The sequence below is a fragment of the Zootoca vivipara genome, chromosome 10 (genome assembly GCF_965207765.1).
Source record: "Zootoca vivipara chromosome 10, rZooViv2.hap1.1, whole genome shotgun sequence".
In the NCBI taxonomy this organism is placed as follows: domain Eukaryota; kingdom Metazoa; phylum Chordata; class Lepidosauria; order Squamata; family Lacertidae; genus Zootoca; species Zootoca vivipara.
The window spans coordinates 21350107-21411054 of NC_142593.1; the positions used below are offsets into that span (position 1 = coordinate 21350107).

The 60948-nt window shown below is 41.9% G+C and overlaps 1 protein-coding gene across 5 annotated transcripts; it reads left to right on the plus strand.

Annotated features, from left to right (window-relative positions):
- Nucleotides 1–20751: 20751 nt before the first annotated feature.
- Nucleotides 20752–60612, plus strand: PJA2 (praja ring finger ubiquitin ligase 2). 5 transcript variants are annotated; one of them, XM_088652967.1, is made up of 10 exons: nucleotides 20752–20821; nucleotides 30408–31843; nucleotides 32909–33109; nucleotides 34877–35897; nucleotides 40832–41017; nucleotides 46854–47039; nucleotides 48032–48143; nucleotides 56603–56717; nucleotides 56957–57078; nucleotides 59931–60612. In XM_088652967.1, the coding sequence occupies exons 3-10, from the start codon at nucleotides 32911–32913 to the stop codon at nucleotides 60057–60059; spliced, it is 2070 nt and encodes a 689-aa protein (XP_088509093.1). In that variant the 5' UTR covers nucleotides 20752–20821; nucleotides 30408–31843; nucleotides 32909–32910; the 3' UTR covers nucleotides 60060–60612. The 5 variants fall into 5 exon arrangements, with proteins under 5 accessions (XP_088509093.1, XP_034955632.3, XP_088509092.1 ...); XM_035099741.3 differs by having other exon boundaries at nucleotides 30408–30524; XM_088652966.1 differs by having other exon boundaries at nucleotides 30408–30524; nucleotides 56963–57078.
- Nucleotides 60613–60948: the final 336 nt, after the last annotated feature.

The following is a 60948-nucleotide window of genomic DNA, read 5'->3' on the forward strand; positions in this document are numbered from 1 at the left end:
AGCTGGGGATCATGGGAGTTGTAGGCCAAAACATCTGGAGGGCCACAGTTTGGGGATGCCTGAGTTAGAGGCTGCTGGCCAGGTCTAGCACACATACTGTGGCTCTGATCTCCAACAGAGAAAAATGGTTTGGGAGTTCATGGGGAAGAGCTGCAGGGGCTGCTGCTCCCCAGCCTTGGCCCCTGAGGCGATTGCCTCAACTACAATTCCCAGAGTTCCCTGGGAAGAGGGACTGTGACTGACTGACTGACTGATCGATAAACCATTGTGGGAATTGTAGTTCTGTGAGGGGGATAGGGGTCTTCTAACAATTCTCAGCACTCTTAATGAACTACAGTTCCCAAGATTCCTTGGGGGAAGCCATGACTGTTAAAGTGGTACAAGAGTGCTTTAAATGTGTGGTATGGGTGTGTCTTGAGTGTTTTGTACTTATTTTTTAATTTTTATTATTTACACACACAAACACTCATATATAATGCTTGCTTAACTTTATATCATTCAGTGCCTTGTGAGAAGTTGAGATATAAATTTATTAGTCAGAGATATACGTACATATATAGCTAGATAAATATAGTGTTTATAACCCACGATTCTCCTACAAACCAGAAGATTCAAAATGCACAGCCCTCATTTTTAGCTTCCTTTTTGAATGATTCTTCATTGCTGCATTCCCTATTTAAGCTATGTTTATTCAAAACTCTCTGGTTCCCGTGTCTGCTGGGTAATTTGGCTTGTAGCAGGGCAAGCTTATAATTACTAGCTTGCAATTTGGCTGGTAGTGATATTAGCATTCTGGTTTACTCTGCTTAACGATGACAAGGACCCAACTTTGTGATGATTGTCTGCAGGAATCTGCCAAAAGTCCACATTTGTTCAAATTTCCCACTGCTTTTGCATTTAGTAGATAGGGCGGATTTCAACAGTCGGCTACTGATGGGCAATTTTGACGCCACATTTTCCTCATATTCAGCATTTGCGAACATGTTGCTGCTATGGAAACATCTCCGTGCTGTTAAATGTTCAAGTTATTATAACTTATTTTAGAGAAAATTACTCATTCCTAAGGCTGCTATCACACACACACACACACACACACACACACACACACACACACACACCATTTCCCATTTCATGTAGAAAGGTAGCATACAAGTTAGAAAGTTATTCCCTCTGCTGTGTGATATATATGCGCAAACATTCACTTTAGAAAACATCCAAATGCATGATCATTAGCTCTTTTCAGCATTTATTTAAAATGTTAGGCAAATCCAAAGTGCCTTCATATAATGCGCCTCATATACCTCTAGAATCACAGTTCCCAACGTGGGGCGCACGCCCCACAGGGGGCAATTTGATTTTTAAAGGGGGCAGTTTGAGAATGAGTTATTAACAGTGGGTTTTTTTTGCATTTATTATGGTTCTAGGGGGCTCATATACAGTATACAAATATATATTGTGGCAGACACATTTTTAAACTTAAAATCAGAATGCACATTGTGGTCAGCTGGTGACAATGGAGAGGTTATCTAAACATAAAAAACACTGGGCACATTCCGGGGGGAGGGGGGGAGCGCTCAGTCAACAATTGTGGAATTTCCCCCTGAATGCGACTGCTTCATAGCTGCTCAGTTGGAGCGGTCGCCATTTTTCGGTTCTCTTTTATGTTTTGAAACTATGTTTTGCTATTTTTTCACATCACCTCTTCTTCTTCTTCTTCTTCTTCTTCTTCTTCTTCTTCTTCTTCTTCTTCTTCTTCTTCTTCTTCTTCTTCTTCTTTCTTCCTCAGTACTTCAACACTACAACTGTCCTTTGGTTCTTTTATTTTTCTCTTTCATGCATGCCATGTTCTTTGGGAGCTTGTTTAGATCAAGTTAATGGCCTCTTAATCTTCCTCCATGTGAACAGGAGTTCACATTTTTTTGAATAATAAGAATGATATGTCATGGGGGGGGGATCAGGATTTTAGAGATGCTTAGGTGGGCCATGGCCAAAAAAAGGTTGGGGACCACTGCTCTAGAGTAATAATCATTCCAGCCATGGAACTGGTAGCAAAGTTGCCAATTAATACCTGGTGCCGTGATGTGATTTAGGTTGAATGACAATGATCAGCCCTTTTCTTACGCTTTCTCTCTACCTATTCAATAAGGATTGAGATTCTGCCCCCATCATCTGCATGTGCACTCTCTCTGAGCCCGACTTCCATATATGGGGTGGAACGTAAGAGAGGGTCCACCTTGTCACAGCTACGGACCCTCATAGTTCACAGGGCCTATTTTAACATTCCTCCTAATCTGCAGAAAGGTTGTCAAGTGATGCACGGTTCAAGGATGGGCTGGGACAGAATGAGATGAGTGCTAATAGCCCTGATCCTGCCATTGTCATGTTATACTAAGGCAGGATTCCCAAACTGTGGCACTCCAGATGTTTTGGACTACAATTCCCATCATCCCTGACCACTGGTCCTGTTAGCTAGGGATCATGGGAGTTGTAGGCCAAAACAGGGCTGCAGTTTGGGGATGCCTGCACTAAGGTGCTATTTAGAAGGCAAGAGAGTAGGTACCTTTGCACAATCCCATCTACACTGCAAAGCAGATTAGACACTCATCTGGATCCAAAAGTGCACATCAGATCCACATTCAATCAGCATGCAAAGAAAACAAGGATCAGGGCAAGTGTATTTAATACACTTTAAGGCACAATTTAATACAATTTATTTAATAAATACTATTCTGGAGGCCCAGATTGATCCATTATATTAAGAAGCCATTATATCTCTTATGGTCAAGAAAGCCAGGATGACTGTAATTATTCCAAAATGAATGTTCAGTTTCAGGGTTTTAATTCTGCAGCACATACCCTGAATAGATGGATTTATTTTCCCTGCCAAAGCAAAGCAAGAATGCCAAATAATCTGCTTCTTAATCAATACAAGGCTGTTGCAGGACTATTATGCATTCCAATATATGAATATGTTGACATCTAATTCAGCACAGAACTTTGCACTTCCTTAATGATAATGATAGCTTCTTCTTGCTGCTGATAGCATTTAAGGGTGCTGTCTAACACAAACGCAGCTGCAGCAATTTTAACATTTCCCCCTCAGAAAAGCTTGGTGCTGAATTATTCCAAGGACTATGGTTGAACCACAGCACTGTACTGCTGTATGAAGTGCACTGGAGGGCCATACCTGAATCATACATTGTAAGAATAGTCAAGAGTCATAGCCACCCGCACAGAAACTGTGGTTTGTTTAGAATGCTACGATTTATTAGGAGACCCCTATTCCCCTCACAGAGCTCCAATTCACATAGTAGGAAAGGTAAAGGGACCCCTGACCATTAGATTTAATCGTGACCGACTCTGGGGTTGCGGCGCTCATCTGGCGTTATTGGCCGAGGGAGCCGGCGTACAGCTTCCAGGTCATGTGGCCAGCATGACTAAGCCGCTTCTGGCAAACTAGAGCAGCACACAGAAACACCGTTTACCTTCCTGCAGTACATATTTATCTACTTGCACTTTGATGTGCTTTCAAACTGCTAGGTTGGCAGGAGCTGGGACCGAGCAACGGGAGCTCACCCCGTCGTGGGGATTCGAACCGCCGACCTTCTGATTGGCAAGCCCTAGGCTCAGTGGTTTAACCCACAGCGCCACCTGCGTCCCTTATTCCCCTCACAGAGCTCCAATTCACATAGTAGTTTAACAATTAATCCTTCTGTCCAGGGGATCTTCCAGACCTCTCTGCCTGACCCTTGGGATTCTTCCAAAGCCACACCCCTTCCTGTTCCTGCTTTGCACCACCCTCAAGTGTTTTGCCTGGCTGCACTGTCCCATTGTTCTTGGCACATTTTGTGACAGGGAATTTCATTAGCGCAAGCAGCTTCTGAGCTCTGGGGCGCAGTACTGCGGCTTAAGATTTCAGATTAAAACTGCAGAGTGGAAAGAAAGGAGGACCTCTACCTCCCCACTTCCAGCTACTCTCTGAAGACTGGAGAAGAGACCCTCTTAAGAATATTAGGCTGGGGGGGGGTAGGGGAAGGACTAGACCATGTGAAAAATGAACATATTTTAACTGCAGTTCATTCATTTTCAGCCTTGTATTCTTGTTATTAAAAAAAGCGTGCCTAAACATTCCGTTGTTGCGCCCATAACCTAGGTTTAAGGTGCCATTTAGCTCCTAGCTAAATATCTCAGTTTCTAACACTGCCTGGCTGCAATGCATCCTTGAACTCTAATCATGCTTCTTCCTTGCTTGGATGGACAGAGAGGGTTTTGGGGGTGTGCAGGAACCTATTACTTTGCAAAGGTAAAATTCATATTAATTGTCCTTCCCACTTTTGCCTCTCACCACTCAGTAGGGTAGCAGGTGTGGCAGGCAACTGGGACAGGTGCCTGGAGCGTGCCCTGGGGTGGTGTGGGGGTGCAGGGGTATCCCAAGGGTGCACATGCCCCGGGGGCGGGGCATGGAGGGTGAACGGAGCCCTCGCCCAGCCCATGCCGCCGCCACCCCACCACACACTGATTTCATCAATACAGCTTTTGGGATTTTCCCAAATTAAGAGTCCAAGTTTTTTGTTTGAGAGTGGGAGCCAGGACATTAATTTATATGTACTGTATTTTTCTATGTATAAAACAATATTTTCTCCTTAGAACTTACAGGCCAAAATTGTGGGTTGTCCTATACAAGGATAGCAGAGGGGGGATGGGCGATTGGTGGCGGCGGCCAGCAGGAGATATGCATCAGCGATTCATTGTGTGATTGGTTGCTGCAGCAAGGCCTGCTGACTATCGGTTGCGGCAATTGGACGCTGATTTATGACAGCGGCAATGGGTGCATGTAATCTGCTGTGTTTGCGTCGAGTTGGTATGTGGGCTTTGGCGGCAAGCATGCAGACGATTTGTGGCTGTGGCGATTTGCAGTGGCGGGCAGGCTGTAGAGTGATTGGCGGCAGACCCACCCACCCACCCCCCAAAAAGCTCAATAACTCCGGGCAATCTCCCCAATAGGGGTTGTCTTATATATGGGGGCGTGTTATACACGAAAAATACGGTATTTTCTAGATTATAAAGGTTCTACATAATTAAGGCTCTGATTTCCCACAATGCTCTGGAGCAGTGGTTTGCAATCAGCTAAGTAATTAAGACCCCCTAATTTTGAAACTTTTGATAATCTCTACGGTCCTTTTTGTTGTGTGAATGGTGCCAAGGACTTCCTGGTTGGATTGTCCCCTGGGGTACACAGACCACAAATTGGGAACCACTGCTCTAGAGTAACACTAGATGCATTGTGGGAAAATAAATGGGCAGCTTCCCAAGTCCAACCAACTAGGGCTCAATGAAACCTGGAGGGTCCCGCTGATGTCTGCCACTGCCGGATAAGCCTTCTGGGGCAGGAGAGGGAGTAAAGAGGAATCCACCAGATGTCCGTTCCCCCCGATCCCCTTAATCCTGGAGTCACCCCTAAGTGTACCGTAAATACTGTTGTCCTACTGCTGTGGATACAGAGCCCTTTCAAAGGGAGCACACACTCCCACACATAATGCAAAGGAAAATGAGATGTCTTATTACTTTCTTCTCAGCTTTGGGACAAAATAAATAGGAACAGCAGTCCCTTAATAATCTCCACTCAGGTACCTCTGCAAGCCTTACAGCAGTACTTTAATGAACCCATTTGCACCTGTCCTTTCAAACAACAGAGCATTATTATTTCAAGCAATAAGGAAGGACGGAGGATGCTGACTTTGAAAAGGGCAGTCTCACCAGCTACTCCTGACCAGGATGACAGATTTAGTTGCATACTCTGCATGAAGAATATTCTGCATTTTACCCTTCAAACATCCAAGAGGAAAATGCTACCAGATCTTAACAGCAATTTGATACCAAGAGGAAAGGTGACAGAGGCACAACCAGCAGAAGTTTAAGCAGTTGGACTGCCAATGGGATCACATCCAAAATCAAAGTCAAACTGGACAAGAACAGTAAAAAATTTAATCAGGGAAGGCCTGTAGCACAGGTGGATCACACAATGGAGTTCCCAGGATCAATCCCTGGATCAGGGTTTCTGAAACCTGGGTCTCCAGCTGTTTTTGGACTACAATTCCCATCATCCCTGACTACTGGCCCTGCTAGTTAGGGATGATGGGGGTTGTAGTCCAAAAACAGCTGGAGACCCAAGTTTGGGAAACTCTGTCCTAGATCCCCGAGTTTGAGCTGGAATAGACTCTTGCCTGAAACCTTGAAGAGCTGCTGCCAGTCACAGTAGTCCAGAGGTGGGGAAACTGTGGCTCTCTAGCTCCCATCATCCCTGACCATGGACCAAGTCCAAACACACCTGGAACCATAAGTTCCCTGCCCAGCTGTAGATAACGCTAAGGTAGATGAACCAGCGTTTCAACTCTATATAAAGCTGTTTCCTATGATCTTAAGAATTGCCAGATGTCTGTGGAAGTTAATTAGACTTTGTTGCAACAAGATTCATTTTCCTCCTTTGCTTCAAAAATAGAAGTGTCGAAACTTGGAAAAACAAAGGTCATTTGCTTTCTGCTTTTCAAGCTCCTGATAGCAGGCAAGCTGAAGCGTATTCCATAAGTAACACTTGCTACACTAGTGTGAAACACACACACCCCTGCATTTATTAGTCTGCAATCCCATTCATTTACTTGTGTGTGCAACATGTCTGCCAGATATTGCTATTGAAAAAGAAAAAAATAAAGTACATTATCAACTCTCCCATTAAAATTGATAGGTCTTTCTTGTTAAAAATTCTGGCAGGATTGTTTAGGATATAGATAGCCAAAAGGGGTACCAACTTGAATATAATATTGGCGGAACAGGTAAGCCCAGCCCCACATAATTGATCACAGGAAAGTGCACACACACCATTTGAATGGCAATGCCCATTAACCTGGGGGGAGGGGGGCTGACCTCCATGTGTTGTGGACTACAAATCCCACCAACCAGCCAGTTTGACTGGGGATGATGGGAGGTGTGATTCAAAACATCAGGAAGTCACCACATTGGCAACCCCTAGTTTAGGATATTGGCAAGCAGCTTCCACAGCAATGCATTGTTACCAACGGTACCATTGTGCTGTCGTCATAAATCAGTCCACAATAGTTAATTAGTGAGGCAGCATAGATTGTTGCTGCTATGGTGGTAATGGACTACTGGATGAGAGCCAATAAACTGAAGCTCAAATCACGTAAGACTGAAGCACTGTTAGTAGCTGGTTCCCTAAACCAAATGGCTGGGAAGTTGCCATATTTCAAAAAGTGAAAATATCCGGATGCAAAAGTTAGAGCACATTACACTGATCCTGGACCAACTGCACTATCTGCCAGTTAGTTTCCGAGCCCAATTCAAAGTTCTGGTTTTGACCTATAAAGTCTTAAACAACTCAGGACTGTGATACATCAAGGACACCTTTCGCCATATGAACTGACCAGGGCCCTGTGGTCATAATCTGAAGCCCTTCTTTGTGTGCCCCTTCTATGATTCAAAGGGGCAACACAAGAATGGGCCTTTTCTGCAGTGGCTCCCCACTTGTGGAATGCTCTCCCCAGGGTAGCTCGCCCAGCATTTTCATTACATATATTTAGGCACAAGGCAAACACTTGCCTCTTCAACCAGGCCTTTGGCTAATTAAACAACCACATTTAATGTGATGAAGGCATGACACGGGCAGAACAAGAAACATCTTACCTATGTGGTACCCTTAAGGCATGATAAGCAATGCAACTTATGACACCTAATGTTTGGTAGCATCCTATATAATAAAGTCCCTGTGTCTCTGCATCCAGATTCCCTGTGTCCGTGCTACTGAGCATGTGCCCCACGGACACAGGGATTGGACGCAGAGACTGGACACACACAGAGCCGGGGGGGGGGGGCGGAATGCGGTTCTCTCTCCCTCAACGGCTTCCCCTCCAAACTGCCATTCCGCGCCTTTCCCTCCAAACTGCCATTCCCTCGTGGTGCAGGGTCAGAGGCAGACAGAAGCGGGGACAGCGCATGGGGGGGGAGGAAGAGCAGCCCGGGGGGGGAGGAATGTTTGACAGGGAGCAGGGAAGGAGGGGCGGGTGGCAGCCACCCGCCCCTCTTTCCCTGCTCCAAGAAGCATCTCCTCTGCTACCCCGTGCCTCCGCTGCATTCAGCAAGAAGCCGGTGGCAGCGGAGGGATACTGCTCATTCTTCTCCGCTAACCCTTCGCAAAAGCAGGCTCGAGCCCAGGGGGAGGGCAGGAAGGAAAGAGGGCCCTGGCCGCCCCTACCTTCCCCCCTCCCCTGCCTAAGCATGGACCGCAGCAGTGGAGGAGGAGGAGGAGCAGTGACGGAGGAGCAGCGCCGGTGGCAGCCCAGGAGTGTCCCGGCGTGTGTGGGTGTGTTGTAAGCCAAAAATGGCTTATCTTCTGCTACAGGTGGAGAAAAGAAGGGAGGGGGAGAGGGGGGAATGGGAGGGGGGAATTGCATGTTCTAGCACCCGTTAATTTAACGGGCTTCAAGATACTAGTCTTTTTATAATGGAATGCCAGTTTGTGCCATCAAATGTGTCTCACACATCCATATGTAGGATGGGATTTTATCTGTATCACCAATATAATTTACCACCCTTTGCCCTGTCAGAGGGATGCAGATCTAGAGGAACACGGTGCCAGCATAAGATAGGTGAAATCTTCATTCTTCTTTTGAAATGAGCTTTTCAGATTTCATTTATTTTAGTTATTGGAATTTCCATGTTGCACAACAGTGATACAGCTTTCAACCACAGCATTTTCTCAAATAGCTGTTTTTCAAGGAAAACAAAATGGCAGCCACCAGGTGTGGCCACTGATGTCTATTCTAAGTCATGAAATGAGGAGGAGAGGAAAGTACTTGCAGACATGATTCCATTTAGAAAATGTCCTGTGGTGAAGTGAGAAAGGCCACAAAAGCCTTTTATGCCTTAATGAAAGCACCTGTGTTTGAAAATATAATACACTCTTAAGAATTTTATTTCAAGATCTGGTTTAGTAGACTTTAGGAACTCACAAATTATTGAAGGTGATTCAGAGGGTTTTTTGTTTTGTTTGGTGTTTTATTATTATTATTATTTGCTTATCATTAAGGTAGACTGCCTGCAATTTCCTTTCTGCTTGTAAAAGCATTTGAAATTCAGCCCTACTGCTTGCAAAGAATCTAGGGCACCCGAAAAGCTAGAGGGATTAGGACGTTACAAATAAACGGGAAAAATAAAACCCGGAAGCTGAAGATGAGAAATGATATATTCAATCTATTTAAACTTCTGTAAGAATTAAGAAACATTTTTATATATTTTTTAAAAAAACTGGAATTAAAGAACTGGAGTTTCCTATGCACGTGAGACAATGGCAATCAATATTAACAGCTATCAGGTTCTGCTCCTTCAACCTTAGGCTACATCATTTACAACAGAAACTTGTTTTTCAGTTGTGTCTCTGTCAAAAGCATATCTACTGATATGTGTTGGCATTGTGGTGAGGCAGGAGCAGCACAGTAACTCATGATTTGCTCTCGCCCTGCAGTGGCTGTAGCCCCGTTTGGGGCAGAAATCCTTACCTGTATTAACTTGGTCCTAGAAACATCTCCAAAATTTTCAGATGTCCATGCTATACTTCATTATGTCCGAATGTCCTGGAATTTATTGGAGAAATGCCAGATCTGGACCTGGAATGGCCAAGTAGCTGATCGGGCAGCACTGGAAGGAAAGAACGGTTCTTCCCGATGCCCATTGACTGGAACATCTCTTTTTTTCTTGTTGCATATGAAAAAGCTGCTTGTTCAGGGGCACAAATAAAATAAATACTGTTGAGATCTGGGACACCTATCTGGAACTGTTTGTGTGAACAATATCCACTATGTGGAATCTGCCGTGGCCTGTTCACTCCCTCCTTTTTCTTCTCCCAAGTCCTCCTCCTCCTAGTTCCTCCTCCCCCTCCTCTTCTTTTGTTACGCCTGGCTTTGATTACATATGCCTAGTGCTTTTTTTTTCCTTCTAAAAAAATGTTTAGGGGTACTCTCATTTTCCTACCAATATTGAAATACTGCCCCTCATTGAGCCCAAACTTAGATTTACAAAATGTTTAGGGGTATGCGTACCCCCAGGAAAAAAGCACTGCGTGCCAGAGTTTCTTAATAGCCTTATGAATTGATATGCTGCTGTTTTTTAAACCTGTATTGTTCATGTTTGTCACTTTTGTTACAAAAAAATTATTCCCCCCCCCCAGCAATAAACCATGCATTACAAAACATACACGCTGGAATTAGCACACCAGAGTCTGGTGCATATCTTGTTGTTTAGTCATGTCCAACTCATCGTGACCCCATGGACCAGAGCACGCCAGGCACTCCTGTCTTCCACTGCCTCCCGCAGTTTGGTCAGACTCATGTTGGTAGCTTTGAGAACACTGTCCAACCATCTTGTCCTCTGTCGTCCTCTTCTCCTTGTGCCCTCCATCTTTTCCAACATCAGGGTCTTTTCCAGGGAGTCTTCTCTTTTCATGAGGTGGCCAAAGTATTGGAGCCTCAGCTTCAGGATCTGTCCTTCCAGTGAGCACTCAGGGCTTATTTCCTTCAGAATGGATAGGTTCGATCTTCTTGCAGTCCATGGGACTCTCAAGAGTCTCCTCCAGCACCATAATTCAAAAGCATCAATTCTTTGGCGATCAGCCTTCTTTATGGTCCAGCTCTCACTTCCATACATCACTACTGGGAAAACCATAGCTTTAACTATACGGACCTTACGTATGTGCATTTTCTTTTCTTTTTTTGTAGAATGCTGTGTGCATCTAGCCTTTGGGGCTCCACAATGGTAAATATAGGGGCACATCAAGAGTGTATGTGTGCTTGATCCATGTTTACATGCAGGTCTGCTACTCTGTGCCAGTATATTGCCATGTGAGCATTGCTGAATATATTCAATCTGTTTTTACTCAGTTTGGTTTTGCTACTTATGTCATCTGCCCCTTTTTCGTGCAATATTTTATATGGCAAGTAATTTTTATTCCTTCTCTCCGTATGCTAAGTTGTGTCTGGGTTGGAGTGTGGATCAGGTATGTTCTGACCTGGGACTTGAGTTTTGTGAAAGCATCCTTAGCCCTTCAGAGTAAGGAGTCAGATATTGGCTTGATATTAAACAAGCAAGCCCAGGAACATCATTAGGCTATGGGACCAATAAGGCAATTTCCGTCACTGTGTCTCATTTTCTCAATTACTTGGAGAGAAACTGGGAAAATTCCATCTTAATACTAAGTTTTCCTGACCTTATTATTTCATGCTCCATAAAACAAGACGGTCAATAAGACCACTGGCATTGCAGATAACTTCACAGTGAGCTGGCGCCTTGCAAACGCTTCTTAGTAAATTGATATTTGGGGGGGGAACAGCAATTAATTTGAAAGAAAAGGCAGAAGCATTTGACAGTGAATGTTTTTCTCTATCTGTTCTCAACAGTACATATTTGGGGAGTAGGTTCTTTCAATAGAACAACATGCACCCGGATGTGTTTCTGTATATCTTGACATGTCCTTAATGCAAATCTCTTCATTTCTGTCATGCTGCTGGTCTCTTTTTATTTTGTAGAGTCTTCATTTGACAGCATATCTGTGGAACAGCCTTGAGAAATCAATATAAGCTACTTGCCTGAGAATGAAATCTATTATATTCACTGCTTTGCCACTATGGCTCTAATAATAACACTAACAATACGTTTTTACTCAAACATCAGAATAAGCAAAAGCTTTCACTTGATGACCAGGCAAGTCAATTTTACTCAATAAATTGCCAGGAGCTGTAAGTGCATGCATAATCGTCTTGTAAAAAAATTCAACACTCTCAATTTGTCAGGGGGGGAGATGCATTCTGACTAGGCCAGATTTAGTCTGCTGCCTCTTTTGGCATAGTTTTTCTCCATTTGCTGTTGAGGAGGTTCCAAAAAAAGATAAGAAAAGAACTAGTAGTTCCACCAGGACAAGATTTTAGAGCAGAAATCCAGGGCCCCATTCAGTGGAATGGGCAGGAAGACCCCAAATGCTGATGAACTAGCTTACCATACTATGTTGTCATGAAATTCTACACAATATGGATCCAGAGTAGATTCCAATATATAGTTGGCAGAGTAAAAACTTAAACACGATGCAGGATTCCCTCAAAATAGACCAGGGGCAATTATATTTCATCCAGCAGAGCTTTACTGCTGCTGAAGGCAAATGAGCATAATGGTCACAAATCCAATACATTCAGGATTGGCCCTGTCCATAAGAAATCCAGTTGCAGCAGACTCAGTGCTTTTTTTCCTTACCTTAAAAAGTTTTTTAGGGGCACTCTCATTTTGACTCAAGAAGAATCACCATTTCGGGGAAAATACAGTAAATGGACAAAAGTACAAAGATTCACAAAATGTTTAGGGGTATGCGTCCCCCTGCATCCCCACTGAAAAAAAGCACTGAGCAGACTTAACCTAAACTTACAATAACTTTTAATAAGTCTAAAACCTTAACACTAAGCATACTATGTACAGAACACCTTGAAGGAAATGAGAAAGAAAGAGAAACTGAAACTCAGGCTCCTTCTGTCCCTACTTTTAGAGTCAGCATGACCATGACAAAGAGATAAGAGAACCAGTTTAAGCCAGCTGTACTCAGCTTCTCTGAAGGAATAACCCAAACACTATGAGCCTTCTGCGTCTTTCTTTCACACAGAGAAGCTTCCAGAACCCTCTTGAATTAATTAGAATAGGAAAGATCTCTACACATCTGATCAATACTTTCTCTACTAAGAAATGCAAACTGACACTCCCCACCCCCCATTTATTAGGTGCAGGAAGTATTGATATGCAAAACGCATTGCTATTTAAAGTGTGGGTTCCCATAAGACCATTAAGTCTGCGGTCTGAAATAATCTAAGTGCATCTCTGCCTGAGGCCAGCTGCAATGAGGGTGAACCAAAGTGTCAGATGACACCCAGGCAAAGAGGGTGCCTTTCTTCTACCTCCATTGACCATAGCTGCCAAGTACCCCGTTTTCCCCGGGAAACCCCGTTTTTACTTACCTTTTCCCGGTGGTCCCCCATATCACTTCGTCTCCCGTTTTTCTCCGTTATTTTCTCCTGCCGGCAGCCTTTTTTTCGATTTGCCCTTCTATGGGCACAAAAAATGGCCGCCGCCGGCTTCAAAAGTTGCATCTACGCATGCCCGGAAGTGCATAGACGCAACTTCCGGTGTTGGCGGCGGCCATTTTTTGTGCCCATAGATGGGCGGAGGGCATAGCTGCCAAGTTATCCCTTTTTTAAAGGGATTTTCCCTTATGCTGAATAGGCTTCCACGCGAGAAAAGGGAAAACTTGGCAGCTATTGCGGAGGGACGCCGGAAGTTGCGTCGACGCACTTCCTGACATGTGTACAAGCGACTTTCGAAGCCGGCAGCAGGCATTTTTGGTGCCCATAGAAGGGCAAAGCGACACTGGAAGTTACGTTGACGAAACTTCCGGTGTCACATGGCTGCCGGTCCCAGATTCTGCAGTCCAGGACTTGGAAGGTAAGCCATTGACAGAGGAACAACCACTGCAGCAGTGTCAGCTAGTATGCAATACTAGCATCATAGCTGGAGCAGGTTCTATAATAATTCTAATTTTTTTTATTTATACCCCACCCATCTGGTTGGGTTGGCCCCAGCCACTCTGGGCGGCTTCCGGCACATATAAAAACATAATAAAACATCAAACATTAATAATAGCAATTTGATCCAATACAAAAAAGTCACAATAAAAATAAACCAAATTATATCAAGTAAAACAATATTCAATAATCCATTAGAATATAATAAACAGTAAAATTAAACAACTTATATCAAGTAGAATGATATTCAATAATTCATTAGAATATAATAATAATAATAATAAGAAGAAGAAGAAGAAGAAGAAGAAGAAGGTAAAGGGACCCCTGACAAAGTCCATCACAAACACCTCTGGGGCTGCGGCACTCATCTTGTTTTACTGGCTGAGGGAGCCAACGTTTGTCCGCAGACAGTTTTTCCGGGTCATGTGGCCAGCATGACTAAGCCGCTTCTGGTGAAGCAGAGCAGCGCACGGAAGTGCCATTTACCTTCCTGCCAGAGCGGTACCTATTTATCTACTTGCACTTTGACATGCTTTTGAACTGCTAGGTTGGCAGGAGCTGGGACCGAGCAATGGGAGCTCACCCCGCCGACTTTCCGATCGGCAAGCCCTAGACTCAGTGGTTTAGTCAACAGCACCATGTGCGTCCCCTTAGAATATTTGAATATAATAATAAATACTAAAATTAAGTATCAGCAAATAATAATTAAACAGTTCTGGAGGGGGGACACAAATGGAATTGTCATATGCCTTGCCCCAGCAGAGATCCTGTGCTTTTTCAAATGTTGTGCGGCAGACAAAGTAGCAAGGTGCTTGTCCAGCACCAGCCCGCAACGTTTTGCCGCCTGAGACAAAGGACAATGTTCCATGTTCAAAAGTCAACCAGACTAGCATAGGAGACTTGCTGCAATTCTCGTGGCAGGACAGCATCATCTATCGCGCCTGAGAGCAACAGGCTAGCTTAGTGGCTGGAGACCAGGCCATGTAGCACACATTGTTTTCCCGCTCCAACACCTCACCACTCCCCAACTCTACAATCAGTGTAACACTGCGCTGGCATGGGCGCCAAGAGGGAGATCTGACGATTTGATGTAAACCTCCCATAACATTGTCCTATTTTTGCCCCCCTCCTTAAGAGCTGTGCCAGCAGCAGAGATATCTTGAAAAAGCATTATCTAGCATTATTCTGACACAGGGTCACTGACAGAGGGGCAGCTCAAGATCTATGTTGGGCTGAGGTAGCAAGAAAACTAGCAGGGCTCAAATAGGCCTTTAGGACACGGTTATCCTTTATTTCTACACTGCATGTCCGGATTGAACACCACATATAAGCCACAGCGGCATGGAACTACAGGAGCTCAAAAGGTCCAAAAAGCACCTGCGCTGATCCGCAATACAGTTGTACCTTAGAAGCGGAATGCCTTGGCTCCCGAACAAATTGGCTCCCGAACGATCAAAACCCAGAAGTGAGTGTTCCAGTTTTCAAATGATTTTCGGAAGCCGAACACCTGACTGGCTTCTGCGGCTTCCAATTGGCTGTAGGGTGCTCCTGCAGCCAATTGGAAGCCGTGCTTCAGTTTTCGAATGGTTCCAGGAGTCAAACAGACTCCTGGAACACATTCTGTTTGAAAACCAAGGTACCACTGTACACAATACAATACACCTGTATAGGGGACTTATGAGAAGTCTTTATCTCCCTAGTCGGCATACCAGAAGCATAGAATCATGTCCTAAAGCATCTTAAACGTACAGTACTACATTTTAAATGGGATTATGACTATGAGAGAGGGAAGAAATAATGGGCTGCAATGAGAAATGGGTGCTGTGTTAGGAGGAAACATTCCAGCGAGGAAAATACAAAGAGGCACTTTATAGGGTTATAGCACTTTTTTATTTATTTGTGTATTATATAAGCAATATTAGCTTGAAAGCTGTTTACGTGAATTCTGACAGAAAGGATGAAACTATCTATATTTTCTGCAAATTTGCCGTCTCTTCTGTGACTACCTTTTAAAAGGTATTGCTTACAATACCTTATTGTGGTAATATATTGTTCCTTTAAAAGTGGGGGGGGGGCAGGTGAAAAGGGGCCCTGTGAAAGCCATAGCTAAATGCAGCACTGTCTGCAAGGGCCTAGTTCTTGCTGAAATGGCAAACCTGTGTCAAAATTGTACACTTCAAACTACAGGTGGGAACTCCCATGGCTGAACCAAACAGTTCCCATCAAAAAGAACATATAGAGGCAAGCATATTACAGGTAAAACTAGGCTAGAATATTTCCCTGAAATCCACTTCACAGTGCGGAGGGATTTTATTTTATTTTTTGGTATGAAACAGCATATAAATACTTATGTATTTATTTTTACACCAAAAATTTTCTAGGCGGTTTACAAGCTAAAATAGAATGACAGTGGGTTGTTGTTGTTTTAAAGAGCAAATGCAAATACTATTTTTGTTAGTTAAAAGAGCTTTAGCTTCTTGTTTTGCTTTCTGTTATTTGCATTGTTAGCAACCTTGATTATTTTTTAACAGAAAGATGGGTTATAAATACCTTAAATAAACGAACAGGCTATGATTCAATGAATCTCAGCTATTCCCCAATATGATTATTTCCCAGTCTTCATGGCACAGAATCCCTGGGTCACTGATATTCCTTTTACCCGTAGGCCTGGTCTCTTTATGCCAATTCCTATTCCTTCCCATAGTGCTTTTCCCATCAGTTCAGTTCATTCCATTTCCTCTTGCTGTTTCTCTGGCCTATCCTTTCCCCAAATATCTCCCCACAATTGTCCAGCCCAATAAAGCCTTTGGGGTTTCATAGAATCATAGAACTGTAGAGTTGGAAGGGAATCCTAAGGGTCGTGTAGTTCAACCCCCTGCAATGCAGGAATCCTGCCCACAGCCATCAAAAGTTCTAATGCATGGGTAGGCAAACTAAGGCCCGGGGGCCGGATCCAGCCCAATCACCTTCTAAACCTGGCCCGTGGATGGTCCGAGAATCAGCGTGTTTATACATGAGTAGAATGTGTGCTTTTATTTAAAATGCATCTCTGGGTTATTTGTGAGGTATAGGAATTCGTTCACACACCCCTCTTTCTATATATATAGTCCGGCCCCCCACAAGGTCTGAGGGACAGTGGACCGGCCCCCTGCTGAAAAAGTTTGCTGACCCCTGAATGTGTCCAGAGTAGGGGGGCCATGTGCTCTACTTTACAGAGGACGATCCTCTGCTTGAATGTGCCCTTTTATTTTTATGGCAATGAATAAGTTGCCACCCTAGGCACACGTTCATACCGAGGCTCTAGTCCTACATACCCTCCAACATTTCTCTGATGAAAATAGGGACGTTCTAAATAATAATAGTAGTAGTAGTAATAATAATAATAATAATAATAATAATAATAATAATAATTTACTATTTATAACCCTGCCATCTGACTGGGTTGCCACTCTGCGTGGCTTCCAACATATATAAAAACATAATAAAACATTAAACATTTTTTTAAAAAAACTTACCTTCAGATGTCTCAGGGGTCGGATAACTCCATACCCTCAAACATTTATCTGATAAAATAGGGACACCCTACCATAACCTCCAACATTTCTCTGATGAAAATAAGAATGTCCTAAGGAAAAGTGGGACATTCTAGGATCAAATCAGAAACCGGGACGGTTTCTGTAAATCTGGGACATCCCTGGAAAATAGGGGCAGTTGGAGGATCTGGTCCTATAGTAGTTTTGGGACTAAGTTTCTAAGCACACTGAGTCTGTCGCTCAGTTCTATGGTCTAGGTAACATGGCTACTGCTGAGCTTTTACTTAGCTGAAATCTTGTGCTCAGTAGGAACCAAACATCACAAGCACAACCAGCACAGTGACAACCATTCTCACAAAGCCCATAGTAACTGCACAGTTAGTCTACCAATCACACTATTGCTCACAGACAGCTCCCTTAGCAATGATACAATAACACTAAGCAATAGCCAGCGATGTCACAATTGCTGAAGAGGATTGGTGACTCCTATGTGCTTAAGAGAGCATGTTTATTCAGAAGTGTGCTTTGGATTGCAGCCCTAAACCATACCTCCTTTCTCTCACACACAATGATCAGGCAGAGGCTCAGGTATGTCAAGCCCAGCCTCCATATGGCTTTACAGGTAAGCGGCAATTTGACTTGGGACCTTAAGCTGATAAGCAGCCGGTACAACTGCAGCAGAATGGAAGTGAGAAATTCCCTAATCCCGGGACCAGACAACAGCCGGACCAGGGTATTAATACTGTCCTGTGTAAATATTCAATTATTCTGCCAGTTATGCAAGTGTTAAAAGTCACTAGAGCTATGCATGCAAAGATGGCAGGGAGATGGTATGGCATGCAAAATATCTGAGATACAATTCCCAGCATATGTAGGGGGGAAAGGCAAATAGTGATATGAAAGACCCCTGTCAGAAAGCTGCTGCTACTTAAGAGTAGAGATAGCGCATCATTGGAAGTTTTCCATGCAGTTCTTATTGCAGGGATTGTGGTCCAAAGTCTGGTCTCTTGCCCTAGCTGCAAAACTTACACAAAGACATAAAGTAAAACCAACCAACCAATCAATCCGCCATATAAAATTAATTGCAGCATAGTATTTTATTTGGGACGCAGGTGGCGCTGTGGTCTAAACCACAGAGCCTAGGGCTTGCCGATCAGAAGGTCGGCGGTTCGAATTCCCACGACGGAGTGAGCTCCCGTTGTTCGGTTCCTGCTTCTGCCAACCTAGCAGTTCGAAAGCATGTCAAAATGCAAGTAGATAAATAGGAACCGCTACAGCGGGAAGGTAAACGGTGTTTCTGTGCGCTGCTCTGGTTCGCCAGAAGCGGCTTAGTCATGCTGGCCACATGACCCGGAAGCTGTTACTCCCTTGGCCAGTAAAGCGAGATGAGCGCCGCAGCCCCAGAGTCGTCCGCGACTGGACTTAATGGTCAGGGGTCCCTTTACCTTTTACTTTATTTACCTGCCAGGGAAGAGACAAAAATTAGTTTTGGAACATAAATATACAATAACACACAGATTAGACACGGAGAGCCCTGATATTAAGACCACACATTATTTAAGAAGGGGGGGGGGCCGCAAAGGATAAATGGGCATAAATCCGACATCAGGAATCACAAGACAGAGAAACCAGTAGGAGAACACTTCAATCTCCCAGGTCATTCTATACAAGATCTCAAAGTAGTTGCCTTATTACAAATGAATTTCAAAAATAGACTGGAAAGAGAAGTTGCTGAATTGCAACTTATTACCAAACTTAAAACCATGGAGAGACCTCATCTGAATAGAGACATTGGATTCTTATCTCATTATACAGTACATGATAAAGCTATTTTTGGCCATCTCACCCCTTGCTTTTTCCTGTAAGACCAATTGCAGTCATTAACAGTCACAGTCATCAACAGGTTTACCACACCTATCAGCAAATCACCCATTCCCACCACCCTTCTGAGTAATACCCCTCCCCACCCTCCCTCCCACAATGAATAAGGGTCTGGTGACTTCTGTTTCAGTGTATCTGAAGAAGTGTGCATGCACACGAAAGCTCATACCAATGACAACCTTAGTTGGTCTCTAAGGTGCTACTGGAAGGATTTTTTATTTTGTTTCGACTACGGCAGACCAACACGGCTACCTACCTTTAACTTTGAACCCATGTTAATTTCACAGGATTAAGGATGTCTGGCACACTGTCCAGCACACAGGGTCTGACTTAATTAGCCTTCACCTGTGCTAATTAAAGGATTAACTGGGGTTATCACACAGTGTAAATACAACTGAGTCTGGCTATTAACTCCAGGTAAATTAGCTTTGACACCCCTAAACCTTAAGCTAAATTCTGGTACTGATAAACCAATAACAATATGATGAAAGCACCCGATTTTGAGGAGCTCTTTTTAGATCAATTGCCACTTCTAGATAATTTTTGAAGGCAGCCTTGTGCATGATGCCTTGCAATAGTCTTCCATGGGGACACCAGAGCTTGGATACCTTTGTCCAGACTATCCCATCAAAGCATGGTCCTGGCTGATGTACCAACTGGATAATATCTTGAATTTTTATGCTGTGAGATCTTTGGGTGGTATGGATATTAATTAATAAATAGATTAAATTAAACTGATTGATAGGTTAAATATAATACTAATAATATATTTCAAGACACCTTCTAAACATGTATTGACAATCTTGGAGGTGTAAGTACACCATCCAGCCCCATTACTCTGCCCAGTAATGTTGGTATATATGTTGGAAGCTGCCCAGAGTGCCTGTTGCAACCCAGTCAGATGGGTGGGGTACAATTCAAATAATAAAATTACTACTACTACTACTACTACTACTACTACTACTACTACTACTACTGTTACCAGGGAGTGAGTCCGACAGTGCCTACATCCTTTCCATAACCTTGTTGCACCGGCCAATCTAGCGATTTGTGCATTACTAGGCTTGTCTGGTGTATCGGATTGCTGGACAATGGATAGGATCAGGCTGTTACTTCTAATCTGGAGAGAGAGAGAGAAAATGCCCATTTTATGTTAGCAGGACTACTCTTCCTCGGTGACTTGGATCTGTAGCACCTAGGGCTCAGGATGGACAGCTGATCAATTTATGTACAGTATATGCGAGTCTGCAATACAATCAGACCACATAGGTACATTCGCAAGGTACCTTCCTGACGAAATCAGTGGCTGATATCGAGTTTCCCAGCAATTATGCCGGACTGGGAACTCAAGGGTAGGACTTTGCATCGTGTTCTACTTGTGTGGTGCTCAAGAACAAGGCAAAGCCCCGTTGCCAGGAGCTTATATACCCTCATAGCTCCGCAAGGACAACTTTACTGCGACTTTGTGGTGCGGAGCTGCGTAACACCGCCCGGAGACCCTGCCTGGGAGCCTCCTCGGCCGAAACCCGTGCGAGGGAGCTCCTGACAGACGCCCGCAAAACTCCAGCCCTCAAGGAGGGAGAGCAGTGGGCGGGCCCTTCCAAAACCTCCGCCTTCATTTCCCCTCACCGATTGGCTTCCTCCCGAGAGGTGGGAGGCGGGATTGGCCGGCGCGTGCGGGGCTTGCCGGGCGGGATTGGCCGGGCTGGCTTTCCGTCCCGAGGTGGTGCGTCTCGACTGCCGCCGCCGCCGCCGCCCTGTCGCCCTTTGGCTTAAGGGGAGGCGGTGAGTTCTCGCGTCCGGATTCTTGAGGGCCGGTGGCTGGGTGGGCTCCGGGGCTCGCCACTGCGGGCTCTGGCGGGGGGAGGCGGGCGGGAGCCTGGCTGGTTCCCCGCCTCTTCGCGGTTCTCCTCAGAGCGGAGGCCTGGGATGGGGGGAGGGGAAGGAGGCCGAACCGGCCGCCCCTCCCCCCCTCGCTTCTCTCTCCCCCTCGGCGGTCTCCGCCCGGGGTCGGTTCCTCCCGAGACCCGGCTGAGAGGACGGTGCTTTCCAGGGGGAACCGCAGTGGTTGGGTACTCTGAGGCGTGGGGTGCGAATGGGCCTGACAGGGCTGCGACGGGGCTTCGGTGGTTGCGCGGTGCCCAATTCTTGGGGGGCGGGGGAGCTTTGTGATGCGCAGAGTTACGTGGTGCGGGTGTGTGTGTATAGATATATATATACATATATACACAAACATACCGAATGGGTACGTATACTGTACCTTGTGTGTATATACAGTGAGGTGTGAGCATGCTTCTTAGCGCGGGGGGGCGGGCGGCGGGCGGCGCACGCGCGTAAGTCGCGCGAGAGTGGTGCAGTGAGGGGTTTCAGGGTTGGCTGCCTTTTTGACAGGCCTGCATTTCTTTTGGCCCGTGCGAGGTTTGCCGCGGGCGTGTGATGCAAAGCTTCTTTCCCTCGCCCCGCCCCACCCACGTTCCTCCTCCCCACGTGGGTTTGATTTGGGAATGGGGCAGAGAGACGGTTTGCACCGAGATTTGAGTTGGGAACAAGATGAAATTCTTCGGCTCTCTTCTTTAGAGGCCCGGAGAAATACAATGCGGGTTCTTAATTTGCCATCTTCTGCACGTGTTTTCGTATTGTATGCACATCTGGGGCTTATGTAAAATCAAGAGAGAGAGAGGTGGTTTTTTTCTTTCCAAGAGTGCCTCCAGAAGTACTAGGTAACGGCCAGTGCGTTTTTACATAGGATTCTAATTTGGAGGCAACGGAGAAGCAAATGAGATGGAATGGTCTTTATGCCTCTGCCCTATATAAATCGTGTGAGAGAGGGGGAGTTTGCAAGCATATGCTGATTATATAAAAAGGAGTAGGGGAGCAACCTCATCTGCCCCTAAAGCACTTTTGCTGCTTTAAGCAGTTTTCCAACACCAGAAGTGAGCTGGCCAGAAACAAACTATTAAAAGCAACAGAATGCTATTTTTTTTGGGGGGGGGGGGTTCCAGTAAAATTGCATGCTTGAGCAGATAGCATGCAATATTATTTTAGCTGATGGTTGCTATGACTGGTTCAATTGCTCCTAAAGAAGTTGTACATACATTTGTCTTGCATTTCGTTTGGTCTTCTTGCTCCCCCAGAAGAGTCCTACAACTCAAAATAGCGCCTAGTACACCTTTGATACTTCATTCTTTCATTCCCATGTTGTTTCCTCCTTCGGTCTGTCTGCCTGTAGTTACAATACTGTGTATACATGCTAAACCAGGGGTAGGCAACCTAAGGCCGATGGGCCAGATGCGGCCCAATTGCCTTCTCAATCAGGCCCATGGACGGTCTGGGAATCAGCGTGATTTTACATGAGTAGAATGTGTCCTTTTATTTAAAATGCATTTCTGGGTTATTTGTAGGGCCTGCCTGGTGTTTTTACATGAGTAGAATGTGTGCTTTTATTTAAAATGCATCTCTGGGTTATTTGTGGGGCATAGGAATTCGTTCATTTCCCCCCTTCAAATTATAGTCCTGCCCACTACATGGTCTGAGGGACGGTGGACCGGCCAACAGCTGAAAAAGGTTGCTGAGGCTATTTAGATCTTTATATTTCTAACTCAGATAATTAGTTTTATGCCCCTTCGTTAAATAAAAAGAGAGGGGGAAAGGCAAGCTTAAACCTACTTTTCAAGATGTTACACGTTGATACAAGCAAAAAAGTATATAAAAAGGAGTAGGAAAATTTCTAAATGCAGTGCTTTTAACTTAAGAAATTAAATGTACACTGGATAATTTAACTGATTTGATTTGCAATTTGGTAATGCATGGGTGGAGAAACTTTAATATTGAAGTCTGCATTTTCATTTATATATATATATATATTTACTTTTTTCATCATTAGCATGGTTCCAAAGCATTGCCTGATGGGCAGCCTTCAAGGGGTCACTTGACAAAAGCATAGAGCAGGGTTGGTTAGAGACATTGATTGGGGGGGGGGGTTGGAAGAATCCTGAAGGCTGGATAGAGAGGTTTTTCGGGTCACATTTGGGCTATGGGGTGCACATTTCCAATTCCTGATTTACCGGTAGTAGTTGCTGATCAGCTTAGAATGCTCCAGTGGTAAAAGATTGCAATCTGGTTTCCAGTTGATTGGTAGTAAGATTAGTTGATTTCAGAAAATATACCATAAGTTCAAAAAATGTGCTTGATAAGACTTTCCAATTAAGAAATTTTGATCTGGTTCCTCGTGAAAATTGTGAACATACTACTTTGTGTCACACTTAATGCAGTTATAATAAACAATGAATCCCATTCTTTTCTGACTTGAATGTTTTTGGAAGATGATAGCCATATCTGAGATAACATGCATGACAAGCTACTTTAATCTATTGGAGATGGGCATAAAGCACGACCTTCAAATTCCCAGCTTCAAATTCCCAGCTTCAAATTTATCTCTTTTTGTATTGTATAAACTTCTGAAAAACAGATGTGTAAGTGACTTGTGCCTCCATTGTAACAGTTAAAGGAGAATTCAAGTGGAGGCCATGTGTGAACTCAAGGTTCTTACAGAGCTTGTGCATTTGGCTTTCATGAGTATTCATTGAAAGCTATGGTGAAAGTAGACTCACTTGTGCTGACCTTGATAATTTGTTTATAACCAAGGCCTGATGCAGATGTAAAATTCCTAATCTCAGGATCACAGTTTAGAGCAGGGATAGCTAACGTGCAGTCCTCCAGATGTTATTGGATACCACCAGCCCCAGGCAGCATGGTTAATGATGTATGGGAGCAACATCTGGAGGGTCACAGGTTAGCCACCACATTTAGAAACCCCTGGTTCAATTTCCTACCCTTTTTGGAGATAACTATTATATCTGCACCCATGTTAACACATAGTGTGGTTAGTGTCAAACCAAAGTTTGCCTCCAGGTTTGCATGTTTAATTTAACTGAGTCATTAACAAAAGTGGAAATGGAATAATTTCCATAGGAGAGGAGATACGGGAGAGCAGTTTGGCTAAGAGATGTGGAACATGTTGCTTGTTCCAGGCTTTACAAGACAACCTAAATCAATAAAACATGTATTGTAAGGTTAAGAAAACTAACCATGCAAGACCTTTGAACATACTTTAGGTGCTTCTGTTCCTATCATTTTTGTTGTAATCCTAAACTGTGATACATCAAGTATACACTTTAGAGATAATTACTTAAGTTATATCACTGCACACAACACCACTATTTTTTATTTAGCTGCAAAGTGCCGCTGGCATGAATTAAAATGTTTGTTGTCTGTTTGAAGATGATTTCCTTAATATTACATAAAAAGTTGAAGTGTTGTAGTTCTAAATCCCAAACTCCTGGAATCTGAATATCTCAGTAGTGCCACTAGTCCAAAAATTGTTGGAGTATTTGTAAGGTGTATGCTTTCTGCAGCATTTCACTTTTGGCAACTGTGAATTATGAAATGGCTCCATATTTAATCTGCATGTTTAGTTAGTTTAAAATGAATTACAAACAATCACAAATTTGTTGTGAGACTTTCTAAGCCAATCATAATCATAAATTTTGGACTGTCATGCATGGATAACTTACTCTGTTATTTCTGCAAATAAGTTATAGAGATAGTTGTGGAAAAGGTGAGGTAGTCACTGCATAACTCTCCTTTAGATGATCCTTAGAAGAATAAGGGGAAACTGACTTTGGGGGCGAACTTGCTCTAATAAAAAAAATGTTCATGTAATATTCAGTGTTTTATTATTTTTAAAAAACTTGCAGTTCATGGTGACTTGTTTAATAAGTCTCCACATCTTCCGCTACACCTTCCAAATGTCATTAACCTATCGACCAACTCAGAAAGGTCTTGCAATATTTTTGAAAGATGCTCTAGAAAAAGAATTCCATAGTTACCACTGAGAATACTTCTATATTATTGATGCCTGATCATGGCATGCACATTATATTGTTGAGGACATTCTTGATCAGACTAAGATCACTTGGTGTAAGGTTCTGTGGATAAATATTAGCACCTTCCATTGTGTTCGGGGTCAGTAGTGCCACCTGTGTAGTACGTCAGTAGCCACTCATAGGGAAAAAACTGTTTTGGCCACTGCCAGCGCTTTGAGAGTGATAGAGCCGTTCCGGTTTCCGCCTGCAGGAATGGCGGACCTGTTTTCCATCCCTCTGACCTTCGTAAGGAATTTGGCGGTTGCTAGGGGAGTAAATGGCAACCCCCTACCCTCTCCGGGGGTTACGGAGAGGGGCCACTGGCCCGCGATGCCCCCAGACCCACTCCGACTGTTTATGGAGTGGGGGGAGCTTGGGCTGAAGCAGTTACGAGGGCCAGGACTCCCGGACGCTAATCTGCATGGCGGGGATTTCCATGATTAAAGAAGATAATTAGGCTTAAATCTATGGACATACTTCAGAAGGAGGGGCAGAAGCGCTGTTTACTGCCGAGAAATCTATGCTGCTGAGGGTGAGGAGTTAAAGGCTGTATTTCATCTGGAAGAAGAATTGATGGGGACGGAGCGATAAGGGAAGCGAGTCTTTTTTATTTTTTTTCATATGAGTTACTTCGTACCTTCCCAGACGTGATGTCCTGGCTTGTTTGGAGTGAAAGAGAAGCAAAAGACTGTGTGAGTTGAACTTTATAAACTGTTGTTATTGAGCATATTTTTTGAAGATGAGGAGTTGCTGACGAGAAAAGCCCCCCTCTAGTTGGATGGGAGGAGTGCCTGGACGCGTTCGGAGGATTTATGAGTTGTGACGCGCTTTGAATTGGAGCAGCGACCTGAAGCTAAGTTCAGCTATAGGGCAAGGAGATCCATTAATTTACCAAGAGTCTATGCATGGTGTGAGGTTTGGTTCTTCTGCCTGGAAAAGCTGTAAATTTTATAAAGATCGTTAATCTATGAGAGAAAACGAAAGTGATTTGAGTTTTTTTAAGATGGCGCTGCTTCGTGTTGAGAGTCGACGCAATAGGGACGCTCCAGACCAAGAAGATTTATGGGGAGGCTGGACTGATTAACTCACACAGGAGAAAGAACATTTGTGAAACTTTGTTTGACATTTATTTCAGCAGCTGGGAAATAATCGGTTGAAAGAGGAAAACATCTATGTGACTGTAAGGGAAAGATCTGGATTATTATGAACTCGGAGAGACGATTTGAACTTTAGAAAAAAGACGGCAGTGGACGGTTGCGAGGAATCCCCAATTTCTTGAAGCATGGGAACCCCAAAAAAAAATTTTTCTAGATGATTTGGCATAACATTCGGTTTGATTGATATATATGTGTATAATTTGAAATAATGAATGTGATATAATTGGTTTTAATTGGAAAAATTAATAAAAATATATATTTTTTTTAAAAAGAGTGATAGAGCCATTGAGTCTGCCATTTCTAGCACCTTGCAGTTTTCCTAGGGGACTACCTCTAGAATGAAAGGTGTGCCAGAGGAAGGGTAGGAAGGAGGAAGATGGCTGCCACAAGCAGTAACTGTCTCAGCAGTGGGGCAAAACAAGAGGAAGTCAAGGATATCAAGTCCTCAATGTTAGTTGAGGACTGAAGCAGCGGATGAAGAAGGACCTACCTGCCTATTTAAAAAAGAAGAAGAAGGTGACAAGCTCAGAGGAAAAAATGGAAAAAGGAAATATTACTAAATTGTTATAGGTTTAATAAAGCAAAAATGGGGTGTTCCAGTATTCTGAGATCTACCTTAAAAAAACCTACAATCCTTTTCCTAATAGGAACATAGTTTGCTTCTAGGAAGGCAGACTTTTGGTCCATCTAGCTCAGGCTTCCTCAAACTCGGCCCTCCAGATGTTTTGAGACTACAATTCCTGTCAATCCCTGACCACTGGTCCTGCTAGCTAGGGATCATGGGAGTTGTAGGCCAAAAACATCTGGAGGGCCGCAGTTTGAGGAAGCCCGATCTAGCTCAATGCTATTTGGCAGCAGCTCTCCAGATTCAAAGAGGAGTCCTTTCCAAATTTTCTGATAAGTTTTCTGATTCAAAATTTTCCAGAAAACCCACATTACTGATCATGAGGCTCCAAATGTTCATTAAATATTGGTTTGTGCTCCAGTATCCAGTAAACCACAGACTACCTGTCTTTGTAATAGATGAAGAACAAGTCATACTGGCTCAACTGCATTCCTTCTCAATAGGCTCTGAGAAACAGAGAACCTTGTAGAAAGACTTTTGTTACGGGTTGGAAGGGGCACTGGACTTGAGATTTATGGGAAATATTTTCATCACAGTGTTTTCCACTTGGCATTAGAGAAGGATTGTATGACAGATACTGGTGTGATCTCAGAGAAAGCACTTTCATTGCAGGGATAATCCCCCATAGCAGCATAGGGCAGCTGATATTTTGTGCTGTCAGAATCTCTACTGCAAACTCACATTGGAATAGGAAACTGCAGGAACAGATAATCTTTTTCAGTCTGATGGATTTTCTTTGATAGTTGAATACACAGATTCTACAGTTACGGTAGTTTACATGCACCACCAAAAGGGTTCAGCAGTACGTAATGAATAACTGAGCACCCAAAGATTTAAATGTTTGTGGCCAAATGTCTGTTAATGATATTCTGTTTGCCTTAGATCACAAGTCCTGGTGGCCTGTTATTTTGGTTTTGTTTGAATTTGGCTTCATTAAAGGTCCACAAATCTGTTGCTAGTGGCATTCATATATGTATAGATTTCCAGAGACCGTTGATGAAAGCCTGTACAGTGGTACCTCGACTTACGAACGACTCAACAACCGAATTTTTCGACTTACGAATGGGGCAAATGGCCGCACGCTTACGAATTTCTCGACATCCGAACGGAAACCGCGGCGGTTTTAGATAGGGTTTTTCTGACTTACAATTTTTTCGACCTATGAAGGTGCCTTCGGAACGGATTAAATTTGTAAGTCGAGGCACCACTGTAGTGTATCCTCCATAGGGATAATGGTTTTTGAAAAGGCTGCTGGCACAGGAAGGTAAAGTATGTAACTCTTGACATGATGCTGTGCTGTGCACTGTGTTGGGATTCAATGTCATTGATTGAAAGTTGGGGATTGCTACATATACTCATCTCCAAAAACCCTCACATCTCAGCTGGCTGCTAGAATGGTTGACAAAGAAGTTGATCAGAATTATTTGTGTCATTCTTTAGTGGCTCTGCTGCATTCTGTCTCTTACTATGAACAGGCACCACATGAATACCAGTACTAAAGACCTTAGTCATGAGGAAAGTATGAGCACACTGTACCATCAGTATAGGATGGCATCAAGCCCCGTGCCTTCCTATGATCTCTGTCAGTAGCCTCTTAGATGTATTGGAAAGCTGATTAGCTACCCTTTCTCCTGTTCCAGAACCTCCTTGCCCAGAATGCATCTGAATCAATGTCACCAACATGTCATGATCAACAATACTGAAAGCCATTGAAAGATCCAAGAGGGTCACTAGGGGGTGATTTGCTTTGCCCATTTCAAGGCAGATAAAGCAAGCAAGGTCGCAAGTGCTATCTCTTTGTGATATATGATATGAATGTCAAATAAATGAATACCAAATAGATAGTGGTTAAAAATGCTTGCATCTAGATGTGCCCAAAGTGGAAGGACGGTTATTTATTTATTTATTTATTTACAAAAGAAGAAGATGGAAATCAACAACAGCTAGTTTAGAGCATTGCTACTCAAACTGGTGGTCCACTGGTGCTGGTCCACAAGTCATTGGCTGCTGGTCTGCAACAGATCTACCACAGTCTAGGTTGGGTGGGATGCTATCGGGACCATATATGCTTTGGGCCCTGGTACAGTTGGGTGGGGGGAGGATTGCTGGTCCACCACATTAGTTTCAGAAACAATGGTCTAGCTGATCTAGAGTACTGCAGATAGGAGGGCAACTTGTACACTGCATTCTGTGAATGAAGCAATAGCAAAGTGCAGTCTGCTGACTGCTGAGTAGAAATTCTGAATCTAGTGTGTCAGTGGTTGCTTCCAATCATAGAATTGTGCAGTTGGAAGGGACCCCAAGGGTCATCTAGTTCAACCCCCTGCAGTGCAGGAATCTCAACATGCAGTCTTATATCCAGTTGAAGTCATAACAGACCTTATCTGGAATGCTGATTCCATTCACACTAGCAACTTCCAAGGGAGCTGAATCGAAGCAATTTTATATGCAAAGCAGCTGGTGTATCATTGGCAAGAAAATGAGCAGTTCCTCAATTTTCAGGCAAAGAATTTGCCAGAACAATTTCCATGTAGAATAGACAGATTGTCCACACGGAAGACAATTTCTTTAGCAAACTATACTATAGCAGTGACAAAAGATCATTTAGAAGGCAGTGGCCAAACTGTAATAACAGCAATCTCATTTCCATTCCCTGGAGGATGTATTTCTGAGCCGGGAAAATAAATTTAATGTAGTATATGACCTACTATTTATCAGCTAAGCATTTTGGATAGATCCCAGATTGTTAAAAGATAGGAAATCCTGAACTTGTTATCCTGGCCTTTGATGCACATATGCCAAATTATTCAGAGTAAGAACTCTACAACCATTTTGACCGGGAAATATTGTATGTAGGATGGTTAGATGACAGCAGAATCTCCATTCTAACTCAGACCATCAAGATAAGGAATTTGTTCTGCTTTGGCTAGATTACATGCTTTTATTGTGTAGGGAAATGCGTCTTTATAGATCACAGCTGCTTCAATCTGTATGTCCTGAAAAGTTATACTGTATCTAGGAAAGCAAAGTCTCTGCTGTGTTTTTGTCATCTTAAATACTTGCTGCCCAGCAAGCGGTAGTTTTTGATGACCTAAATTAGGGCTTTACTCTTTTGTTTCTAATTCTATTTTATTGCTCAATATTGCTTGAATAATAATGTGAATAACTGAATTGTTTGAGTCATTCCTTGATGATGAACGGTATATAATCCAAAGCTGAATAGGAAGATGCATTAGAAGAAGCATTTTGAAATGGGCTTGTTTCATTAGCACTACCATAAAGTTTCTCTCTAGCATTTATAAGTTATACTCTGCCTTGTAAAAGGACCCCTCGCACACTGAAATTGCTATTTGCAACAGAAGTTACTGTATTCTTTAAAAAGTGATGTAGTTAATGCACAGAGAATTAATACTTTTATAATTATAAATATAAAAGATTGCTTGTAGGGACATCAAAACAGATTTTGAAAAAGTGTTTTTGTAAGATAATATTATTGAGTCACCTTCTTTAGATCTCTTGGGAAATCAGTATCTGTAAATGAAATAAATGTGCAAACCTAATGATAGAATACATACAGCTTTTTTTTACTGAGCATAACTATTATAGACAAACTTCGCCTTTGTTTAAAATATACCAATTAAAATCATGTGATTGGTATCACACAGGTTTCATGGACAAATAAAATGATAGATCTGATGGACTGAGGAGATGGCGGGAAGAAAACTACTAGGAGAATATGGATCATATTGAAGTCTTTTCTAACAAGACCCTGCTGAATTGCAGTAGGTATTATAATTGTTGGAAGTAGATATCTACTAGAATAGGTCTGGAAGAGCAGAGAAAATGAAGTTTTAATTTGTAAGACATTTTTACAAATGAGTTTCCATAAACAAAGACCAGTTTCAGTGTCAAAAACAGTCACTTTGTCGGCTTGCACACTCCTTCCTCTCATCATGGCATTTTTTCCTCCGCATCGTGTTTTGTAGGTAACTACTTCTTGCCACATGAGATCTGAATCAGGAAAGCTGTGGTTCCTTATTCTGGTTTGAAGGCAAACTTCCATAGCTCATCTGAATAAATGATTAGAACTCATTTATTCAACTCTAATTAAAGATTTATATTAATAGAATCACTACTAGTTAGGGTGCATGACTTGGAAGTAGTTCACGTAGTTTCTCTGTGTCCTTCCTTGCCTGCTTGATGTTGGTTATTCTTGTTTGCTTTTTAAGCAACTATTCTAAAATTATTACTATTATTTTTGCTTCATCTTAGAAGGTGACAGATGCATACAGATTGCAAGGGATAACTTTACTGCAGCATAGTCTAGTGCAGGCATTCCCAAACTGCGGCCCTCCAGATGTTTTGGCCTACAACTCCCATGATCCCTAGCTAACAGGACCAGTGGTCGGGGAAGATGGGAATTGTAGTCCAAAACATCTGGAGGCGGCCGAAGTTTGGGGATGCCTGGTCTAGTGAATGCAGATAAAAACGGAAAATATCTATATTTTATACAGACACACTGAGAGGAGTAGCAGAAGATCCAGAAGCCTTAAGGCAGGACCTTATTTTAAGCTCTTTATGAACAAAACTATACAGCACTTAATTGCATTTTGGAGCTTAGAAAATTATAAATATTAAGATACAAGGCAAATGTACCATAGGCGCAGTGAATAGACTTTTCATTTTCTTCAGTACATCTTTATCTTGTGATGTTCATTGGTGTAAAGTATATAGAGGGCCACTAGCTTAAATGAGTTAAAGACTCAAATTCATGAGGCACAGGTATGTCAGCAGCTATTAGCTTATTGAAATCTCTGTGCCCGGGGCAGTGTACCTCTGAGTATCAGTTACTGAAAGAGAAATAGAATGGCTATCACCATCAGCTTCCAGAAACAGTTCAGCCTCTGTTGGATGCACAATGTTGGGCTCTTTGGGCTTTGATCTGATTGCGCAAGGCAGTTCGCGTGTCCATTCTTTGCATGATCCACGCTTTAAAATCTGCTTGATTGCCATTGCCTCCTATCTGAACTTCAATAAAGAACAGACAGAAAATGAGAACCTGCCAGCACTGCAGCAGACATTAATTTGTTTCTATTATAACGTGAGTTTCCCATTCATAATGTGAGTTCATGTAATCCATCTTGTAATTTTGCACTCTCCTGCCATCAGGTTGAACAAGCAGTGTTTGCGCATGCTGCTTGCATTCCATGCTGCTAGTTCCATTATTTCTTCTAGTGGAACCCTCACTTGCCTTACTCATCCTCTTTTGCTTCTCTTGTATAAAAATCAGAGATTGCAGTGATTTGTAGTTTCAGTGCTTATAAGGTAGTAATAAACCAGAAGTGGAGCAGACTAGATCATAGTTGTGACTGTAAGGAAAAGGGAGAGAGTCAATTATTTGGAATAGCCTTTTGAGCCCTAATTTTGTCCCCTACAACAGAAAAATGCAAGCATATTGTAGAAGGATTATATATTTAACTAGAATTCAAGCATAAAATATAACTAGGGATGTAGTGAGCAACCTGTGTATTAAAGGTCACCATCCAGAAGTAGCCCAATTAAAGAAAAGAAAAGTTCTGGAAATGGGAATAGTCCCTTGCATGTCCCTTGCATATTTGTAGGTTTCTTCCAACAACTTAAGAAACTCTTTTGGGTACTGTTTGAATCCCAGTGAGAGAAGTAGCGGCATAAAACAAGCTGTGAAACTGAAGACAAAACTAAAAGGGAGATACTGTATAAGGAGCAGTTTTGGAATGGGTTGGATTGATTGTGTGATATTTCCTAATGTTAAAAAATGCTAGAGAAATGTGATTTATTAGAGGACGCTGCTAAAGTTTAAGAGAGTCAGGTGCATCGATTCAGCTGGGCTAACATGCCAGCTATTTTCTAAATTGGAAGCTGTTAGACAAAAAAAGCATGCTAGTTTGTTCTTTGTGCTTATGCAGCTGTCCTATTTTTAGGTTTTATGCAATATTTTGAAAAGTAAAGTACAGTAGCATGACAATTGACATATAGTACATACCTGTGTTGCTAGCAGCATGAGCACCTAAACTGTAGTTTTGCATGTAGCATTTGTTTATACCATGATTAAAAAATGAGTTTTTTATTAAAAAATATTTTCTAATGTGTTTAGAATTGCTTCCCTCCTCCTCTCTTTCTCTTTCAGAAATGGGTCAGGAAGCTGGAAAGCCCACATGGCCAAAACCAGCAGGAGGGTATCAGACTATTACAGGCAGAAGATACGGAAGAAGGCATGCCTATGTCAATTTTAGACCATCTCTGACGAGCCAAGAGAGAAATTTGAGCCAACACGATGGAGAATGTGAAGGATTAGAACTAGATGATGTTCAAAAAGAAAATTATTTGTGTGCGTGTCAAATAATTACAACCTGAAAGTATTTTTCTTTAGGGAAAGCCTTTGAAATAATAACAAGCTGTTGGTACAAGTCAGTTGAATAGAAGGCTAGGCAATAGTGAAATTGGCAATATTGATACAACTTTTTTCTTACAAGTGTATTTGAAGCTCATCAGAACGATAAGAAATTATTAAACTGCGTTCAAAACCTGAGCCATGGCCCCAAATTTACATAATTCTCTTTTGAGGGAATACTAAAAGTGGTTTGTATGACAGTGGTTCATAGATGGCTCATTATTGGAATTCTAGTTTTATTATGCATGCAAACAATAGAATGCACAGAAATGGACATGTTTCAGGTGTTCATTGTCCATGGATATAGGCAATTATATACCATACTTTGTAATGTTGGGTAGTATGTAAGTGGCCTTCTGTTCATTTTTCTCTCCAGCTTTGCTTTATTTGTTGTATCCAGTTAGTTTCTGCACAATCATCTTCTAGATTCATTACCTTAATGTTGTTGGTTGTTGCTATTTTGAAGAACTCTCCCTTCCTCCCCCCTCACCTAATCTTCGCAGTATTTTAACTGTTCTAAAAATGTAAGAATAACTTGAATCCAGTTTTCTCAAAGTAAGACCCGTAGGAACATGGGAAGCTGGCTGGTACTGAATCAGACTATTGATCCATCTACCTAGTATTCTCAGTGATGACAGGCAGCGACTCTAAATGATTGCAGGCAGGGAGTCTTTACCAGCCCTACTTGGAGATCCCGGGGATTGAACCTGGAGCAATCTGCATGCGAGGCAGATGCTCATCAACTACATTACTATATTGTAACCCATCAATTACAGTACTGTATTGTATTGCCAATATCGGAGATGCCAAATCATCAGTTAACACGTTTACATCTAACCTCTTAGCCAAATGTTCATGCTGCTGCTTAAAACATATTAAATATAAATCACAATAAAACCATTTAAATGAAAATAAAATAATAACTTTGGCAACATAAAGTGAAACAGCATCCTATTAAAGCTAGCAGAATATGTGCCCTTCCATGTTTTCAGATTCTTTTATCAAAATCACAGAAATACTGGTGGAGAGACAGAGGAAGGACATTCCAGAACCTGCCGTTAATTAAATTGTTCCATGAAGCACTTGGCTTTGACTTGGGAGATTGTATCATAAGGAATGGCATTGACTGAGACACAATAAATATGCACTTGTTTAATCTTAGTAATAGCTATTGATAGAAAATACTGCATTCCTCTTCTTAAGATGTTATAGAACAAGAATTTCCTTTAACTGGCCATATTGGGAGGTTTGATACAGTTTCTAGTGCAGGGATATTCTTTAAAATTTCTGTAATTAAATACTGTGTGTTGACTGATAAGTAATACATAGTAATTCTGCAGCCTGTTCAAGCATTCTGTGGTGTCCCCTAAGTTCTTAATATGTGGCATATCAGCAGCTATAAAAATGTCAGGGTATGGTTAACAGAACTGCAAGATGCTGACTTTCACATTCTGACACACAATACTGTACAGCATGATTTTTCAGCATTACCTAAATATATTTTAATTTAGCAATGAACATCCATGAAATCTTCATAAATTGTCTCATATACATATTACGGTTCGCTTTTTTTAACATTCTAATGAAGAACAGCCACAGTTGAGTATCATCAACAAATGCCATTTTTATTATGTGTGTTGATAAAAAAAAACCTGATTGGTTTTATCATTCCAACATATGCTTTCTTTACATTTTTATATAAAGGTTCCAGTCCACTTGCCCAAGTATGTTCTCCTTTGACAGATGTACCATTGTTAGCGAATGTTGCTTCAGAAAATCCTGTTGGTCAAGCTGAACTGAATCAAGCAGTCAACACAGATGCTTCTCCATTTTCTCCAGCATGTTACACTTGGGGCGATGGCCAAACTGTGGGTAACAATATGAATTCTGATACTTGTGGAGAGCACAATAACCTTAATGGTCAGAATGGAATTGCTTTTGTAAACATTGACTCTTATGAACCAGATAGCAGTGATGGAGAGGAAGATAATGACCAAAAAGATCTTTCATTAGCTAAAGAAAAAGCGGGAATATTTCAAGAGACACTGGATAGTATGCTTTCTGAATTGGAGAAAGGAGTGGACTCCTTTAGTGATCTGCAGTCACATCTGTCTAATTTCAATCATAACGCTTCAAGCAAAAGTTTTGAAGACATAAGACCAGTGCCTTTCAAGAGACATTCTAGCCTAGAATTGGATACTGCTCACCAAAATAAGACACTTGTAAAAACATCTAGTGAAGATGAGCGTCTAGTAAAAAATAACCTTAGTGATATGGAACAGCAAAAAAATACAGCCGATCCTACAATTAGGACACAAATAGGAATTTGTAATGAACTGAGTACTGTGAAGACAGACCAAGAGAATTCATCAGAACTGGTCGTAAGACCCAAAGTTAGAAAACAAAATCCTGTGAGCCAGTTGGATAGGAAGCAGTCTTTTTCAAATGAAGAGGAAGAAAAGACCAGCAGTAGAAGGTGGAGTGAGAATGTGGATGTCCAGCACTGTAACACAGAATGTGTCCTGAAACACAGCAAAGAGAAAAGCAATTCTAGTATGTTTTTTGATCCAAAAGACTATGGAGGAGCTCAAAAGAAATTAAAAAGTGAACTAAGGAAGCAAAATTTAGCACTTCAAGAAAAAAGCAAAGTGGACGATAGTGCTTTCTGGGATGAATTTGAAGACTCTGGGAAAAATCTATCAAGCTCCAACAAAGATGAAGACAGGTAAGAGTTTCTGCAAAGTTTAATTCAAATTTTCTACGTGTCTGAATACCTGTACAATGAAAATCACTATGGTCTCGTAAAATTAAATGGTCTCGTAGAACTGACCCCATGTAAAGTGCAGTAAGGTGATATCTGCCAAATGGTACCAGTTCCCCACATTCCTTATGTAATTAATGGTCCCAATTGCCCCCTTTATGATCTTTGCCAAAGGGAGTGGGCCCCAAGAAAGAAAATTCCAGATTATACCATCTGACGTTTATACTTTTCACTATGTACTTTATGACATAATTATTGGTGCCAAAAAGTGGTGAGTTTTTTGTTTCGTTTGTTTTTTGGTGGAGCTGCCAGCCCTAAGAGCCCCAGCAGTTACTCATAAGATCAGCAGTTTTGGAAATAACATAATTTTTGTAAGATTTCTTGATAGCCAGACTTTTTATATCTTGTGACATAAGTATTTTGACCCAGACTTTTGGACTATTAGCATCATCTGCTAAAAGCAAAGCTGCATTTTTCTTTAGTGGTATATTCACTGCTGTTAATGCTGTCTTAATATTTCAGAAGCACTTTACCACTTTGTAAGTCATTATCTCCACATGACAGAAAGAGAATGAAGTCATAAAAGAAGCACACAAACAAATTTAGGAATGAAGGTGAAGTGGAAGTAAAAGCTTTATCACTAGTGGCCTCTTCAAATATACCACAAACTTTGAACACATCTATAATAATAAAAGTAATAGTAATAATAATAGTAATTTTTACTCCGCACATCTGGCCGGGTTCCCCCAGCCACTCTGGGCAGCTTCCAACAAAATATTAAAATACAGAAATCCATCAAACATTAAAAGCTTCCCTAAACAGGGCTGCTTTGAGATGCCTTCTAAAGGTCTGGTAATTGTTGTTTTCCTTGATCTCTGATGGGAGGGCATTCCACAGGGTGGGTGTCACTACCGAGAAGGCCCTCTGCCTGGTTCCCTGTAACTTGGCTTCTTGTAGCGAGGGAACCGCCAGAAGGCCCTCGGCACTGGACCTCAGTGACCGGGCAGAACAATGGGGGTAGAGACGCTCCTTCAGGTATACTGGACCGAAGCCGTTTAGGGCTTTAAAGGTTAGCACCAACACTTTGAATTGTGCTCGGAAACGTACTGGGAGCCAATGTAGGTCTTTCAGGACCGGTGTTATGTGGTCTTGGCGGCCGCTCCCAGTCACCAGACTAGCTGCCACATTCTGGGTTAGTTGTAGTTTCCGGGTCACCTTCAAAGGTAGCCCCACATAGAGCGCATTGCAGTAGTCCAAGCGAGAGATGACTAGAGCATGCACCACTCTGGCGAGACAGTCTGCGGGCAGGTAGGGTCTCAGCCTGCGTACCAGATTGAGCTGATAAACAGCTGCCCTGGACACAGAATTGACCTGCGCCTCCATGGACAGCTGTGAGTCCAAAATGACTCCCAGGCTGTGCCCCTGATCCTTCAGGGGCACAGTTATCCCATCTACTGTATATCTTGTCCCGAGTTTGCCCAGCAGTGTGCAGATGTAGTGTTAATGCATCTTCTGGAATTGAGCAGATTCATTATTCTATATATGCTTCATTGGTAGAAAAACTGGGGTTAGGCCACAGGAATATGCCGCTTCAAGCATCTTTAGTGCTTTTGGAAAATCAGTTTCCAAAAAATGGAAATTGTTCTATCAAGTAGAGTAGGGCAGGGTGTTTTCAGCATGGGTGAGGTGAGATTTCGAACTGTACACCTCATTGTACTGATCCTTGTGTGCACAAACTCCCACCTCTGATTTATTAATAAAAGCAAATACTGCCAATTCAAACAATACAACAAGGCACTGTACAGCAGCACATACAACAAAACACCATAAATACAGTTGAGAATTATTAAAATGACTGGCTCATCCAAAAATTTAAGCAGTTGCATAGGCTTGTCTACATAAAAAGGTCTTTAAGAAATGCCTGGAAATAAAAGCAAGGGTGTTTGCTGAATCTGCTGGAAGAGTGTTCCACAGCACAGGATTGGTGGCATTAATGCCCACCTTCTAGTGGAGGCCATGCCTCCCCCTAAAAAGATGCATCCCCAAAGAGACACACCCCGAATCTAGCTTTGGAAGGTGAGGGGGCTAATTAATTTCAGCTCTTCTCACCACTGGAACTAGCTTCAAAAGGAAAGTTCAGGGAGCCATTGCATCAATGCCTTTCTCCCAGCCTTCTCCCCAACCTCCTCAGCTGCCTGGCTACCTTCATTTGGTTGTTGTATCCTGTATAGTAATTTTAGATAGTTAAGTAGATTTTTAATTTCCCGTAGTTGAAACTTAATACGCGCTCTGCACCTTCAAATAAAGAAAACAACTGTTTCAGAGCTAAATAAAAAAATTCCTTCAGTATCACCTTAAAGACCAACTAAGTTTTTATTTTGGTATGAGCTTTCGTGTGCATGCACACTTCTTCAGATACACTTGTGCATGCACACGAAAGCTCATACCAAAATAAAAACTTAGTTGGTCTTTAAGGTGCTACTGAAGGAATTTTTTTATTTTGCTTCGACTCAGACCAACACGGCTACCTATCTGTTTCAGAGCTGTATCTGTAGGATTTCCTTTGCATTATCCTTTCTTTGAATGTTTTAATGAATGGAAGTACTTTAATTTTTTTTAGCATATTTAAGGCATTTTCCATGGAACTTGGACCTGAATGAAAAGCAGCTATGAAATTTCCATGTGCTGAGCTCTCCTCTATATACACGCACCTCTTCATTAAAAGCGCAAATGTGTTTCTGCCATGTTAAATCTACTTTGTGACACAAAGTTAATTTGTTCAAACACTCAAGTAAAAGAAGAAATAATAGCTGTATCCATAATGATTCTCTAATTTGGCTGCATTCCAGCTTCACTTTTAATCATTCCCTCAGTGCTAACTGGGTATTGTTGCGCAGTGTAATTACGAAGACTTGGATTTTAAATATAATTAAAAAGTGCTGGAATTTTACAATGGTGGCCTGTTTCTAAATTGTTCAACAACTGGGGAAAGAGAGGAAATGATTGGAAGGGTGATAACAGAAGGGTGCGTTTTGAAAAACTGTTAAAGCATTAAACTGTTTAGGGGTTACTATGCACACTTTTGGCTCTGTATCCTAAAATAAGAGGTGCCCAAACCACTTTGGTATTTCTGAGAATGAAAATTATGTTCAGCATCTACTAGTTCGTTCCATCAAGGCACCAACTCCCTAGTTGTTCATTCTTCTGGGTATTTTGTTTTAATTGAACTACTCTCATGTCATGAGCATGTGCTCCTTTGCAAGTGGGAATAAAGAACAGATGGAAGTATTTCATCATATTTAACTTCTGAGCTGTTGGAGCAACTGAATGCTGTACAATCTTGGAAAATATATTGGAATGCAGCATATTACTTCTTAATTTAAATTATTTTCAACAAAGCCATGAACATATGGCAGAGGAAAAATCACATTTGCACATTGTCCCATAACGTGGTCAGAAAAATACAGCGTAATTGTCTTAAGAAAATTTTCGTTCTGCGTCTTAAATATGTCTACAGCTAATTAGGTTAGAACTGCTTCATTCTTTATAATTTTTAAATGTGGAATCAGGTATGGTTAAGAAAAATGCAAAGTACCAGTAGTATATGAATGACTATATTTAAGTGTTTTGCGGGAAATGCTAGAAACATTTTACGGCTATTCAAATACATTTATATGTTGGGAATAAGTAATGGGAAGCTCAGTAGCCCATACTTTGATTGTAACAACATTCTAACCAGCTATTTCAGTTAATTGCTTTTAAATAGAACCGTCATCTAAACTTGTAAAAGCAGCTTATTTATTTATTTTATTTAACTGAGAAGCAGACCAAGCTGGCTGCTTCTGGTAGTACGGTATTTGTAGTCTAAAATATTACACATGGAGCTTTATTGCCACAAGACTTGTACAAATGTGTCATGGCTTTGGATGAAACTGTATATAGTACTGTTCATTGAATCCACCCTTTCTGACATAAATTTTGTTCATTTGATTTCATTTTGTTTGAAAATCATGGATCAGACTTGTTATTTGGCAAATGTTTTCCCCTCCCAGTTATTGAAAATTGACTAGGAGCTAAAATATTAAAGATCTCAAGTGTATATTTCTCAAAGGTAATTTATTGTTATTTACTTATAATAGGTTAAAAAGCTGTAATAAAACAGCACAAACAAGCAATTAACCAAAACCAACAACATCAAAGCAGTTAAATCATGCAACAGCAAAATTTACAATTACACACTGAAAGCATGCCAGGGCAGAAATGCCTTCAGATTCTTGTTTTATTTTTTTGAAATATGCATTTTATTGGCTTTAATAACAATAACAACAAACAACTGTGAAGTACAATGATGCAATTATACAGTCAAGTTACAGTTTAGATTGCTCTTGAACTACTTTGCTATGGTACCTAAAGTGTGCTGAAAGAGCTATTTCCCATTTTCTGTTTAACCAGCTCCAAATAGTGAGACTAACCCCCAGTTTCCAATTAGCAGAGATCTCTTTAGATGTCCATGATTTAGAAGCTTGAAAACATTTGGATTTGGGAAAGAAAATTTTGTTGACGAGAATCGGTAAAAGATTTGGCAGCTTTTAGTTTGTCCTCCAAAAGGAAGATATGCATTTTTATTTTTATTTTGTTTTCGGCGATATATTGTGTACTGAAACAATGCATAGAGAAACAGTACCAGTAAATACAATGGGCATACAATCCATCCAAACTTTAAGCATGACCAAATCCCACTGATTTCAATGGGGGAGTTAAGCTTGTGCTTAAATTTCTCTCATTATAGTTTTTGGGACAGAAATATACTTAGCTCGGCTAGATCACAGTCAGCATATTAACTTTTACATAAAAATCAACCAGCATTGTAAATGCAAATGGAATATCTTATATTGCAGCTCTGAATGCAGTGATGGTGAATGGTCTGCATCTCTGCCCTCCTATTTTGCTGTGACAGTGAAAGATCAGTCCTCCAGTGATGAGAGCTGGGAGACTCTCCCAGGAAAAGAGGAGCAGGAACCTGAATTGCAGAGTGACAGCAGTGGTGTGGAAGAGGAACATAATGAGTTTGGTTTCCAAGCAGGGTATGTTATCTTATAGAATGAAGTGTACTAAGTAAGAATTATTGATGTATTATGTACACTTTACTGTGATAGTTGCTGTTAAAAGAAAACTAATGATTATGTACTGTTCCATATGTGATCATTGGCTGAAATAATTCCAGCAGGAAGTATATAATTAGCTTTTGGGGCCCCCATTTTGGATAGGTTTCAGTATGTAACATCAGGTAAGGTTTTCCAAGTAGATGTTGACTTCAATCTCCTCTTTCCTGATCCCCCCCTGCAAGTTGTGGAGTCTTCATTAGCTCTGCTATACAGTCGTACCTTGGGTTACAAACACCTCGGTTTGTGAACAGTTCGGGTTACGAACTGCGCAACCCCGGAAGTGTTTTCGCTGCGCGCGGGTGCGCAAATTGCGGAAATCGCGCTTTGCGCATGCGCAAAATGGCGCTTTGCGCAGTGTTCGGGTTACGAACTTTTCGGGTTACGAACTGCGATCCGGAACGGATTGCGTTCGTAACCCGAGGTATTACTGTACTCTGCATTATCAACAGCTTTGGGGGGGCACTGATATCCTATTTTGTGATCAGTAAGGTTTAGCTGAGAGAGAGACGCAGAACCAATAAGCCTACAGCCTTTCAGCACATTGAATATGTGACATACAGTGTGCAGGCAAAAACCAATTTACGTGCATTTGATGTGTGTTCATACATGGCACTGAATCTGCAAGTGACCTGAAAACATCACCAAAAGCGCGCGTTGGCTGAGGGAGCAAGCTGGTCCTGGCAGCCGCCCGGCAAAAACCTCACTAGGCGCTGCAGGGGCTTGCTCAGCCAACATGCGCGCTCTCTGGATGGAGGCGAGGGGCGTGCCAGCGAGGGGCGTCATGCCCGCACGTCATGATGTCATGATGAATGCGTCGTGATGTCATGATGCTGCGGAGCGGCACCCCGCCCCCGATGGGTGCCTCTGCGTTTGATGCCCCGGGTGTCAAAGCAACTAGCAACGCCCCTGCATGGGCATCTGGAGCATAACTTCCGTGCAAAGCAAGGATTGCCTGTATCTATAGCTTCAATGCAAGGGACCCAGGTGGCGCTGTGGGTTAAAGCACAGAGTCTAGGGCTTGCTGATCAGAAGGTCGGCGGTTCGAATCCCTGCAACGGGGTGAGCGCCCGTTGCTCGGTCCCAGCTCCTGCCAACCTAGCAGTTCGAAAGCACGTCAAAGTGCAAGTAGATAAATAGGGACCGCTCCGGCGGGAAGGTAAACGGCGTTTCCGTGCGCTGCTCTGGTTCGCCAGAAGCAGCTTTGTCATGCTGGCCACATGACCCGGAAGCTGTCTGCGGACAAACGCCGGCTCCCTCGGCCTATAGAGCGAGATGAGCGCCGCAACCCCAGAGTCGGACACGACTGGACCTGATGGTCAGGGGCCCCTTTACCTTTACCTTTATAGCTTCAATGCACTATGACTCTCCCTCACCATGAAAAGCAGCATCTGCTTACTCCGGCATAGTTTATTTTTGTAGACATGCCAAGTATGCCCAGTCCAGTCTTCCATGATTTTGTCAAGTTGAAGTGTTACAGATAATGACGACTCCAGATAGTGACATCTCCTGGGGGTTGGTGGGGTGTGATTGTCAAGCAGCAAATTCAGCTTTGGTTTAGTTCTATTCAAGTGCATAGATGGTGACTTGAAGGCTGCAGTTTGTTAGTAATGTAATAATTATATGGAATGTGATATGAGTTTACTGGACACCAGTTGAGGGGTATGGGATGGTGCACAATGATGTCACTGTTACCGAGTGTTCTCTTCGTGTGCTAAATCCTTTTTACGCATTTACAGATACTGTTCTTGCTCTGTGCCTCAGTAACTTACAAGTACAGGGCCTACTCCAGGATGCAGACAGCTTTATATATCACTGTTGAAGTGGCTGTTCTCTCCATTTTACTTGCTTTATCATTTATGAACTGTCAAAAATGTCAAGGTAACAACAAGTAAGAGCACTTAGAAAATGATCACATAAGAGAGAAACCAGCTGTTTCTGTTTTGGTGCAGAGAGGACCATTCCAACATACATTTCCTCTATCTGCATTCTGAAGTGTTACAGTCTCAATAAAGCTGTACCACATAACTTTTTGTCTTACATATTTATTTTTATCACCCAGCTGCAAGGTGAGCTGGTAAGATTAGAGCAATAAGGGCTGCAGGCAATAAGAGTAGTTATAATGCTAATAAATAACATTGGTATATCCACTGATATATCCACAGCTAAAACATTAATGTGGCCTCATTCTGCTCCTAATTTAGTATGGTATCTCTAAAATCAGTGTGTTATCTTACCTTATTAAACTTGTTTATTCTCAAGAAAGTCAGTAATGATGGATGTAAGATAAATTTGTCTAATTCAGTAGTTTCATTGTGAAAGCACAGTTTAAAGGGTCGTTCAGGAATTTAAATCTTTTTAGGACAACCGTGACTCATAATAAAACTAGCTTTTGCCCTACGTTGACTTGTTCCTGCATTTTTCACTGGGAAAATCAAAAGGGAGTCTCAAAACAAAAAGTCTGTGATATCAAATTGTAAGAAAAATTATATATGGTGAAATGGTTTTTTCCCATTGTTGTTACCTTGCTGGGTTACAATTTGGCCATAGCAGAAAGGTTATGTTAAGGGAAGCGTCATTGATTATGTAATTTTCACAGGTGCATGTGCTCCGTTACATATTCGATACCAACATTGGGAGAAGGGTATAAATTTGTTGTACAGTGGTACCTCTACTTACAAATAACTCTACTTACGAATTTTTCTACTTACAAATGGAGCTCAGTCCGCCATCTTGGATGCGGTTTAGATAGGATTTTTTCTACTTACGAATTTTTAAATAGGGTTGCTTCAACTTACGAATTTTTTCTCCCAATGCATTCCTATGGGATTCGACTTACAATTTTTTTCGACTTACAAATGTGTGTTCGGAACGCATTAAATTCGTAAGTAGAGGTACCACTGTATAAGATACTTGAAAACCTCAAAGTGGGCTTTTGTTGCTGCAGTAAAGCTGCTTAGACCACTCCCTACAGTTCTTCAGTTCTGCTAGACAGAACATATATAATTCTTGGTCTGATAAAATTGTCATGTTTTCTTAGAGCTGTGCCAGTTTGTCATGCATGTGTACAACCAGTTGCACAGAGCTTGAGAATTCATTAGCAGGGATTCTAATGACCTTTCCTCTTAAGTCAGTCACTTTTGGGGAACTGGACTAGAGCAGTAGGAATGTCTTGTTGCAAATAAGTAGTGAAGAATCATGTGATTCATTCTAAAACATTGGGTTGGGGTTTTATGTTTGTAAATGGAAAGAAAAATATAATTAAGACCATAATTTTGTCCACCTACACAATAAAGCAATTGAAAAGGAAATTCTTTTACTTGCATGCTAATGACCTTTTTCGTGTCACATGACTACAATATAAAAAATCGTGACTCTTACAGAGTGATTTAGATAAGAGGTACGTGTCTTCTTGAATACATAGTGCTGACAGTTTTTAAATAGCAGCTAACTTTAAATTATTCCCTCTCCCTATTTTCACACAAAAAATATGAAGGTCTGGTAAATCATTTGATATTGTTGACCTTTATATAACGTCAGCAGACTGTGATCAGTAAGCAAGATAAATTTCAGTTGCAGCTAATTTAGCCAGAGTTAGTCTCATGTAGGTTTATAAACTGCTTTATTTAGCCTATTTTCTCATCAAGAAGAGAATTGCTCAAGCTTCACATTTCAAGCTAAGAGAAACACACACAGCTTGGATTATTTTGTTTTGTTTTGTGTTAAGACAGATGGGGGGAAGCAAAGGGTTATATCTAATTGTATTTCTTTGCTGACAGAAGACTTTTTGATCCAGTGGAGACTTCTATGAGTTAAAAGGTGAGAGGAAAGTGATTTTCACAAACTCCTGCTTTCTCCTATAGTCCCTTGAGTGTGTGCAGGTTGCTGCAGAGGGAAGGAAGAATATGTGAAAATGCTCCCCCTCTCTTTTCGCTAATGGAAGCCTGTGCTGAATCAAAGAGTTTTTCATCAGTGAAGGGACACTATTAGATGTAGAGTTGTATAAGCCCACAATGTGTCATTGTCTTTTCACACAGAAGGATCAAGAGCAGGAACTCTACAAAGAGCAGGTAATAGTTCTACTAAGGCCCTCCGCAGTCATTCAGTACAAGTAGTAGCCACTTGTGTAGTGCTGATTGAGTCATTGGTCTGCCTCCTCATTCTAGCACACGGTGCCAGATTCTCAGGAGTTTGAGGCTCATTCCTTGTATAAAAGGTGAAAAAAAAGCTGTGCCCGTTTAGTGTCCTAATCATAAGTGCATTACTTTGTTCAGGTTTGCTCCTTTTGTACTATATAATTTGCTTATAATTTTGCTAATGTTCTTAGTGGATGTTTCCACTTCCACAATTCATAGAATCATAGATTCTGAAGAGTTGGAAGGGACTCTGAGGATCATCATGCAGGACTATGCAGCTGCCCCATAAGGGGATTGAACCTGAAACCCTGGCATTATCAGCACCATGCTCCAACCAGCTGAACTATCCAGGCTCAATTCCCAAAGGGATATTTTCTGACTACTATTAATATTTATGAAAAATAAATTTAATATTGCAAAAATTACAGCTCTGATTAATAAATTTCTCTTCTCTTGTAGTTAGCCAGCTGCTTTAACTTGTCCTACTCACTTCTCTGACTATCTGCCTTCCAAATGATCCAATTACAGCCTACATTCATGATTTGCATTTTGTGAAGATGGCAGATTTATTCCTCTCCAGAGCAAAATCACTAATTTTCAGTTACAATAAAACCTTTGTTTTGTATTCTGTTTATAAAATGGGGGAAACAGTATCATTCAATAATTATGCAAGGTAGAACGTTCAATAAACAGTGAGGGTTTAAAATGATTTTTATTCATTTAGTAAATTTATGTTCTGCCCTTCCTCCCATGGGAGCCCTGGACAGCAACCACCAAAGTAATAAAACAATTAAAATGAAGTAAAAACATTTTAAAGTATTTTTTAATAAAAAAACTTCTAAAAGCATGTTAAACTGTCATCATTGTGCTATAGTAGTAGGAGAATACAAAATTCAACTATAGATTCATAAATGGACTAGACAAAGAAGAGTAGTAGGGTGATATCTTCCCTGCACAATGTGCTAGGGGCTTTGGCTCACATCACCAGAGCAGTTTATGCAGACATTAGATAAATGTATATATCATATGTATATACTTAGGTAAAGGGACCCCTGACTATTAGGTCCAGTCGTGGCCGACTCTGGGGTTGCGGCGCTCATCTCGAATTATTGGCCGAGGGAGATGGCGTACAGCTTCCAGGTCATGTGGCCAGCATGACAAAGCCACTTCTGGAGAACCAGAGCAGCACATGGAAGCGCCGTTTACCTTCCCGGTGTAGTGGTACCTATTTATCTACTTGCACTTTGACGTGCTTTTGAACTGCTACAGGTTGGCAGGAGCTGGGACCGAGCAACGGGAGCTCACCCCGTCGCAGGGATTTGAACCGCCGACCTTCTGATCGGCAAGCCCTAGGCTCTGGTTTAACCCACAGCGCCACCTGCGTCCCTGTATATACTTACTCCCTCTCAATTTTTAAAAAAAGAAATAATGGTATTTTAACTATTGCTGTTGAATCGTTACTTAATAGGATGTGCTGCTTTCTATGGAAAATGGCTGCCAGGTTTCGTTTGCTTGCAGCTGGACATAATATGAGCATTCACCAATGAAGAACACACTCTGTACACTTGCTTACATGTAGTTTTACTTTCATTTTGTATAGCTTTTCTCATTTTTGTATAAAGGGAACAGACTACCCTAGAGGACGGTGAAATTCCTTGGTTGCAATATCATGAAGAAATTGAAAGCAGCAGTGATGAGGAAAATGACCAAGTGAGCCATTTTGTGCATCCTGGCTTTTTCATGTTGGATGGAAACAACAATCTGGAAGACGATTCCAGTATGAGTGAAGATCTAGACGTGGAATGGAGGTACTTTACTATGTGCTGATGCTTATTTGAGACATTCACCACTCGCGTGTTGCCTGCATTAAAATCAACTGAGAAATGAACGTTCTGTGCGGCTGTAACAGGTTAACTTAACTACTGAAATGTATTATGAGCTTTGGGTCTCAGCATTTGGTGAGCCTCTGAATCAAATTAGAGAGATGTTCTGCTAGCTTCCCAATTGCTATATAGCACTGTGATTTCCCTCCTCCGTCCTCTGCGCAAATTAAAATGTGTCTGGGGTCGAGGGAGGGAGTTTGGAGAATTGCATGTTGAAGGGAGGGGAGGCTTAATGAGGCAACTCGTGCTTACACACTGCATGTCCATATCAAAAAGGAAGGCCTGTTAGCATGTTGGGCCATTGCTAAGGATTGACCTCACATGCCACCTGTTTCCTTGGCATACATGGGGGACTTACCAGCAAGGCCAATTGTGCAAAGGTGGAATTTTTGGTCTGCCACTCACTAACGGATTACTATAGTAAAAATCCTGTAGCTGCAGATATTTTTTTGTGTTTACTTTCTGCATGGCAGCTCAGCTCTAGTTCCCGCCTAAGTATTCATTAGCACAACTTAAAAGAAAAATTCAAGAAAAACCTCTTAAAGCTCAGCCCTGGAGATGACATTTTCACTTATTTCTCCCAGAGGAACTGTAGTCACCCTAAAAGAGCCAACACTTTTTGACTCAAAGAAAAGAAATTTTGGCTGTTAAGGTACCATATTGAAAATACTGCTAATCAGGTTGATTTTGTGTTGCATGCATGTTCTAAGATCTCCATGCCAAGCCTGTTGAATTGTTGTTTTTCCTGGCAGCAGTAGGTTTCTTTGTGTGCCTTGTTTTTCAGACTGAGAACTGTCTGAAGTTCTGAAACATGAGAGGCAAATGTATGCAGCCCCTTGTAACAGCCCAGTTTTTTTGGGGGGGGGGAATATGGTATCTAACGGCAATTGAGAACATAAATCCTGCTTTTCCCCTAGGCTGCTTGATGAATTTGGTGATGGCTTGGGTGTTGCTCAAGCCATTTCTTATGTGGATCCCCAGTTCCTTACATATATGGCCCTGGAAGAACGACTGGCACAGGCCATGGAGGTAATGCAATACTTTTATAAGTTTTCATTTTAAGATTAGTTAAACTGAGGGAAAACATAGCTCAGCTACATTTATATTAGCACGAACATGCACTGTGGATTAGGCATTTTCATATTTATCACACCTGTGAGGAAGCCCACAAGAAGCACCTGAGTACAGTAGGACTGTCCCCACAGTGACTCCAAGCAATTGGTAGTCATAGGCACAGTGGCTCTGACAGTGGAGGTGGAACATAGCTTTTTGAACACTGGAGGGGTCCAGCCCCTACCCCCAAAATAGGGCGGTGGCAAAAAGGCTCAGCCCTCAGGAGGTGGGGTGCAAAGGAATTTGGACTGCTCTTTAGGAAGAAATGAGGAAAGGGAGTATAAAGATATCTGCATCAACTTTATTCTGTCCTTCAATTTTGCTCGATTAAAACAGGATTTTTCTATTAAACATCTGCTATATGAGCATTGAGCGTACTGCATTGTCTTAAATGCAGTGTAAAAAACATTGGCAATATTTCTATTTATAATGTATATGTTGCTGGATGGATGTCTCAATTATTTCAGTTTTGTTCATTCATCCTTGTAGCATGGGAATGTGTTTATATACTCCCCCTGGTTTAAGTCAAGGGACTCAGCTAGATTGGTAAAGAAAAGGCGTTTTATATGTGTTGTATATGCAATATAACACTTTGACACCATATGGTGCCGTGGAGTGCTGTCTTTCTCTACCGGATTTCCCTGTATGAGTTTACGATGCGTTTAACTGAATCGCTTCTTTGACGTGTCTAGATCCAGCCAAGGTTTTTAAAAAAATATTTATACAGTGGTACCTTGCTAGACGAATTCCCTGCTAGACGAATTTTTCGCTAGACAAATTCGTTTTGTGAAAAATTCGTCTAGCGAATCGCGGTTTCCCATAGGAATGCATTGAAATTCAATTAATGCGTTCCTATGGGCATTTCCCCCCCCAATGCATTCCTATGGGATTCACAAGACGAATTTTTCGAAAAACGAATTGACTCACAGAATGAATTAAATTCATCTTGTGAGGCACCACTGTATTTGTATAGCGTCTTACACATGGCTGCCATTAGTCTCCCATTTAAGCGACTGGCCACCTCCCCCAGGTTCAGCAGTACTGGGACATCTGATCCAAACCACTCATTGGTTTCTGCTTTAAGTCAAGTTTTTTTAAAGCCAAGCTGGAACACGCTATTTGTTATTACTACTTTGGAAAGAGGTGCAATTCTTCTATAGAACATAGAGAAGGGCAAGGGCTCTCCCTGATTTAGGAGCTGGAAAGGAAGATGCATTGTACTTTGCAAGTATTCAGGGCACCTCTGGGGGTCAGCATCATGTCACAAGGTCCCTGCCTCACCTGTTGTAGGGGAAGGGTAAGGGCTGGTGACCTTGGTGTGTCCCACTCCTCATGACCCCGTGGACCAGAGCAATCCAGGCACTCCTGTCTTCCACTGCCTCCCACAGTTTGGTCAGACTCATGTTGGTAGCTTCGAGAACACTGTCCAACCATCTCGTCCTCTGTCGTCCCCTTCTCCTTGTGCCCTCCATCTTTCCCAACATCAGGGTCTTTTCCAGGGAGTCTTCTCTTCTCATGGGCTGGCCAAAGTATTGGAGCTTCAGCTTCAGGATCTGTCCTTCCAGTGAGCACTCAGGGCTGATTTCCTTCAGAATGGATAGGTTTGATCTTCGATCTTTTTGCAGTCCATGGGACTCTCAAGAGTCTCCTCCAGCACCATAATTCAAAAGCATCAATTCTTCGGCGATCAGCCTTCTTTATGTTCCAGCTCTCACTTCCATACATCACTACTGGGAAAACCATAGCTTTAACTATACAGACCTTTGTTGGCAAGGTGATGTCTCTGCTTTTTAAGATGCTGTCTAGGTTTGTCATCGCTTTTCTCCCAAGAAACAGGCGTCTCAGAGTATATAGAGATAGCCCTCGGTGTCAAATTTTTGGCGCCTGCTGTTCAGTATAACATTTTCTCTAGTTTGTTCTGTATTAAGTTCAATATTATGTAGGAGATCAGTTTCAGGCTTTCAGATATGGGTAAATTCAGCTATTTCCTAAGTTATGGGGTTTTTTTTAATAACTAAAAAAATTGGGATAAGTACCAGAACAGGCCATATGATCACAAGTAATTTAGATCCAAGTTTAGAGGTCATTGAACACTTGGAATCTTAATGTAATGAGAAATATAATAAACTTCTGCTTTTTAGTGAACAAGGAAGGTTGAAAAGTCCTCCTCCCAAAACTAAACCCAGTTCTACCGTGTTTCTCATATTTTAAGGCATCCCTACAAAATAAGGCATGGCAGGATTTTCCTGAGGTGGAAAAATATAAGGCATACCTCGAAAATAAGCCGTACCGGGTGGTGGAAGAAGGTCTGTGGCAAAGAAGGGTTGCTGCTGCCGCGTTAACCCCCGAGACCTGGCTGCAGCCTCAGCGCGCAGCGCGTGCAGCCCCAGAACCCGGCTGTAGCCTTTGCGCGCGGACACCCGGGACCCGGCTGCAGCCTCAGCGCGCGCAGCCCCAGGACCCGGCTGCAGCCTCAGCGCGCAGCGCGCGCAGCCCCAGAACCCGGCTGTAGCCTTTGCGCGCGGACACCCGGGACCCGGCTGCAGCCTCAGGACCCGGCTGCAGCCTCTGCCTGCCGCGCGCGCAGCCCCAGGACCCGGCTGCAGCCTCTGCCTGCCGCGCGCGAAGACCCGGTGGGAGCAGGTCTGTGGTCTGTACAGATACCGGTACCGGTACTTTATTTTTTTTTTTATTAAGACATCCCTTGAAAATAAGCCATGCTGTGTTTTTTTCAGGAAAAAATTAATATAAGACATGACTTATAATATGAGAAACACAGTATTTATTTGGGCTAACAATATTTCAGCCACCTGTTGTAACAATTGTGAACCTGATAGTTTCTTGGATCCTTTCCATTCTAGCCTGGGAAAGTATTCTGGATATGTTTGAACTAGAGAATTCCGTCACAACCTCTTGAACAGCATAGGGAGCATATAATACTAATCTGTAATATATTCACATGTTCCCTGGATTTCCTGCAGTTGGGTCTGCATGCTCGGCTATTAATGCCACTTTAGTGACATTTTTGCCAGGTGCCTTTTGGATTCTCTCTACTCAGTAAAATTAAATTAGGAATTGCCTGAGTTGTATGTTGTTGCGTTATTAAAAATAACAATGTTTAGTGGTCTAAATGAATAATGCAGATTTATGTTTTCAAAAATGTAGATTCAGAATTTGGACATGGGGTCAACTACTGGAGAAATGAGAGGGTAGAGGGTAGAGGAAAGAGCATCAAGGTTGCATATAGACCAGTCCTAAGCTTTTGGGCTCAGGTCTGCTGAATATTCAAATAAATAAATCACTGTGCCTGTCACTGCTGAAATTATCCTGCACATCCTTTTTTCTGCATTTTTTTTTCTTTTCTTCTCCTGCCCCAATAATTCTGTGCTTTCCCTGTTGAGTTCATGAATAAACGGAAAACACATTTTTTTCTGGCTAATGTCTGAAGTGGGGGAAAAGCACTTCTGAATGCATAATTGGAAAAGCTGTTGAGATGTAGGTTTTCCATTTAGTAAAATGGGATGAACTTTAGTCAGTTATATATAATATTGGCCAGGGGAAAACTAATTTCTTGGAGTTAAGACCTTCAGTTTCTATGCAACTTTTTGAAGCATAACTTATGTTGAGGGATGAGAGACAGCCACACCCATAGATTACAGAAAATATTTGTTTATGGATTTGAATCTTGTCTCTAATACTGACCACTGTACCACACTAGCTTTCCTAAAGATCAGGGCACCAGTAAGCTCAGGGAAGTGTGACAAGTCCCTTGTTGGTATTGCTACAAGCGTGCTACCTGGGACAGGCTTATTGGTAGTATTGGAACCTGGCAGCAGTTTTGGTCGACCCTGGCAGTTGCCCTAGGATATCACATAGGGGTACTAATTTCCTTAGACATTCTTGATATTTTCTTTCATACAATAATGGCAAACATTTTTTTGTTCACACATACAATCTTTATTACATGTTGAGGGACAGCAGAAATCAACAATAGTTATATATATATATATGATTGGGGGGAGGGGGGCCACTGCAACGCGTGGCGGTACAGCTAGTTGTGTATAAAAATAAGTTGTGTGATTCCTTGTTAATAAATGAGTTCTCCATTTTATTTGATTTAAAAACAAGCCATTTGCCCTTTTGCCAAAGACTTCTGTGTATTTCTTTCAATGTTTTATTTCATATCTCCTATAAAAAGAGAAAAGTTTGTGATTCTAACAACTCCTTTTAGAAGATGGTTGAGTTTCTTGAACTTGGTTTTAAGAGGGAAATTCAGAACTGACTTTGAGCATTGTGTTATCAACGTTTAGGTGAATTCCTTTAAAACACTGTGTGCTCTTGAAATACGTAGCTTAGAGAAGTTGTTTTCAAGTGGGGAAAATATACCAGTACTAGTCAAACACTGCTTCAGTTGAATGTTTTATTCCTTTGCCAATATATTTATTTCAACACCTTTAAACAAAGATTCCTTTTCCATGTGCCGCATTTAAATAACATGCTTAGTGTTTCTTTATCAGGGAGGAGCTGTGCAAGAAATGTACTTGTCATTTTGTGGCAGTTTTGGCTGTAGATTTATTTAGATCTGGCTTAGCCTTTTTGAATAATTTTGAATACTTCTTACATTCCTATGTTATCTAGAAATGGTATTGGGTGTATTCTACCCTCATCAACAGAACTTTTATCTAAGTTAAATATAGTTCTGGTGCCCTGCTGATGTGTTTTATGTTGAAAGTGTGTGCTGCATGTCCTATACCAGCAGATCACAAACTTCATTCAGATAGTCTGTGGCAAATCTATGAATTTGTGGTTGAAGATGGGAGACGTCCATCACACTGAATATTTGTATTATTTGAATTGTGTGTTTGTTTATTCATTCATTTTATTTTATTATTATTTGAATTATGTGGAATTACAGTTGCTACAATAGACAGGAAAATGATGTCAAGTGGTCTGCCAAGACCTTCAGCAATTTTCAAGTGGTCCATAGGGGGAAAAGTTGGGGAACCACTGACTTAAACTAGATACTGAAATTGTGTTGCAAAGCAGTTGTAAAGGGAAACATAAGCAAATGTTTAATATAACATAGCATTGAATTGTTTTATTCCTTCTTTAAGTTTAAGATGGCAGCCTTACTGCAAAAAATATTTCCCTCTTTCTTTAACTCTTTTAGATGTTTAGAAGATTAATCTTCCAAATCATTGAAGTAACTTTGTCATCATGCTTATGTAGTTAAACTTAATCTTTTAGATTTGTATGTGTGTTATGTTTCCCATCATTCTAGGTTTGTTAATAAATGTGGCATCTCCAAGCAGCTGGATCTGCATTTCTTACTGTTTGCAATACATTATTCTCATTGTGAGCAGCCAGTTGTTCATAACCTTTCTGTGTTGGCTTGCTAGTGGAAAGGCTGGGGGAGAACATCCCCTGTAGGTCAAGGCAGAAGGGTTGGTGACTGCATGTCACAACATTTCATTACATGTTTTGCGCCTTCTTTGAAAACTGGGATTTTGTGCAGTGAAGTTGGAGTTAGAAAAAATAATCTCACTAAACATGAAATCAGAGGAAATATAACAGACAGGTTCTTCTTGAAGGATAAATTAGTTAATAATTTTTTCATATTTTGACAACTTTCTCAATTTTGAAAATTCAGAACTCTGCTACAAGCAGAGGCAGCTGCTAATAATAATTAATAGTAAGAAAAGTAGGTAGAGAATGATGTTACTGAGAAATATTTGTATTGCCTGGTGGAGTAATGGTATAAAGTTCTATCAGATATTTGCACAGGTACAAGCAGAGAAAAGTAGTTTTGTAATCAGAATACATTTCCCACAGTATTTTTTTTAACAATGTCCCATAAGTTTTGAAACAAAATTTTAAAAAATTCTCCCAGTAGCACCTTAGAGACCAACTAAGTTTGTCATTGGTATGAACTTTCGTGTGCATGCACACTTCTTCAGATACACTGAAACAGAATTCACCAGATCCCCACATATAGTGGGGAGGGGCCGGACTGTTTATGGCTGCATTTGGTCTTACAGGAAGAATTTACGATTGATCCCACTGGAAAAGCAAGGGGTGATATGGTTAAAGATAGCTTTATCATGTATAATGAGATAAGAATCCAATGTCTTTAACACTGAAGTGTTCTCCTACTGGTTTCTCTGTCTTGTGATTCCTGATGTCATATTTATGTCCATTTATCCTTTGGCGTAGGGTTTGGCCTGTTTGTCCGATATAGAGAGCTGAAGGGCACTGTTGGCATTTAATGGCATACACAATGTTAAAAGATGAGCAATTAAATAGTCCTGAGATGGAATGTTTGGTGTTGTCCAAGTGTATGTGGCAGAAAAGTTGGCATCTGGGTTTATTGCAGGCTCTGATATCAGTGTCCATACCTGCCTGTAACCATAAGTTTTGCTACAACAGCAGAATTTGTCTCAATTATTTGTTCTCTTCTAGGACACAATTGTCAGCTGCCCTAGGTTTCAGAAACACTTGCGATTCACGACACTTGTGCACCAAACTTGGTGATACCCAAAAGGGGGATCAATAACGGCCATAGACATTCAAAAGCAAAAAGGCAGATGCACAAATGAATATGGTTGCCAATGTGTTTTGAGGAAAAAATTCATCTAGAGAAGTGTTTAAAGCTTCTTAAAACCTGTACCAAGCAGTTTTTAGTACAGCTTACCTTAAGTGGCCAACAGGTTTATGAAAGCACAACATAACTACAGCGCAACTTTGCTACAGTTGTTAATCTTTTGTTTGGCACAAATCTGAATACTAGAGTTGTATGCTTAACATAACACAAGTGGTATTAGCCTTTAACTCACTGAGAAGCTGTGGGCAACTCACTATCTTCTCAGCCCCATATCTGCAATATGAAGAACTTGGCCTGCCCAACATACGGTACCTGTTGTGGGGAGTGCAGAAGACATGTATGTGGAACATTTTGAGCACTCAAAATGCACAGTATAAATGCAAAGTACTATTTGTTTTGATTTCCTGAGTAAGTGAACATATTTTCTGTCAGACTTTCTAACAGTTTTCCTTTTAAAATATATTAAATTAAAACAACAGCAAGTCGTCTAATGGAATAAATATTTATGTATTGAAAGAATACATAGATTTAGATATTCCAATGTTGTATTTTTTATTGAAGAACTGCAAAGTTCTTTGTAAATGATGAATAATAATGCCATTCTAGTATTTTTCTGGGGAAGTAATGTAAATTTATGGACTTTTTCACTAAGTACTGTGATGCAGTGTTGAAGGTGAAATTTGGCATCTGTTCACCAAAATGACCATGCATAATCAATCAGAACTTAATTGGAAATATGGATGTAGTCTAAGCAGTTAGACCCCAGAGCAAAAATGTACTGCATTCTTGTGGTTATGGAAAGGGGGTTCGGTTATCTTGGCCACATACCCAATGAAATTGACATACGAAAGTTTGTTTAAATAATAATAGCCATTGTGTGGGTGAGTTTCTCAATTTTTAGACACGCTTTCTTGATGTAATATTGAACAAACATAGGCATCTTTGAAGTGTGCGGCACCACAGGCAAGTTCCTAATTCTGCAGCCCAATCGAACCACCTGATCACCTATATGCAGCTCATTCTGTATGTGCAAACCAGTACTACATGCCATCTGGTTTCCATTTTCCTAAGAGATTATACTGCATTTCCGCCTGAGCACCATGGACAGTCAATTTTGGGGACAAAGGAAGATGTAGCTCAGGCATCCCCAAACTTCGGCCCTCCAGATGTTTTGGACTGCAATCCCCATCTTCCCCAACCACTGGGATCATGGGAGTTGTAGGCCAAAACATCTGGAGGGCCGCAGTTTGGGGATGCCTCATGTAGCTGCTGGCTAAAGTAAGGCAAGGCACAAAGACGGAAGCGTATGTTTTAGAAGCATGACTTAATAACCTGTCCCATAGCAGCATTAAACTATGCAAACCACTATTGTAACTGAAGATTGGACTGGTAACAACTGTGAGGTAGTTGAAATGAGAGACTAATCCATGGTAGCACCATGCTGTTACTAAGGCAATCGAACTTGGACCGCTCTCCCCTGCTGAAGTAAAAGATGACAGATGGTTCATCCACTTTAGTAATATAGATTCATGGTCATTAAGGAGTAAATTTTATTCTTTAATTAATTGTCAGAGATTAATATTTACAACCAGATCTCTCATACATATTGTATCAATTTAGCATTTCTGAGGCGAAATGTAGAAGCATGTCAATTTGTGCCCATCCTTTTCTAAGGTTGTTGAGCTTCATGCAACCCTTTTAAATGGTTTTTTTAAAGGAATAAATTATATCTGTCTTATGCATAACAGAAATGGCTTCTTATGCATCTTTTTAGACCGCTCTGGCACATTTAGAGTCCCTCGCAATTGATGTTGAACAGGCACATCCACCAGCTAGTAAGGAGAGCATAGACTGTCTGCCACAGATTATTATAACAGAAGATCACAATGGTAAGCATAAATGAGATGTTCACAACTCAAGTCAAATTCTGATTAAAATAATGGTGGCCTATGGGTTTGTTTGTTTTTTGCAAGCTTTAGCATGGCAGTATCTGACCCGCAATTAGAACTAGAGGCCAGTTTCAAAAGCTTTATGCTTAGAAGGCTTATATTTCTAATTGTGCCACCTTAATCTTTGAGATCTCCTAGGTTTTGAAAGTGCAGGCTGATATGTACTTTGTTTCCCTAAGCTGTAGGTCAGGAGCAGTGCTGTGCTATCTGCTGCAGCGAGTATATCAAAGAAGAAATTGTAACAGAACTTCCATGTCATCACTTCTTTCATAAGCCCTGCATAACACTTTGGTTGCAAAAGGTGTGTATTTGCATTGAAATCTAACAAATTCCTTTAAAGCTCACAATTTCTGTGAAACATTGACACTCGGTGGACATGGCTTTCTTTCTTCCTACTTGCTTTCAGTTGTACTTTGTGAAGATGCCAAACAAACATACAACCACAATAATGCTCTTTTTTGAAGTTACATTTGAATGTATAACAAGTGCATTGTTTTATCCAGTCTATTTAAATGAATATGTTCAGTGCCATGTTACAGTGGTACCTCGACTTACGAATTTAATGCGTTCCAAACGCACATTCGCAAGTCGGAAAAAAATTGTAAGTCGAAGTAACCCTATCTAAACCGCATCCAAGATGGCGGACGGAGCTCTGTTCGTAAGTAGAAACATTCGTAAGTCGAGGTACCACTGTAATTATTTTTTTAAATGCTTCAATGACTAGAGATCCAATTGTTCTTGTGTTTAAAGGCAGAAAAGCTCTGCTGGTGATGATTGTCAGGCTTCAACATAGTATTGAAAATATAAAGTTCAATTTGATCCTAGGCATTTGTTTTCAGTAGCTGAACTGAAACTAAGTAAAGAGTCCTTCCACACACAAGTTCAATCCTAGCTAGTTAGCTTTCTTTCAGCAGCCTAATTAAGGTGGGAAACTACAGCGGTGCCTTGCAAGACGAAATTAATTCGTTCCACGGGTCAATTCGTGTAATGAATTTTTCGTCTAGCGAGTCCCGGTTTCCCATAGGAATGCATTGAAACTTAATCAATGCGTTCCTATGGGTTCCGGGGGACTGGCGGCGGGGAAGGCAGGCGCTTGCTCTCTTGCCTGCCTGCCTTCCTCACCACCTGTCACTCGAAGATCGGAGGGCACTGCTTGCCGGGGCTTGTCAGCCCCAGCAAACAGCACCCACCGATCTTCGGATCTGTGTTGTGTGACAGGCGGAGGTGGGGGGAAAGCGGAGGATCGTTCCTCCGCCTTTCCCCCGCCCCGCCTGTCACACAAAGATCGGCGGGCGCTGCTTGCGGGGCTTGTCAACCCCAGCAAACAGCACCTGCCGATCTTCGGCTCTGTCCCCCGATGCGCTACGGCTCGGGGAAGCAGGCAGGGAGACTGCAACAGCCCGCAGCTTCCCGGGCTGTTGCCATCTCCCTGCCTGCTTCCCCGAGCTGAAGCGCCTGGGGGACAGAGCCGAATTGTGGCGCTGCGAGGGGGAGGCAAACGGCGAAAAGCCCCAGCCACGCCACAATTCGGCTCGGGGACTGGCTTGGCGGCCGCGGGAAGAAGGGGAGGAATTTCTTCCCACTGCCGCCAAGCCAGTCCCTGAGCCGAAGTGTGGCGTGAGAGGGGGCTTTTTGCCTTAGCTCGGGGAAGGTAAACGGCAAAAGCCCCCCCCCCCAATTCGGCTCCGTCCCCCGGGCGCTTCAGCTCGGGGGAGCAGGCAGGGAGATGGCAACAGCCCCGGAGTTTCCACAGGCTGTTGCCACCTGCCTGCCTGCCTTCCCCAAGCAGCGCCCGCCGATCCTCCGCTTCCCCCCCATCCCGCCTGTCACACAGCGGGGATCGTAGGGGGTTTGAGAAGCCCCCTATGATTTGTCCTAGGCATATCAGCCAACTCCTAGAGGCCTATGTATCTTTGTCCCCCCCCCCATTTAAATATTTGAGGAAGCTTATTTTGCAAAGGGGGAAAGCTCCATTTTTTAGGATCAGCTCAAAGTTGCTGAGTTTCCTTGCAAAGGGAAAAAATCCTGTTTTTATGGGGTTCAACTCGCAGTTTTTCAGCTTCTCGACCCATTTCTGCAGTTTCCAGACAGATAATCTAATCAGTCAGTCACATGTCTCCCTCTGCAGACAACAATTGAGGCCTAGGCAAGGGGCCAGGAAGAGAGCTACCTCTCTTATCTCCCTCCCCGATCTCTTGAAATCAGCTACTGAGCAGGTTCCTTTCTCTTTCCCTCTTGTTAGCCTTTAGCTCTTTCTTTAAAAGCACTATCTGCCTTTACCCCTGGGCAAGTCGGCTCCAGGGACCACGCATTCGCTCCATAGGACACACAGGCATTCCCTCTTTAGGAGGAAAAATGTGCGTATTATGGAGCGAAAAATATGGTGGGTTGTGGGGTGTTTTTTTTTTTGCTATTGTTAAACAGTTGGGAATCAGCAGTCCTTGCTGGTCTACAGCAAGTTACCCAGAGACCTATGAGTAGATTCCAGACTATCACCCCCAAAGTTTCTGGAATATTTGCAAATTTCACAGCTTTACTATAAAGTTTGATTACAGTGAAACACAAGTTAGAGATACTGTTTTAGTAATGTTTTAGGCCTTTTATATTGGAAAATTTGACTACATTATTCTAACAAATTCTTGAGATTTCAACGTTTGCTGTTGGCAACAAGTGTTAACTCAACCTGCCCTCATCAAGACACTAGTCTGGGGGGAGGGGAGGGGAGTGAGTACAGTGTTGCATATAGATTGGCTTTCTGCCGAAAAACTATTAGGCAAAATTCTTTTCAGAAAGCTAAATTCTATTTCACAAAGTAGTGAACTTTAAACAAAAAATCTAGTGTAAGCACCTTCTTAAAATATTGAACACAAGTAATACCACATTTATCATTTTATGTTCGATGTTTCACTACCTTTACCAAAGGCAGTCTCCCAATTTGCTTATTCCAGAAAAATCCCTCTGAAATTGGCATGACACCTAAGAAGCAGGTACACAAAGACTGTGGTCTTAGATTAGCAAACTGGCTGCTTTGCTCACTCATGGTTCACACCCGCAAATCTACATTTATTTGAGGCATTGCATTTTGGCATTATTGTGTACCTGACCTTCCTGTAGCTGCATTGCAACTGATTGATGGCCTTTTCTTTCATCTAGTCTGGAACGTGTCCTGTATGCCGCCATGTGCTTGCGCCTGTGCTTCCAGAGACATCTATTCCCACAGTTACCTTCCTGCCTGATCATGATTCTACTCCTTCAGTCCACAGTACATCAGGAACACAATAAAACGAACATCTGAAAAGAGTTTGAACCATCGAATTTTACTGTAAATTTCTCCTGTTTAATTACAATGTGAAACTGGTTTATATGTAAGTATATATATATAAATATAAATATATATTAAAAACACTTTAAAGTATACTAGTTTAGAAAGAGAATGTATGACCTTTCTAAATGGTTTAGAAACCATTTAGAGCTAGAATTATCAGACTAAAAGGAGTAAAAGCTTGCACTAGTTTTCCTCAGTAAAACATGTCGCTGTTAACTAATGTCTAATGCTTATATTAAATTTGTCTTAAGGAATGATCATTATTAATGTGGCACTTGTGTTCAAGGTAATGCAACTGCAGTGCAGTTGGAGCTTACAGATGTTATGCATATAACCTGTTTTACATTATATAATTGAGGCTTGAGTTGTTTCTTTCTGTTGAAAAATAGTGCCACTTGATTACTTTGTACATAGCTCTTTCATATTTGCATCAAATGTGAAGACGTTCTGTGATCACAGCAGTAGTATAACTTTGGTTTCACTGGAAATAAAAAAAGCATAATAACTCAACTTTCCTGTGATTTCATAATAGCATGTGTACTTGTGAGTGTTTCTCTAACCAGTACCCAGAACTGATAGTTGGGCAGCTTTATGGAGTTCATAATCTGACACAATTTGACATGCCTGTGGTAGAAACTGAGGACACATCATCCAGACTATAGAAAACCTGTGGGAGCTGGGTGCTTTCGTTATATCAGCTGTTGGAATTTAGATAGGCAAATTTTAGTGGCCAGGTCATAAAGGTAAAGGGACCCCTGACCATTAGGTCCAGTTGTGACTGACTCTGGGGTTGCGGCGCTCATCTGGCTTTATTGGCCGAGGGAGCCGGCGTACAGCTTCCAGGTC

Coding starts and splice junctions, on each gene's coding strand:
- PJA2 (XM_035099741.3), top strand. CDS start 30,479: ATGGATCATATTGAAGTCTTTTCTAACAAGACCCTGCTGAATTGCA. Junction 30,525..32,908: donor CAAGACCCTGCTGAATTGCA/GTAGGTATTATA, acceptor TTTCTCTTTCAG/AAATGGGTCAGGAAGCTGGA. Junction 56,718..56,956: donor TATAACAGAAGATCACAATG/GTAAGCATAAAT, acceptor TGTTTCCCTAAG/CTGTAGGTCAGGAGCAGTGC.